Source organism: Zingiber officinale, chromosome 2B (genome assembly GCF_018446385.1).
Source record: "Zingiber officinale cultivar Zhangliang chromosome 2B, Zo_v1.1, whole genome shotgun sequence".
Taxonomy (NCBI): Eukaryota; Viridiplantae; Streptophyta; class Magnoliopsida; order Zingiberales; family Zingiberaceae; genus Zingiber; species Zingiber officinale.
Window position 1 is genome coordinate 86,665,727 of NC_055989.1, and position 72,089 is coordinate 86,737,815.

Genomic DNA, 72,089 nt, shown 5'->3' on the forward strand with positions numbered 1-72,089 from the left:
AAAGGTAAGACTCTAGGTTTTTAATGTAACATAAGGCATGGAAACTTAAACTAACATTATACAGAAAGTCATACATCATGAGGAAGCATAAACAAGCATAGTATAGGTCTAACAACTTCCTCTAGGGCATTTATTTCTTCATGGCCAAAACCCTAAAAGCATAGTTCCAAGTTTTTTTTTTTTTACAACATGAAGCATGAAAGCTCTTAGTAACCATAGGTAACCTCTTAACTTTATCTTGGCCAAAACTTTACAAGGTAAGACCCTAGGTTTTTCAAGCAACCTTTAAGCAATAAGCATACGAAAGCTACTTGTACTGTAGGTGAGGGAATACTTACATCCTTTCGCTAAGGAAAAGTACCCTTGCTTGAGAAGTTTTCCTAGGAAGAAGACCCCTTAGCTTGGTTTCAGAAATGAAGAAGATGGGCTTGGGATTTCGGTGGGAGAAGGAAGGAGGAGGAAGAAAGAAGAAAAAATGAAGTTTTCCTTTCCTTTCTCTTATTTATGCTAAATGAAGGAAGAAGGCAAAACCATCTTCTCATTGGGAAGGAAGAAGGAAACTCAAACTTTTCCTTCTAAGTGAAGGGGGCCTTCACTTTCATCACCCTTAACTACAATCTCCCTTCTCTTCCTAACAGCACACCCCTGCTGGGGCTACTGGTTATCGCATACAACTATCTACCAAGAGGTTCAAGGTTCAAACCTTGGTCATGCCTCTTTTTTGGTTCTTTTTGCTCTTTATTTTTTTTTTGAAAAGTCTACATAAAGCCCATTTTAATCATGCAATAATTTATATAAAATTGCTAGGGATCCTATGGGTGTTGCACTAATACCACTTGTTGGGCTGCTTCAAGTCGGTAAGAGGGGGATGAATTGCTTGCAAAAAAAAAAAGATAAACCCTTTTTTGATCTTTGGACTTGATTAGTTAGACACAATTAATTAAAATAAACAACAACATAAAAAACAAAAGAAGCTACAATATTTACTTGGTTATAATTTAAGTAGTTGTTAATCCAATACATTGAAAAGCTCAGTAAAAACTCCTTTGTTAAAGATGGAGAAGCCTTTTACACACATTGACAACTCAAAAAAGACTAGGAAAGTTAATACTAAGGTTATTTTTCTTATTTCCTAGCTCCAAAAGATTTTTATAGCCTCTTGGAATGAATTGACCATTGCTTTTCGTCGCTTGGAAGTGCCTCCAAGGAGGTCCAAGGCGCCTCTTAGAAGATAAGCTTTATCCGCTGAAGATAAAGTTTTATCTTCTTCCAACAGCAGCCTAACGACTATTGAAGGTGCCTTCAATAAGCTTGAGGGCACCTTCCATAAAGGCTTTGTTAGGGTTATAAGGTTGCAAATATAGTCTCACATTGAAAACATATGGGAAAGATCATGAGTTTATAAGAAAAAGATATATCTATTAGTATGAGCCCTATTGGGTAGAGCCCAAGAGCAAAACCATGAGGGCTTAAGTTAAAAGTAGATAATATCATACCATTGTGAAGATATTTAAATTCCTTTTGGTCATAATAATTAGTATCAGAGCGAGGTTACTCTTTAAGGGACTAACCACCGGAAGAAGCATGAGCCAGAGCTATGATCCATGATTGAACTATGTGGGTGAAACCTTGAACAAAGTAGAGGAGGCATTGAGTTGGTCAGTGACCTAATGCTTTAGGGAAGTCCTTGAGCAGGTCAAAAGTGACCCGATACTCGAGGAGAGGCTCTAAGTAGGTCAAGATTGACTCGATACTTAAGGGGAACCCTGTAGTCTTTTGTTTAAGGGGAGGATTGTTGGGGTTGCAAGGTTGTAAATATAGTCCCACATTGAAAATACATAGGAAAGATCATGAGTTTATAAGAAAAAAAATATCTCTATTGGTATGAGGCATTTTGGATAGAGCCCGAAAGTAAAATCATGAGGACTTAGGCCCAAAGTAGACAATATCATATCATTATGGAAATATCTAAATTCTTTTCGATCCTTCAGACTTGAGGGTGCCTCCAACAAGGTTGGAGGCGCCTTCCACATAAAGGCGCGAGGGCACCTCCAACCTTGTTAGAGGCTCCTTCCACGAGGCAGATCAGCCTCTAAGTTGATCTTCTTCTTGTGGGTGATGCTCCGATTATCCAGAGTTGAGCTCACCCGAACCTAACTCCGATCTTCTCCTCGAGAAGTCTTCCACTCTGACTTCTCGTCCCTCAAAAGCACTACTCGGATCCTTCTCGTCTACCGGTGTACTCTTCTGTAGCTTCTCATCTCTCGACGCATCGAGTCCGTCGACTTGCTTCCCATGCTATCCTTCTCATCTACTGCATCTTCTGCTCGACTTCTTATGTTCCTTAGTTCTTGTATACTTAGACACAAGGATCAAATACAATATGACCTAACTTGACTTGGTTGATCACATCAAAACCAACTCAGAGTATTTACAACCCGGGGGTAATACTGTATATTATATTCACTGAGCTCCACAGTCCACTTAATTAGTCTCCTTGATGCTTTTGGGTTAATGAGTACTCGGCCTAAGGTGCTATTAGTTAGTACGATTATCAGATGAGAAAGAAAATAAGGGTATAACTTCCGAACGGCTAGGACTAGCTCATACGCTAATTTTTCATGAGTGGTGTAGTGACATTCAACATCTTTCAATAGATGACTTAAAAAGTATACAGGTTGTTGCTTCTTCCCTCTTTCCGCACTAACACTGACCTGACGACATTCTCATTGGCTGATAAATATACCCACAAGGGCTCACCCACTATAGATTTGGTAAGTATAAGTAGGGCAGATAAATAATTTTTCAATTCCTCTAAGGATTTATCACACTCAATATCCCATTGAAATTTGATCATCCGACGGAGAATCTTAAAGAAGGGCAAGCTCTAGTCGGCCGATCTTGATATGAACCGAGGTAGCACCGTGATCCGCTCAGTTAAACATTGTGCTTCCTTGAGATTGTGTGGGAGAGCCATCTCTTAGAAAACCTGCACTTTGCTTGGGTTAGTTTCAATCTCCCGATCTGTCACTATATAGACCAAGAAATGCCCACTCTGAGCACCAAATAGACACTTGCTGGGATTGAGCTTGAGTCCGTACTCCCTTAATATCTCATAGGTTTCATCTATGTCAGCGCATAGATTGCCCGCTCGAAGAGATTTGATAAGAATATCATCCACATAGATACCTATGTTTCACCTGATCTACTTCTAGAATACTTTGTTCATGAGCCATTGGTAAGTTACACCTGAATTCTTAAATCCGAACAACATAATATTATAAAATAAGTTCCTTTAGCAATTATGAAGTTAACATTTTCTTTGTCTTCTTTGGCCAGCGAGACCTGATGGTAGTCCTGATATGCATCCAACATGCATATCAGTTCACAGCTGTATATTGAGTCCACCACTTGGTCGATGCAAGGTAGGGAATAATGATCTGTATATTGAGTCCACCACTTGGTCGATGCAAGGTAGGGAATAATGATCTTTGGGGCATACCTTGTTTAGATCCTGAAATCAATGCAGATTCACCATTTATTTCCTAGCTTAGACACCAGACCATATTTTCCAACCAGCTTGAGAACTACACTTTACGAATATAGCTGGCCTCCGGTAGCTTGTGTACCTCCACTCGGATAATTTGATTTTGTTTGGTCTTAAAATCCCGCTTCCTCTATTTGAAAGGTCGGGCTTCTAGGCGGACGTGAAACACATGTTCCATAATCGTGGGTGTATGTTGGTGATCTCTTTGGGCATCCAGGCGAAGATATCATTATTACACATTAAGCACGTGACAAGCTCAGCTTTAAGCTTTGGAACTAGGTCGACAGCTATCTAGGTAGTGGCCTCCGGCTGACCAGGTTGGATCTGCACCTCCTCCTTTTCTTCATAAACCAGTGTGGGGGGTGCTTCTCGAATGGTATTAACTTCCATTCTCTCGCTCTTCCGAGCGGCACTAGCTTCAGTCTTGATAATATCAATGTAGCACTTACGTGCTACAAGTTGATTTCCTTTTACTTCCCTTACATGATCTTCTATAGAGAATTTTATTTTCTGACAAAAGGTTGAAACAACTGGCCAAAATTCATTTCGGGTCAGCCGTCCCAAAATGACGTTGTATGCGGAGTGTGCATCCACCAAGATAAAAGTCAAGCTGCGCGTTCTCATCAGGGGCTCCTCCCCTAAGGATATAACCAACTTAATCTAGTTGAGTGGTTGAACCTTGTTGATCGTGAATCCATATAAAGGCGTCATCATGGGTTGAAGCTCGATATTATCGATCTGCAACTGCTCGAACACCTTCTTAAAAATAATGTTGATAGAGCTGCATATGTCAATAAAAGTGTGATATATGTTATAATTGATTATAACAGTCTTAATAATCAAACATCGTTATGGGGTAGTTCCACCCCTTCTAGATCCTTGGACCCGAAACTAATCTCAAGCCCTTATATGTGCTCTTGGCTACAATCAACTGCGTGAATCTCCAATCGGCAAGCGTTTGACTTTCTCGACGGGTTAGAATTTCCATTGGTCGGACCTCCTGTAATCATGCCAATATCCTCCTGAGCAATATTATTATGATTTTCTTCTGTCGTGTCGAGGGATGCTCCTACTGCACCTGGGAGGGGGTTGGGGTCCGATCATCCTGTTGCTGGGGAGTCTGTTGGTGCCGCTCAACCCCTTGGTGGTCTCTTTGTGGTGGTCTGCTTGGCCGTTGGTAGTGACGGTGGTTGGGGGACGGTGAATGGTGGGGGGACAACCACTTGACGCTTCTTTAGGTTGTAATGGTAGTAATCCTAGATGTTGTGCATTTCTGACCAGTGATAGGTACAAAACTTCAGTGGAACCTATCTTAGGGGCTCAAGGAATCTTACCCGCTCGACCTCCATGTGTTGCACAGCATGAGGTCGTTGTTCTTGATGATGAGGCTGAGGACCCACTCGAGGTCCCTTATGCAGAAGAGGCAGAGGAGGAGCTCAGCGCTTGGGAACCAAGGCTGGAGCGGATGTGACCTCCTTCTTCCGAGCGGATTGAGCTTCTTTTACATTAATATACTTGATTGTCGGACTAAGTAGATGATCTGAGTCCTTTGAGGGCTTCTTTATCAGTGAGCGAAATAACTCACTATCTATAAGCCCTTGAGAAAAATCACTCACTAGAATCTCCGGTGTGGTCGAGGGAACATCCATGGCCACCTGGTTAAATTTTTTATATAGGCCCTCAGCATTTCCTTGTACCCCTATTTGAGCAAGAATAAGCTTAAAGTAGTTTTGTGGTACCGACGACTACTGGTGAAGTGATGAAGGAAAGCCTTGTGGAATTCCTTGATGCAGTAGATAGACTCGGCCAGGAGCCAGTTGAACCACTTTTGTACCGAGCCAGAGAGGATGGTGGGGGCACTCGACACTTCACTCTATTTGTGTACTGATAAAGGATAAAAATATTCTCAAACTTGAGGATGTAGTCTTCTGGGTCGATCACCCCTCTGTATTCTCCGATTGTCAATGGTCAGAAGTGATTTAGTAGCATGTTATCCAATAGTCCATGGAGAATGACATGCTTATGTTGGAACCCCAAGGTTGTTTTGGTGTGATTAATAAGTTAAGTTATGTCCTGTTTGTTTCTAACCTAGTGTCTAAGTGTGCAGGAGCTTAGGAGCACAGATAGTCGAGCAGAAGACGCAGCTAGCGAGAATGACGACAGTCCGAGGGACGAGGTGCTGTGGAAGAGTACACCGACAGACGAGAAGGAAGCGTGTGGTGGTTCCGAGGGACGAAAGTCGGAGCGGAAGATTGCTCAGGGAGCAAGAGACGCAACTAGCGAGAAGGACGGCACGCGGTGCGTCCGAGGGACGAAGACTGCGGATGAGTACGCCGGCGGACGAGAAGGAAACACGCGGCGATTCCGAGGGACGAGAAGCCGGAGGGAAGCCCGCTCGAGAAGACCGGAAGTTGGGTTTGGGTGAGCCCTTTTCCGGATGGCAGAGATCACCCAAACGAACGGATCCGGAGTAGAAGACCTAGACCGAGGCGAACCGAACCGGAGCAGAGGTCCCGGACGAAAAAGTCAACCGTTATTGACTTTTAGGCTCCGAGGCGCCTGGACCTGCTTTTTTGACCAGATCGCGTCAAACGCGATCTAAACATTGGGGATAAAGTTTTATCCCCCAAGGCGCCCGGAACCCCTTCCAGGCGCCCCGACCAAGGCTATAAATAAAGCCTTGGTCCAGAAGCTCTTCATCAATTCAGAAATTGTAAACAACACTTGTGCGCTTCCAATGTTTAGACAAGCTTCTGTCTTTCTGTGCCTACACTGCTGTAAACGAGGCTTCTCCGCCTGAAGGAGTTCTTAGTGCAACCATCTTCCTTGGATTAACAACCTCCCCGGTTGTAACCAAGTCAAATCCGGTGCCTCGTCTTTATGCTTTATTTTCTGCTTAGTTTATTTTTCAAGTGTTAGGTTAATCGTTCGAGAAAGGGTTGTATTTTATTCAGGGCTATTCATCCCCCCCTTCTAGCCGACCCAACGGTCCTACAAGTGGTATCAGAGCCGAGGCGCTTCAGGAGGACTAACCGCCGAACAAAGCAACGCGATGACCGGACCAAGCATCCACCCGCCGAAATACGAAGGGGACTTCGCTACCTGGAAAAAACTTATGCATGTATTTCTTACAATAGATATTGAATTATTTTTAACAATGAAACTTGGCTTTGAATCTCCAGAGGACAAGGAAATAAATAAATGGACAAAAAAGGAGCAGGCCGACTTCGTGGTGAATGGCAAAGCAGAGTACCATCTGCTAAGCGTTCTTCCACCTCAAGAAGTCAACAGGATTGGTAAATACAACTCTGCAAAGGAACTTTGGGAGAAGTTTCTCGAGCTGCACAAAGGGACGTCCGAAGCCAAGCTCGCCAAAAGAGATCTGCTTCGCAATCAGCTCACCAGCTTGCGACTTGGGGAAGATGAGTCAGTCGCGCATCTGCACTCAAGAATAAAAGAAATTATCACCGGACTTTCGAATCTCGGAGAAAAGGTAAGTAACCGAGATTCGCTCAAGTATGTTTTAAATTCCTTTCCTAGAAATACTAAATGAGCATCATTAGTAGATGCATTTTATATTTCTAAAGATTTAGAAAAGATTTCATTAGAAGAATTCTTTTCAACATTTGAAGTGCATGAGTCAAGATGTGCAGGAATGAAGGAGCCTAAAAACAACGTCACCCTCAAAGCCTCGAGAGACGAACCAGAATCGGAATCCTCTCTCGATGATGAGGAAATGGTAATGATGGTAAGAAGATTCAAGAAACTTTGTAAATCTAGATCTATTAACCATCTGTAGGGGAAAAAGAAAAGGACAATCCACTGCTACCACTGCGACGAAGAAGGGCATGTCAAGGACAACTGCCCCAAGCTAAAGAATAAAGACAAGGAGAAGGGTAAGAAGCCTATCCAAAAATGAAAGGCCCTGAAGGCGATGTGGGACGATACGTCGTCCGAATTAGAAGTCGAAGCATTCTCCGGACTCGCACTGATGGCGAGTCATCGAGACGACGACTGCGATTCAAGCTCTTCCAAAATGAGCATCGAGAGCATCGATGAAGGGGGAGACACGTCGGAAGAAAGCAGCAGCTCAGGGGGAGAAACAGACAACGAGATCGACAAGGTATCTTCCTCCCGATAAAATGTTTAAGTTCGTTAAACTTTTAACAAAAGATTGCTTCAAATTAGAAAGTGAAAATAAAAATTTAAAAGTAATTCTAGCTAAGTCTTGTCCCTTAGAAGAATTAGATAAATTAAAATTAGCAAATGAAAAATTGAAACTTGAAAATCAAAATTTGAAAATTCAAATAGATAACTTAAAAAACTATGCATGTTCATCTAAAACCAATTTTAGAAGATTTAATAATTTAAATTGGTACTTTAAATATCACCCGGGACAAATTAGGAACATTTCAAGAAAATATGTCCCTAAAAACTTTTTAGTTAATCCAGTAGGTTGTAACCTATATTGGGTTCCTAAATCATGCTTAAACTAAATTTTTAAATTAAAATTAGCGCTTTAAGTGAGAAAATTAAACAAAGAATTTCTTTATGAGGCTTTGTCAAGGAAGTGGTTGTTGCTCCAATGACCAAGAATGTCTAGTGCCTCGCCACGACCTGGAAGCCAAAATATTGAAATAAATGTTTAATTAACTTACTGATGAAGCATTAATATAAGAATTAATTAGTACTTTAAAAAGGTTATTCAAAACACTTTATTTCAATTTAGAAATTTACTTACTTAGGAATTTTTTTAAAGTGCCTAAGTCATTTTTTTTATGTGCTTAAAAATTCTCAAAAATTTAAGTTAGAATTTTTTTATTTGTTACTTGGGATTTTTTTACTCAGAAAAATTCTCAAATCATTTTCTCCTAAGTTAAATTTTTTTTTTTGAAACTTAGAAAAGTTTTCTAAATTTCTTAAAAACTTAGAACTTTTCTCAAAATATTTTTTCTAAGTCTTTAACCCTTAGATTGTTTTTCTTGGAACCCCATTTTTTTGTGATCAAAGGGGGAGAAGGGAAAATATAAGTCTAAGGGGAGGTAGATAGATTTAATTTTTCTATCTTTTTGCACTTAAATTGCAAATTAAGTTAATTTACTTAATTTTATTTAATGTCTATTTTAACCCTAGCTTAACTTGGGTTGATCACACCAAAAAGGGGGAGACTGTTGGAACTCCAAGGTTGTTTTGGTGTGATCAACAAGTTAAGTTAGGTCCTGTTTGTTTCTAACCTAGTGTCTAAGTGTGCAGGAGCTTAGGAGCACAGGTAGTCGAGCAGAAGACGCAGCTAGCGAGAAAGCGGAGGGACGAAAGCCGGAGCAGAAGATTGCTCGGGGAGCAAGAGATGCAGCTAGCGAGAAGGATGACATGCGGTGCGTCCGAGGGACGAAGACTGCGGATGAGTACGCCGGCGGACGAGAAGGAAACACGCGACGATTCCGAGGGACGAGAAGCCGGAGGGAAGCTCGCTCGAGAAGACCGGAAGTTGGGTTCGGGTGAGCCCTTTTCCGGATGGCAGAGATCACCCAAGAGAACGGATCCGGAGTAGAAGACCCGGACCGAGCGGAACCGAACCGGAGCAGAGGTCCCGGATGAAAAAGTCAACTATTGTTGACTTTTAGGCTCCGGGGCGCCTGGACCTGGTTTTTTGACCAGATCATGTCAAACGCAATCTGAACGTTGGGGATAAAGTTTTATCCCCCTCCCCCAGGGCACCCGGAACCCCTTCCAGGCGCTCCGACCAAGGCTATAAATAAAACCTTTGTCCAGAAGCTCTTCATCAATTCAGAAATTGTAAACAACACTTGTGCACTTCCACTGTTTAAGGAGTTCTTAGTGCAACCATCTTCCTTGGATTAACAACCTCCCCGGTTGTAACCAAGTCAAACCCAGTGCCTCGTCTTTATGCTTTATTTTCTGCTTAATCTATTTTTCCAGTGTTAGCTTAATCGTTCTAGAAAGGGTTGTGTTTTATTCAGGGCTATTCAACCCCCCCTTCTAGCCGGCCCAACGGTCCTACAACTTATTCTTTCAGGGGAGCCACTAGTTATCGGGGGTTTCCCCTTGCACAAATCCCTCGTGGGCACGTCTCCAGAAGATGATGATTGGGGCCCTTCCACTTGGCCCGTGTCATCAAATGACGTGCAGAATAGTGCCCGGTGATAGGCAATTGGTGAGGGTGGCACAGACGATAGGTTGACTAGTTGAACAGGTGACTGCACGAAGCCAGCCGTTGGAGGAATTGGCTGGGGCCCTGTTGCAGCTGGATTATGCGGTAAAGTACTGCCAATTGCTGCTTGTTATTGTTATTACATTAACCTTTGTGCTTAGGTTGTTATCAGTAACTCCAAATCTTCAGGTGACAAGGTGATGGTGGTGAATCATCCAGCTTTTTCCATCTATTCATTTTAGATACAGGCGAAAGTTTTCATAGATGATATCAAATTTAATCTTGTTTGAAAGCTGAGGAGATGACGCACTAGGCAGGTGACTTTGTTGTTGACTAGGAGAAGACTTCGAGATAGAGAAGAGATGACATCGAGCCTTCCTTTCTGTGCACACCAGAGAACTCAAACAAAATGTTAAGAGTAAGAATCAGGGAAGAGGTCCTTGGCATAGACACTCTGACACTCAAATCAGTAAGGTGCCCGATTGAAAAAATAGAGAAGATGAACAGTAGATGTGTATGCTCAAAAATATTACGTATCTTGCTAACGGAGAGAATCCCTTTTTATATCACGTACCTCTTATAATCTTCGCAATAATGAGGCGACAAGGAATATTTGGTGTAGCAGATGTCGGATAATGGAAGATGTACATTCTTCCTCAGAGAAATCTTCTGTTACAGGCAAATGAACAGTCTTTTGTAACTATCGCAATAATGATAGAAACAGTGTAGTCACCCTCAGAAGAAGGTTCTATTGTAAGTATATATCGAATATCAGAATATTCTCTGGTGAATAACCATTATTCTCTGACAAGTTGTTATAATTCCCTGACAATATTATCCCCTAAATGTAGTCCGACCGGATCTTTAGCCGACCGAGGTATCCTGGCCAGATCTATAGCCGATCTACTATACTGTGATGTCTGTTTTTGAAGAGTGGAGATCCAAGTCCTGAAAGATTTGATCGACCCTTAGACTAATCGACCATATGTTATTAAACTTTCCTCTGAAATGCTCTGGGATCTGGAGGTCTAGCCAGACCTATGTTTGACTAGGTTTGTAATAAGAACTGCCTTATGCATTTGCCTTGCGTATACATATAGGAGACGAGAACACTAAACTATGTAAACCTGACCGACCTTATGACTGATCAACAATATAAAGGAAGATCAGCATATGAAAAATGAGGAGCTGAACCTTGAAGGTTCGACCGTCTATTGGGCCTACTAGCTATATGTTGAGAGATTGTATACCAAGTGCCTTGGTTCTGTAAGTCTAATTGGATCTTAGTCTGTTCGGTTAAACATTGGAAAAGCGCCTTTGTTGTGAAAGATAGGGAGCTAAACCCTGTATGCCTGGCTGACATTAGGGTTGTTCGGGGTTATCCTATATACCTTGGCACTGAGTAGATCAATGAGTCATCTAGTTCCAATCAACCTTTTGGACCGACTGACCGTATACTGAGAGACTTATGTGTAAGGAATGAGGAACTAAGTCTGTTAAGTATTACCAGCTGTATGACCTACTGTATGACCAGCTGGTTATATGCTAGATACCTTGGTACTAAAGTAGAGCATTCCCTTAAAGACCAGCTCCTAAGGTCGGCTGACTTCATGTTGAGGGCCGTAGTGCCGAGTGAGGGAGTCGAGCCCTAGTGCATATATTTTGACTTTGACTGCCACCTTATTACGATTTTGACTGCCAATTCATCTTAACTTTGACTACCATATCACCTATGGATCCGCTCACGACACACCGTATCAAATATAATTATTTTTTAAAACAAAAATTGGATGTGTATTTTTTTCTCCTTAGAGATTTGAATATATATAGAATATTATATATATTAGATAATTCAATAAATAGAACAATTTTGCTACTCGAGTAAGAAAGTATTAATTCAAGGCCGCAAGGCCGGAACGGAAAAGCCCATGGGCTTGCGTTAGTTCGCCGTTAGCATCAGGCGCAGGAAAACAGAATTAAAAAGGAGAGAGAATTGACCTCTTTCGGAGTTCCGCCTCTTCCTCCGATCGCCATGGGACGAGCGGCCGTGGCGATCGCCTTCCTTTTCGCTTGCCTCTTTTTCTCACTGGACGTCGCAGGATGCCTTTCTCATCAGGTTCTTGGATTCCGACTTCCTCCATCGTCTTTGTTTTGTTCCTTCGTTTTTTCTGTTGATTTTTTGAGGAAATTTTATGAGATGTTTTTTGTTCCTTTGATTCTTCAAGTTGCATTGGATCAAAGATAAGATGTATCAGTTTTCTTCTTCTTCTTCTTTACTTTATTCATAAAGGTCACGTTGGCTTGAACAATTAAGCTAGTTTGATCTTTCATAGTAATCACGCGACTGCTAAAGTAGGGAACAACGCAATCTTTGTGGAACCATGAACAAGTGGGTACTGTACCTCAACTTAAGGTCTCGTGATGTCTTGTTGCTATTGAGTGAGACGCGGCATATAGAGCCCACAGTAGGATAAAAAAATGACACTGCATCGCTCGCTATTTGCATTTTTAACAATTGTGCGAAGACATTCTCTACGTGGAAATATGAAGGTCTGGTAAAGTGTTCTCGACGACTGGGAAGGATAGGTGAGCAAATTTATAGCTAACCCTAATTTGCATTTCACAGGCATCCATGACAATTAGATCTGTAAATCTGTAAAAGAAGCAAGAGTTTGTAGTGTTCTGGTTTAAGAAGTTGTTTATGTTTGATGTGCCCAAGATTAATTAAGGGATAAGCTTGAATAATTTATTAAACTAAATGAACAATCTTGAAAACATATGTAATGTTTGTAAGCAAAGATTATGAAATGTTTAATGTTTATGAACAATGTCCACAAACAACGCTTGTGAACCATATTTATGAACAAAGCTTTTATCATACTTATAAGTATACTTGTAAATAAATAAAGGAGCTCTCAAAATGAAGAAACTTATCAACCAAATAAGCTTTAAAATGTACTAGTGGAATCCAAGCCTACAATCACTTGGAATAACTTGCGTCTCTCCCAAACTGCAACCACTAACCTCATCACTGCAATTGCGACTGTGGCCAACTTAGTGACTGATATTAGCAATGTGGACGTGGCACTTTTCCTCTAATGAGGAAATCATTATCTCCTCCTTATGATCAGATAATGACTAATTCATCCGAATTGGCTTCTATTGTCTCATGCTGATGCTGCCACATGCTTATGCTGCGTCTGCGACATCATGTGCTGCTCCTTGCACACCAAATCTGTATCAAGAATTTTCTTAGGAGAAATGGCATCTGAGCATCAGCAACACTAAATTCAACATTTGATGAGTCTCCTTCACTGCTCTGGTCCTACAAAGTGCAAACTTAATAATTGGTCTTTCCAATATTTTGTTTCACTGGTATGCATTCATTATGCTTTGGGCTTCACTATTATCATGTCTATTATCTAACCTATGTCTTGTTCTAAAAGTTTCTCTAGGTTATGTGCCAAATTCAAGTTGGATTAAATAGTATCTATGTTTCAGCTTGAGTAGGAGTGTTCAATACTAAACAACACTAGAGTTTTTAGGTGTAGTGGATTTAGTCTCACATTGATATTCTTTGGTTTAGGGTTTTATCTTTAGTCCTATATATACTAATTTAATCGGTATTTTAAAAATGCAATAAAATATTTTTCTTTCCCTAAATTTAACAGTTCTAAACTAATGATTTACCTGCAAATATATGGCTATAGTTACAAGGAACATCCGAGCTTTGAATTTGTAGTAGAAATGTCTACTGCTAACAAATTTGATATATGTGTTGAAATGTTCTGTTTCTTGGCATCAAGTTTATGGCTACCAACATTTAATTTTTGGGGACTCTCTTAAGTTTCTTTCTCCCCCAAAAGGAACTTGACTTTTTGTTGGTGCAAATCTGCCACAAGTTTAATCGAATTATCTTTTTTCTGAAGCTGCTACTGTTATTAAGGCAGTACAAGAATTTGGTACAAAACTGGGCAATTCTATATTATCCAGAATTTGGTACATATCAATGTAATAGTAGAAGTTGAAAAAAAAATATAGACCAAATATATAATATGTTTTTCATGATCATGCAAGCTTACACATGTAGCATATGTTGGGACTTTATTCTCTATTCGAGGAAACATGCAAAACTGTTTCCATATGCACTAGCATCGACTCACTGCAGGCAGTGTTTCTTCTATTTTTTTCCTCTGAATGAGCTGAACGTACCTCACCATATCTGTACTTGAGTATGACATTGAATCCATTCTGAATGACTGGCTTTCACTGTAAATTAATGGCATCATGAATGTGTTCCACTAGTTCAGTGGCTTTCATTGCTTACTTTATAATTTTTTTATTTTTTTTTATTTTTCTCATGAGGATAGCATCTTCCATGAACTTGAATCTTGGAAACCAAGTAAAACTTTTGTTTTTTAGATTAAGTTTTCTTGCATATGTGTATGTTCTTCGGATTAACCTTTGCCACATTTCTGATTTCCTTTTCTTACTCTAGGATTTTATTGGAGCTGCTGGAACCAGGTGATAAATCTTTATCTCTATAATTTTTTCCAGTTTTAGAATATGTTAAAAGATGCTTAAAAGTGGTGTTTTAAATTTTTATTTAATCATACCCAAACTACATTATAATTACTAGTGCCAATTAAAAAAGTACACACACAAACACACACATGGATGAACCCAGAGTTTCATTATATTATTTGAGGATTTTTTTTTGTGGTAAAAAGTGTATATATATATATATATATATATATTCAGTTTAAATCCAACAAAATTGAACCAATAGGTTGTTTGGTTCAGAAGCTTATTGGTTTTATTTGGTGCAGTATGAGAATTTTCACCTTAAAAAAAATTCTGCATTGGTTTGAAAAAGTTCTTTATAAACAGATAATGGAATTGTCCCCAGGTTTGGTTCAGAGTCAACCTTTATTTTGGTAGTAAAGTGAGTGCCTATGTGGGAATTTTAAGAAGGTATTGACAAAGAAATTTAGGTAAACCAAATGACTCAAGCACAACAATGCATTTGCTTTCTTGTGAAATGGGATTTATACTAAGTGAATTGCTGTTATCTAAGGTTTGAGCACAACAAGAATCTAGATCAATACAGAATACAATTAATTACATTAAGGCCCAACTGTGGATTCAATCAAAGTTTGACCAATTGGCTTGGTTATGACTTTGCCAATAACTTGAGTATATAATGCTAAAATAAATTAACTAGCTTTTTAGAAAGCCAATTTTGTTGCTACACTTCGTTGTGAGCTATCTTCTTGTGCATTCTGATCATGATTTATCAGGATTTGTAGCAAACCAATTTTGATTTCTCATTGTGATATTAGCTTGGTTCCTGCACTCTCAATTCCATAGCTTCCTGCAAGTCTGTAACTTCTGTACAAAATATTGTTCAAGTTGCTATCATCAAAGTAAATATCACATTAGTTGAACATTTGAGCTGGCTGTAAACTACCTTTGGTGGAGTTGAAAGGTCTTGTATTCTCCCAATGTCAGTTTTCTAGCCCAATAAGCTTCCTGACGGATCTGAAATTTTTTTTTTCTTTGTTCTCATATGTGCAGTTTGTGCAGAACAGTCTCCCTTTTTATTGACAATCCTGGGGTTGGAATATTATCAATAAGATTTATTTTGGTTATGTTCCATTTTCAGAACTCTTTTGCAAGAAGATGTTAAAAAACACGAAGTACATTGTTCCAGAGAAAGGAGCAGGATTGCCTCAAAAATCATTGACCAGGTCACAAGATCACTGTCAACTCTAGTAACTTTGTTCTGCATGTAGATCACCATCTCTTATAATATCAGTTATCTTGCAGTATTTAATGCCATTTGTAGAGCAAGAGCAATACCATCTACCCAATAAGTGCAGGCTCCATCATGATAATGATATATTCCGGGAACAAGAAGAACATAAAATCCATGTGGATATCAATGAGTGGCGTTGCGGCTTCTGTAAGAAAAGTTTCCGAGCTGAAAAATTCCTTGATCTACATTTTGACAACCGGCACTCTAACCTGCTGGATGATGTAGGTGAATCTTAGAAGACGAATAATTGACAATTTACTCTTTATTTTATTTTTAAATGGTGCATTTCCTAATATTCTACTTTTCTGATTCTATGCATTTGCTTTTCACCATCAAAATTTAATTTAGCTTTGAAAATTCTATTTACTACTTGATTTTCTTATCTGTTGGAAACTCATTTTCCTGATTTGCTATTCTGGAAATTCTGAAACACTAGTTTCCGAAAGCTCCATTTTAAAATGTTCCTCATTGTTTCATGTGATTGGTGCATCAGCATAGGGGTGCTTCTGCTTCTTGCATCATGATGTTGGCTTCTGCATCAGATGCATCAGCTCAACATGATGTGGGCTTCTGTGATCATTAATACCTCTTGTATTCCTTCATTTGGTTGGTCTAGTCACTCCAAGGATTAGAAGGGACCATACCCTGTTTGATAGTTAAAGGGCAGTCTCGTGCACGAAACTTTGCCAATATAGGGTCCTAGAGAAGGGTCGAACCACATTGGCTCTCATGTATGCACCTGCATTGCAAGAGACTATTTATGCGACTCGACCCATGATCACAAGGTCACACGGCAACAACTATACCGTTGCACCAAGGTTGCCCTTCAAAAACATGTAGCATCTTGTTTGATGGTTAATGTGGCAAAATTCTTTTTTCACTTGTCAGACTTTTAGCCATTTCAAAAGCATGTAGCATCTTACAGTTTTATCTGCCAATGAACAAGACATGCTCTTCTAGCTTAAGGATGAATGCATTATAACATACTAATGTCATTATGTTCCTGATACTTGTTTTGAATTGTTCAACACCAGCGCCATTGGTGTTCAGTGATCTACTATATGTTACAGTCACTGAAGTAGTGGCATGTTTCCTGTGTCTCACTCTCTGCCCTCTTTGTCTTTTGTGGGTCTTCATTTCCGTGAGTTTTTTTTCTTTTTATTGTGTACTGTTTTGATGTGGTAGACTATGCTACATGAAGTTTCATGACATTATTAGCAAATATTTTGGTTTTTCTGAAACTACATTGAAAAAAATATACTTAGTTTTTCTATTTTTTCCATCTCTCTCTCCAGATTCAAGGGCGATGCTTGGCAGACTTATGTGGAGCATTGCATTGTGATCAGATGGTAGAGTCCAAGAAAGCCAAGACAAAATGCAATCCTGCAGCTGCTGCTAGGAATCGTCATCTTTGCGAGGTTCATTATACCTTAAATCATTTAAGAGTATCTCATTATAACAGAATCAACAAGAAGATTTTTACAAGCTTATCATGAACCAAATGGTAGAAATATTTTGGATAATATGCTCCGAAGTGTACTTATTTCTTCAAGTTAGATCAAATACAAGCCAATGCCAGATCTCTAACGATGAATACTTCACCAACTTGGATAGTTTTTACTTCTTAGTACATAACAGTTAACATCTGCCTTATCAGTAAGCTCTGTAAATCAATCATTTACTGATGCCATTTTTAATTTCTGTCCTATGAAAGTATTTATATGATGCATTTATTCCAAAAAAAAGCATAAGGTGTATGAGCTGAACAAAGCCATCTTCTGGTCCATGGGTTTACCTACTTAATCCAGATGTATAAGTTAACTGTATTTGGATTATGGAATTTTTGCATGTTATTTTTGTTGAATACGCCCTTCAACAAATAACTGGTTATTGGTCCTTGTCCAATACACAGAGCCTGGCAGACAATTGCTTTCCCACTAGTCAAGGCCATTCAGCAAGTCGTCTCCATGGTATGCCTATATAAATATACCACTTTCACTGAATTATTGTAGATTTTTTTTTTAATGGGAGTTATTTGCAGAATTTTTCTTGCGTCAATTTTGTGATGCTCACACATGCAGTCAGGGCAAGAAGCCTTTCTCTCAGGGTGGCAAGGTAAGGTTTGACTATCCGTTTTTCACCTCGTATAATGTGGTGTTATTGACCAGACACAGTATTGAGAGTGATTATGGTTGGTCCATACCCTTTTTTCTTTAGTAAATGGCAGAATTGGACATGTCATGATAACTTGACACAAAACATGATCAATGATATGACCTGGTTCAAAAAATTAATAACCTTTTACATTATTTAAATTCAGTGTTTTTGAATTTACATAAAATATTTTAGTTCTTATTTATATTATTCTATATGATCTTTCATTCACACGGATTACGTGACCTGCTTATCATACAAATTAACATCATGCTACACAAATTGTCAACTCTACTCAAGTTCTCAAGTTAGTGCATATGAATCTGACATGCTTAGCATGCTGCAAACATAATTTTCTTGGGGACACTAATTTTCATACACCAAAATGTTGTCTAATTTGAAGAAATAGTCAGTACTATTTGGTTAATCCCATATTGACTTCATAGCAACATTTTATCAGCTCCACCAACAAGCACTTAAGCTACTTTAATTGACATGTTAATAGTGGCAAGGCCCTTTACATTGTTTCTGCCCTAGATTTTTTTTTCCAACTCATCAATTTTCCTCCATAAAATATATTATACCCAAATGCCAGATAACCTTTATTAAGGGAATAATTGAAATTTTCTAGATATTTTATTCGTCTTATTCTTTAATTTATAGGAAAATTTCATGTGGTAGTTATAGCTGAGGAGACAGGCTTCAATCAGTTTTAGTAAAAACAGCAACCAGAAATCCTATTGAGATATTCTTCTTCAAATCTGGGAGAATATTTGCTATCCCTTCAACATTCTTTCCAGCCATATTACTTTACAAATGTTGTGAAACATGGCTCTGAATTCAGCTTGAGCACCACTTCTAGCTACAACTCACTGTGTTTTACTTTGTCGTGGAACCAAGTTTCCCCACTCAAAGGTACAATACCATGTAGTTGATCGCTAATCAATTAAGCACTCAACTCAATCTGCATCTGTAAAAAATTTCCACTCTGCACATATATTTCTTGAACTAGAGTCCTTTTCCAGGATTCTTTGAGATACTGAATGATTCAAAATACAGAGCACAAGTGCTTCTCTGTTGGATTATTCATAAACTTTTTTGCCAACCTAATATTAGGCCTTGTATGGGCAAGATAAATAAGTTTTCTTACCAGCCCTTCCTTTATCAGTCTATGGACTTTCTTACTCCATCTCAATCTGGCTTGTTGAGTCAATTAAATGACATGGCACGTGGGGACTGATTAAAACCATGTCTTATCGAGTCTGCACACTTTGTTGAGCTCTCTTGGGTTTCAAGTCATGGTGATTTTTCCATGTATAAGTCCTTTCTATATCCTTCGCTTGATCTCTTATCAGAATGTTGTAAGGAACCTATGCTTCTTTCCTACTGTCTAGTCTCTCAAACCTGGCACGTGGGAACTGATTAAAACCATATAGTGGTTATTGAGTGCACATTTTTCTAAAGCTCTCTTGTGTTTCAAATCATGGTAGAGCTTCCATCTATAACCACTTTCTAGATCAGCAAGTCAACATGTGTTTTTTTGACGTCTAATTGGTGGAAAGGTATGTCCAAATTAGTGGCTAGAGTCTAGTGAACCTGCATTGAACTTAACTTAGCAAAGGGGCATGCCACCTCGTAGTTATATTGGGTTGTTTGAATCCTTTAGTAACCAGTCTCACTTTGAATTTGTTCACACTCCCAACAATATTTGCATTCAATCAATCTCTTCCTTGCAAGTAGGCTGGTCTGGAAGTTCCTCCATAATTGCTATCTTTAACTCTGGTTGGACAAGTGCTTCTTGCACATTATTTGGAATTTGGATATCCGTTAAGGCTTGGTTGGTTGTTGGTTGGATATCTGTTAAGGATATAACAAAAGCTCTACAATTAGGAGAGAAACTTTCTTAAGATACATAATTACCAATGGGATGTTAGGTGTAAGATTTCACACCCCTGAAGAAATCAATTGATTAAGATCATCAAAAACCTCAACAGAGTGCAAATCTGAAAGAGTGTTAATTGTGAGAGTTTCTAAGGGTCTTGGTGCTGTCCTGATGGTGTGTGGTCCTCTTGCTCTTCTAGAGTTTTCTATCCACTTGAATAGACAATATGTTCTTTTGGTTTTCCTTTGTGGAGATTCTAGCTTGATGGGAAACAGGATTCCGAGGAACCAACCCTTTTTAGGAACTTGAGGGACTTGACATGGGCAAGGTTTAAAATCTCGATCTGTGGCGAGGCTTCGGTCTTGGACTAGCATAATACGGTTTCATATCGTGCTGTGCCGATATAGTTTCCATATTTTTAAATATATAATATATTAGTTAAAAAATATTTAATATAAATATTTAAATATAAAAAAATATTTTTAAAAAGGAAATAAATATGAAAACAGATAAATAAATAAATAATTTATTATCATTTTTTAAATTAAAATAAATAAAATATATAATAGATTCGACTTTTTACCAAAAGGAGCGGCCACATTTCCTTTTTTACCAAAAGAAACACCCTAGTTTCAAAACTACCAAAAAGAGCACCAAAAACACTGTTATTCCCTTCTACCCCTCCCACCAACCTCCTAAATCCCACGCTATTTTTCAATGCATGGGCTTGATATGGAAAAATATCATGCCTATGTTGGACCTGATATTGGATCATATCAGGCCCAGAGTAGGCCTGATATGAGAAAATATCAGGCCCACCGTGGGCTCGATATGGGATCATATCAGACCCTTTTTAATCCTAGAGAGAGGGGATGCATTGGAAAATGGCAAGAGAGAGGGGATTTAGGAGGTTGGCAGGAGGGGCAGGAAGGGAATAATACTATTTTTGGTGCTCTTTTTGGTAGTTTTAAAACTAGGGTACTCTTTTGGGTAAATAAAGAAACGTGGCTGCTCCTTTTGATAATAGCCGTAATTAATTAGATAATTTTATTGGGGTTAATAAAATTTTTTTATATTATTCTATCTTAGCTAGGAGTTGATTAAAGTAATCAACTTAAGTTTTAATTAAAAAAACAATCGACCCACTCGCGATGCGAGAAAAGTCGCGCGACTGTAGCATGGCCGCAAGTTTGTGCAACTCCGGCGCGGCTACACGGGTGGAGCGACCACTCCGCGGCCACAATGGTTGAGGGGTCGCGTGATGCCTCCATCGTGGCCTCAGGGTCATGCGACACCTCTTTGCTACCGCGGGGTTGTGCCGGTCGGTACGCGGAACGAGATGTTTCGCCAGTTTCGACTGGTTCAGTATAGTATTTTAATCCTTGGACATGGATAAGGTAGTCAACACAGGTAAAGGGCATGCCATAGGCAGTTGGTTGGGTTGAGAATAGGAATGATGTACTGGAGAAGGCTCTAGTTTTTCCATTATTTGATATTCTCTAGTGTTGTTTTTCCCCCTTGAATATTTGATTTGGGATAAAGGGTGTTCTTCTGAGAAGGTCATGTCCATGTAATTGTAAATTTTGGGGAATGTCACTTGTAACCTTTCTGATACAGGGAGTAACTTAGGAGAACACATTTGATAGATATTGGTTATGTTTACTATGATGTTGGTTGATGTGGACAATGGCTGTGCAACTGAAGACCTCAACCGGAGCATTTAATAGGATTCAAAGATCAGGATAGTCGCAGGTAATTCTTGGCACTGGGTCTGGAAATTCAGTACAAGTGATGGTAGGTGTTCAATAAGATAAGCTGTTAAAACAGTTTCAACCCAGATCTGTTCCGGAACATGTGTAGATAACATTAGAGATCATGCAACCTCCAAGAGTATTTTTGTCATGGGGTGCCTACACATAACCTCCATGATAATGGAACTTGTATGGATGTTTTATTCTCTTATTCCTCAAGTTTACATGAGAATACCCTATGGTCTTCATAGCTGAGGAGACAGACCTCAATCAGTTATTTTATTGAAAGTAGAAACAAGAAATCCTAATATTTTCTCTTTCAAATTCGGAGAATAGATGCCAGTCAAGGAGGATGAAAATCCTGCTCCAAAATAGGGAAAAGCCTGACCAGAATGAATTCAGTAAACTCATTCAGATCTGGACAGTTATCCATATTTTACACTTTATAAAAGAGAACTTGCTCAACTTACATAAGTGCATCTTGTAATACTAGTACAGCCATTGCTTTAGCAGCAATCTGCATCTTTGTACTCCTTGATATATCCCTACATATGTACAATTGCATCCCAATGGCAATCTTTCAGAGAATCTACAAACTAGCTTAGCATACTTGCAGTTGAGGTATCTGATCTATTAATATAACTTTGACAGAGATATCTTATCTGGTTGTGAAATGTTTTCCTAGGGTGCCAACCTTATTCTATTCTTGTATAATCTGACATCATTACTGCCCTGGATATCTTATGTTGACTTAAAAGTGCAGCAATTATCATTGAAAACAGTTTCAAGAGATGAGGACTGTGCTTATCTAGAAATGCATAAAACTATTTTTTTTAATAATAAAAAACAGTTTATTCCCTTGAAACCCGATTAAGATTTCCTTTTTAGTTCTCTCTTGCGTGATAATGAATGTTCACTTTCAAGGTCACTTTGTGCAATTTTTCCATTTGTTATTACATTTTAATAATTTGCCATTCACTTGTTATTTGTTTATATTGTTTGCTTCTTTAAGCATATTATAAAGAAAGTAAACAATTGGTGTTACTCTTTAATATTTTGTGATGATAACACTTTTCCCTCATTTTTAACAGAAGCAAACTAGTGTCTTCTACCTAGCTGTTTCCATATTGATAGTCATGTTGCTGCCTCTGTTCTATGTATTGGTTTATCTGCATCAGAGGTATGGTGATTCTAAAGGTTATGGTTATTTATTGCGATAGTGACCTTATGGTTCTGAATTTTCAGAGGAATGAAAAGGGGGATCCAAGACTTGAAACGCATCTCAAAAGCAGGGAAGAAGACAAAGTCTTATTAGCTGGTAGGTAGACTTTTGACCTTCGTTTTCCATCTAAGAAAACAAGTTCATATTAGCTGGTCAACTTCCCTGGCATGCATAGATATTTTAAGGAATTCCAAGCAGCATAATTAACACTTGAAACACTTCTTAGCTACAAGTGTCTTTATTCTTTCATAATGCCATCTTCTTATGTTGTCAATCGTTTTCTAACTTTCATAACTCACTCTGTCTCTTTGTTGTGAGGAGCCTGTTTTTTCTCACCTGGGAATGTGTCAATTGAAATAGTTTTTTCACCTATAGATTATTCACTTCCATTACTTGTATTGTAATTCATCAAACTTATTTGTTCTTGTTTATTCATAACTTTAATAGACACTGTTAATATCTAATTGATTCCTTTCGATTGCTTGGGATTATTCTATATCTTTCTCACTTGAGGATTCTCAACCTTGCATGTTCCTGTTGTCTGTATCTGAACTATTTTTCAGCTTAATAACCACTAAATTATGTTGAGGGTGGAGAAAGGGAGCATTGTATTGCCTTCAATGAGATAGTCACTTCTACATGTAAGAATCATGATAAAACCTTAAATATAAAATTCTAATGTGGCACTAAATCCACTATACTAATAATCTTATTAACCTAATCCCTCTAAGAGGCACCAAGACTGACCAAATTTCTGCATCCGATAACCTGATGCTAGCTGTGGCAGTCGAACAGATAAATCTAGTTTGTATATAGGCTGTGCTCACTTCAAGATTTTGTTTCCTCTGTTTGCAGTAAGACATTCTCATAGCACAATTAGAAAACACTGTACCTTGTGGCTGTTGATTCTGTTCTAATACTTTTATAACTTGATAAATTTATGACATGTTTTCAGCTATGATCTTATTATTGCCTTGGAAACAAATCGTAGATTCTTAAACCAATGACGGAAGTCATAAATAAATCTTTTCTTCTTCTTTTTTTTTTTTTTTGCAGCTTGCTTTCTATATACAAGATATTTAACCTTGGGGAACGGTCATTTGGTGGATGACTATTCACCATGTAATCTTTTGGGCCTCAACCTTCCATATGTACACCACAGGTAGCTGGTTTTGCTCATCTGATAAATAACTAGGTTGACGGATCAGAGATCAGACATATAGAAGTCCTCGCTGATGTAATTTATTATTTTTTTTTGTAAAATGCATTGTGAAGCATACATCGTTTGGTAGGCATAAAGTAGGTCGGTTATAAACTCTGGCACTTTGATTTTTCAATGTACATTATACCTGATGTATATTTCATGAATTCTATATTACGCAGCTACCAAGCAATTTGAAATAGTATTTATTAGAAACTATGTTCATAGATTCACTTTGACTGGTTGACCTTCTCAGATCTTGAACTATATAGCCTCTGACCTATTTTGGCTACGTTGTAGCATGGTACAGTTCTGGAATCTATCAAGGTCTATTCCCATGCAACATCAAAGGGTATTGGGGATTAACAGGCCACCAACCAACCTTTTTTCCTCGTCGGAGTTGACGGCTGTGCTCTCCCCAATTTGGCAATACTCCAGCTTTCTGGCTCAGTTTGATTCTCTTGATATAAATCCATTATTATTTTCAATTCAAATTGAACCAAAACCAAACCCACCACCTTTCCAAGATCGATTTCAGTTTGAAATATTCAAACTAAAATATCTCAACGAATGTTTTTTTTTAAATTTTATATAATTTTTTTTTATAATCTAGATCACTAATTTTTAACTGACAAATCTAATTTTTTGAATGATAAATCATGACTGATCAATACAGTTTCACAAAAAATTTCATCTGCCATCAAAAAAATTTAAAAGTGCAAACAACACGATGCTCTACAATCAATATCTCATAGTTATCTTCTCACTTGAGAAAATTAATCTGCCACAATCATAGAGGATGCTTGGGCGAGATCAGTACAGGAATGGATGACCCCTAGGATTACACCTACTTTTAGGATACCTGGTCAACTTTTAAAAAAAAATGCTATCTTCAACGATGTTCAATGATCAATTATTTTTTCAGAGATAATTAGTGCAACTAACTTATGGTTCCCCGTATAGAACTAATAATTTATTTTTCTAGTTAATTTCTTCCGATAAGGATCCCTTGTGATTATAATATTAATAAAGTTAGATAATGCAATAACAGTGAGATATAATAAGAAATGAAAAGGAAATAGCAGATACATGTATATATTACAGCACAGAACAATAGCTAAACCAAATCTTGCTTTCCTATTTGAGATGTAGATGCATGCATGGCAATCAATGCTGCTTTTTCAGGAAGTACATCCCTTCTCTCAATTCTAGCTTTTCTTCGACTACTAGGCTGGAAAGGAAGCTCTGTAATTGTTGGAGAGACTTGTCGTATGAAGGTTCAGCTATGCAGAACATCTGATGATAATGTAGAGCCAGGATGGGTCATGACTCCTTGGAAAAGAAATGGCTTAAGTTATCATGAGAAAGTTATTTGCTCCATTTACCTTCAAAGTGTTATGTATTCTATCCACCGGCATACTGACAAAATTTGTGAGCATCCCTACAATGAATTTCTGAACCAAGCAATTTGTGAGATAATCTGCATCTAATATTAAAATAATAACTCTATGCACTATTAAGAAAAGCAAATGTCATAGAAGAATCTCCTGCACTTGTTTGCTAGGTAGGTATTCCTCAAACCAAACTAAGGAATTGCATCAAGAAGCATACGCGGTTTCCATTGTGGTCAAACTAGCGTGGTATACTAATACAACTTGATAAAATTAGGTTCCATAAATTCACTGATTGGCGATTGTGTTCGGAAGAGAAATGTCTACAACTGAGATTTAAAGATAACACTTGAAGTGATTGTTCAGGCACATTGTCAGATAAGTTGGGTATGCAAAAGAGCGTGGAGGTTGGGCGAAAGCCTCATAACTTCTTACTATGTAATGGTTGGTGAATTAATTTTTCACATTGGAATAGAATGTGTCGAAAATATAAGAGAAATGGTCAAACTCAATTAAGCAAATCATCATCAATCAAATACTAAGGTGAAACTTGTTCCTTGTTGAAGTGCTAGGTTGGATCCTTTAATGGATCTATTCAAATAAATCCTTTAACTTTATTTCCTTTTCTAAGATAAATTTTAGACTTTCTCCTTTTCTAAGATAAGTTTTAGATAAGACCTTTTCTTTTTATTTTATTTTTCTTTTGGACCTTTTCTTTTGAAAAGGTAGTTTAGATGTCTATTTAAAGAGACATTATGTAATTTTGGAAGACAAATAATTTCCTTTTTGGTTAATCAATTCCACTTGATTATTGAAGGTCGATCCCCTCGAAGTGATCACCCTATTCCCCTTTTCATTTTTCTTTCCTTCGATTTTTCCGCGTGATAGGCAACGGGTTCCTATCAACTTGGTATCATAGCCATGCTCACTTCATCATCGCCCTATAGTATCAAGTATCAACTTCTTCAACACCTCAAGCCCGTCTCCACCAACAAGCGCATGGTCTTAACCCGACTTCAAGAGAAGAAAATCGATTCTGACATGACGACTGAAGGATCTCAACCTAACGCCAAATGAGCTTTGGAATTTGAAGCTAAGCACCAGATAAGGATGGATAAACTCGAAAAAACTGTGGCATTGTTTGTCACAATAGTACAAAAATTGAATGATCGTTTAGAGATGGATTCCAGCTCAAGCATACTAATCAAAAGGGGAACAAATCAACAGTATCGACAACAACAATATGACCATAAAGCGAACTCAAATGAAGATCAAAAGCATAACCTTCCACGTATGAAGGTGGAATTTCCTCGTTGGGAGAACAATGATCCGATTAGATGGATTTTAAGAGCTGAAAAATATTTTCGCTTCCACAGCACATTGGGCAATGCAAAGGTAGAACTAGCATCTATAAAGCTCGAAGGCGATGTCCTCTAATGGTATGACTGGCTTGAAGCATGCCATGGACCTCCAAAATAGGAGGAATTCAAAGAAGAACTCCTCACTCGATTTGGTCCCTCCGGTTATGAAAATGTTGATGGAGAATTAGCCAAAATTCGACAAACTACAACCGTACTAGAGTACCAAGGACGATTCGAGCGACTCTCTAATTGAACTCATGATTGGTCAGAAAAGCAATTACTAGGCACTTTATTGAAGAACTTTGCCTTGATATACAACAAGAAGTAAAATTGAATCAACCCCGCACCATGAAGGCTACCTTATCCTTTGCTCGACTACAAGAAGAGAAGATCAATGAGGAAGGAAGAAGAAATAACAAGGCAATTCATGAAAACACATTGCATTATTCAACACCGGATTGACAAAAGAAGAGATCAAGGAAAGAATGACAAAGGCAATATGCTGGCATTGCGATGAAAAGTGGCACCGTGGTCATCAATGCAAGCAAAAGATGATATTGATGATTGAACCAATAGAGAACTCTGAGGAAGAAGATGATTTCAATGAAGGTGAAACACAAGATAATATCAACAAAATACAAGATGACTCTATGGCAATATCAGTTCATGCCTTAGAAAGACTACAAACTCCGCAAACGATGAAGGTAAAAGGATTCATTAAAAAACAACCAGTAATGATACTTGAAGATTCAGGAAGCACTAACAATTTTCTAAACTTAAACTTGGCAAGAAGGCTTAAACAAAAAATAGAGCAAACATCTACATTTGATGTTAAGGTGGCGGATGGAAGATCACTTACAAGTCGAGGAAAGTGCAATAGTATTAAAATTTTCTTACCAAATTATGAATTAATCACACATCTCTTTCTTCTACCCCTAGACGGATGTGATGTTGTACTTGGAGCACAATGGTTGAGAACATTAGGAGACATAATATGGAATTTCTCTCAACTAACAATGCACTTCCAAGATCAAGGAAAAGAAGTTTACATCAGACGCAAGAGACAAGATATTATCACATCAATCAGTAGTTATCAGGTAGAGCTGTTATTAACGAAAGATTGCTCCATTTTTCTCATGTAACTCTCCATCAAAAGGACCCTAAAGGTACATCGCATACCCCCCAAGAATTAGAGACACTTCTTTCAAAATTTTCTATGATATTTGCTAAGCCAAAGGGACTTCCTCCAACATGTTCACATGATCATCGTATACCTCTAATACCAGGGAATGCACCAGCAAATGTTAGGCCTTATCGTTACCCTTACATACAGAAGGAGGAAATTGAGAATATTGTACAAGAGATGCTTCAAGATGGTATCGTTCGCCCAAGTGTAAGTCCATATTCTTCTAAGTACTGTTTGTGCGAAAGAAAGACGGAAATTGGCGAATGTGTAGATTACCGGACACTCAATAAAATTACAGAGAAAGACAAGTACCCCATCCACATCATTGATGAATTATTTGATGAATTAGGAGGTTCCTCATTCTTCTCAAAGTTGGATCTTCGCTTAGGCTTTCATCAGATAAGAATCCATCAGCCAGACATACCAAAAACAACCTTTCGGACTCATGATGGTCCGTATGAAATTTTAGCCATGTCTTTCAGTTTAACTAATGCACCTTCTGCATTCCAAAGTTTGATGAACGATATCTACATTCCACAATCAGATGGACAAACAGAGGTGGTTAATCGATGTTTAGAGAATTATTTACATTGCTTAACTGGTGATAGACCCAAAGAATGGGTTCGTTGGCTTTCAGAGGCAGAATGGTGGTACAATACGACCTACCACTCAACTGCTAAGATTACCCCATTTGAGGTCGTTTGTGGATGTGTACCACCCTCAGTTAGCTCATACACACGTGATCAACAAATGTGCATCAAGTCGACCAAAACCTACGCACAAGGGACCAAATATTGCAACTTTTGAAAAAACAACTTATGCAATGCACATGCAAGAATGAAGCAATTGGCTGACAAACATCGTTCGGAAAGAGAATTTGCAATAGGAGATTGGGTTTTTCTAAGACTTCAACCATACAAACAAGTTTCAAATCGTCCTTCAACCTCTACGAAGTTGTCACCGAAATTTTATAGCCCTTATAAAGTGATAGAGCATATTGGACTTGTTGCTTATCGCTTAGAGCTTCCACAAGATTCTAAAATACACCCTATATTTCATGTGTCTTGTTTAAAGAAGAAATTAGGCGACAAATTTACTCCTCAGCAACACCTTCCTGAAGTGAATTCAGATGGGGAATTTAAGTTTCAACCTTATGCTATTTTAGAAAGGAGACTTGTGAAGAAGAACAATCAAGCGACAGTTGAACTATTAATTCAGTAGGATAACTTATCTATCGATGATGAAACATGGGAATTATATGATATCATTCAAGAAAATTTTTCAGAATTTATTGCTAAACAACCTTGAGGGCAAGATTGTTTTGAAGGGCGGTGGAATGATAGGATCCTTTAATGGATCTATTCAAATAAATCCTTTAACTTTATTTCCTTTTCTAAGATAAGTTTTAGACCTTTTCCTTTTCTAAGATAAGTTTTAGATAATACGTTTTCTTTTGAAAATGTATTTTTATTTTATTTTTCGTTTAGACCTTTTCTTTTGAAAAGGTAGTTTAAGTGTCTATAAAGAGACGTTATGTAATTTTGGAAGACAAGTAGTTTCCTTTTTAGTTAATCAATTTCACTTGATTATTGGAGGCCGATCCCCTCGAAGTGATCACCCTATTCCCCTTTTCATTTTTTTTTTCCTTTGATTTTTCCACGTGATAGGCCCCGGATTCCTATCATAGGTTTCAGAAAGCAAAGAAATAAAGTTCAGCAGAAACCAACCTCATATACTGTCATTTCTTTCCTCAACTGTTCCTCAACAGAGGCAACAGATCTCTCACATTCCTCGTCCATTGCTAGTACACCTTCACATCTTCCATTGTTTATACTGCTCTTGCTAGAATCAACCATGCCAGTGGCAATGGAAAAAATACGATCAGAATCGGATCCACCAGACTCGGAGAGAACTCCCTGGAAAAACCACAGAAAAAAGGAAACAAAGTAGCCTATCACTGATTCAATTACAAAAGTACTAGTGTGTTCTACCAATTTCTAACTGAGAAAGTTACTAGAAAAGGAACATTACAAGACAAACAAGATAATCTATAAATCGTCTAGTAATGATTTCAAGCTCATAAGAGTAGAAGTTTAGCACCATTCAATCATTTAAGGAAAGGAATAAAGCTATAATAGTTCGTCAAGGTTTATTGTACCATACAATTTAGGATCCATTTAGTTGGAGAGGTGATTTTTAATTCTGTGGAAGAAGGGTAAGTTCGCATTGTATGGCCCCCACTGTTTACTTTGACTACAGCAGGAGGAATGAAGCCAACAAGGATTTGTGCAAATCAGAAACACGTGTGAATTGGCCTCCACCCAAAAATGAGCAGAATGAACATTTGCCAATGTAAAAAACTTGACTATGCCCCTGCTTCCACATGGAGAATGATCATATGGAACGAAAGAGGAGTTTCTCTGGCATGTTGGATGAGACATAAACTCATCATTTTGGAGATCAAGGAGCATGGTGAAGCATGATAGGTCTCAGTCGATGAAGTATAAAGCCTCTCCAGACTCATTATTCTGGCCATTGGAGTTTCTAGGACTCTCGCAAGGAGGGCACTGAGCATCATATTAAGGAGCATGGTGAAGAAGAGGGAATCACCTTCAACCCCAGCCTGCAAACCCTACTTACAATGCTGCCACCCTCAAACAGTTTATAATTTGGCCAATTCCCTTCCTTCCACCTCCTTTGCTCCCTTTCCTTTCCTATCTTTTAAGTAAACAAGTATGCTGCTTCCATTTCCCACCTGCTCTCCCTACCTCTTCTCTTCCCTCATTCCCTTCCAGCTTCCCTAAAAATAAACATACTCCTGGAGGATTATCTCCCATGTTCAACTTCACAATTTTACCACTAGTAACACAAATAATTAGAGCTTAGAGCCTCCAAGTGATTTTACCAGAAGAAAACGACTTGTCATGATAGTTAAACAAAAGAGCATTTGGCACCATTTCCTTTAAGATGCCACTGCTAATATTGTTGCACCACTGAAACACAGTTGCATCTTTTCTTCTTCCATTTTGTTAGCGCATGGACGTTTTGTTCTTATGTCTTGCATTACATGTTAAGCATTCTGTAACCAATAGTTTTAGTCAATATGCTCCTATTTAAATCCAGGTTTTGCAGTCCACACTAACAAACCTTTTCACTATATAGGGAAACATAATCAGACTAAATCAATATGGAGCATCAAAGGTAATGAAACTAACCTAAGTTTTATAATTAGTATACAACTTACTTGTTGCATAAATTGTATAATAGCATACAGCTCAAGTAGCAAACATAATAAAAGGGATTTGAGCTTAGAACTATATATAGTTAACTTTATCTTTCAATTGAAACAGATTTTACTTTGATATGATGAATTTGCTGAGATTATTTTGGAATTTTCAAATTTGAATTATAAAAACATACATTAGAAATTATATATATATATATTTTTAAAATGTTTTAAAAAATCTTTAAAATAAAGATATTTTAAAAAATATTTTTAAAAAATCATTTTAAAATTCATGTTATTTTTTAAAAAAAAATATTTTAAAAAATAATTGTGTTTGCTTTCTCGTATTGTTTTCTTTATTACTTAGTTTAATTCCTCTATGAACTCGATTTCAAAAGAAAAAAAAGGTTTTTAAAATCACGTGCTTCACCCCTCTCATGTTGCTCACGATCCACATGTTTGTGCTTCTATTTATTCCCAGCAACGAAAACAGGAGAAGGGAAGAGATGGGAGAGGAGTGAACAGAGGAAAAGAAGGATGAAATTGTTTACTTGGGAGGATACAACATGGGAAAAGGAAAGGGGAAGAGAGGAAGAATAGAAGGATGAAAAGTTGTTTGCTTGGAGAAGGATATGATATGGAACAAGGAGAGGAAGAATGACTAAAATATCCTTGAGGTTGTGCTCTTCTTCTTTCGACAGTGGAAAGGAGAACTTGAAGTTGAAGAAGGGGGGTTCCTTTGTTGCTGTCTCTGCTGTCAGAACTTGAGTTTGAAGATGGGATTGTCAACCTCAGTCTTAACTACCAGAACTTGAGAATGAAGAAAGGATCATTGTCCTTGCTGTCTCCACTGCTTGAACTGGAGATTGAAGAAGGGACTTGTCTTCACCGTAGGAACTGGAGGTTGAAGGAGTTGTCCTCATTGTCTCCACTTCCATAACTCAAGATTGAAGAAAGGGATGCCATCTTGTCATCCTCACTGTCTCTTCTGCTGGAACTCAAGGTTGAAGTGGTCATTGCCTAATTGTCACAGTTGGCACTGTCAAAATCTACAATGTGGTGGAGATGGTGGTGGTGATGGGACTCGTTACAGGGGATGGCTTTTGGAGTTCTGAGGGAAAGAGAAGACTGAACAAATTTTATTTTATCTTTATCACTCCTTCCTTTGCTTCTGCCTGAATACGGGTAGACAGTAGACTTATTTCAGAAAAAAGCTTTTTTGTGGCGTCAATTATATTTCCCTTCCACCCATATTTGGTTTCAAATAAACAAGCAAAGAACTCCTTAGAACCCTCTCCCTTCCCCACTCTGCAGAATCAAATACTTTCCTTCATGGTAGGTAGAAATGTAATAGAAAAGTAAAGAAATAGTTCGGCTTGATGGAATAAAAATTGTGCACAAACCGTCAATATTGGCTTTTTATTCATCCAATAAAAGTTGGACAATTAAAGTGATTACCTATGGAGACTTATGTGATAATCATGTGCTCTTAAGTTAACAAAGAACAACAAAAGTGTGACTTTGCGCACCTTGTTTATCCAGAAGTTAATTCTTTTGTTAAGTATATCAACAGGAACTCCAACAGCAACTGCAAGGTTCTTAGAAGTCCAACTGAAATAAAGAGAAAAAAGAGTTAGTTTGAATGCAAGGAAGTGAATTTAAAGAGGATTGCAACCCTCTTACTCTTACCTTAGCTGTTCCTGGAATTGCATAATAATTACTGCATGCAGTGGACTTACAGTAAATTGCATATTCTGATCCTCAAATTGCAGCTCCAGCTGAAGAAGCATACATGAAACATGAAAATGTCAAGTAAACTGACCTATCAAAATGTATACTTTTCAAGCACAGCTTAAGACACCAATGTGGTTAGCATCTAGTTACCATTATGCTTGAATGTTTGACATAGAAACATATGAAAAAAATACAGGTTTGTACATAATAAAAGCTTGGCATAGATTGACTTTTTCTTGTTTAATTAATTTATGAAACTAAACTAGGCATTTCAAGACGATTTACTAAATGAGCCCATAAGTTATCAAAATAGCATTAAACCATTAATTTCTACAAAAAATTAATCTTCTGGTTAAGGCTGTATCACTGGAATACAATTGCCAAAAATCATATTATAACCTATTCGGGAAAGATCCAGTTACAGCTATTCTAACCTTCACTGTCCCAAGATTTTTCTTCCATAGCAGCTTACGAGGAGTTTTGATCTCATGAAACCTCTTCCCATACTCTGATAGTAGTTCTTCGATAGAATTGGGGAGATTAAGAGACTCTGCCTGTATTTCGTCAAGGTCAACACAGTTACATAATTACAGGAGATAGAGGATATAAAGAAAAAAAAAAACTAAGGAGTTCCCACAAGTAAATATCAAGTACATCTTTATTGGTAATAGAACCTATCATCTATAATTGTAACATAGTAGGTTCCAACTCTGCAAAGTTGGATTGTAAACTACTCAATTTGACAGATTATTGCAAACCTACAATGATTTATCCTAATTTCAACCTTTATCTTATATGTTATAGTTTCTAAGAAGTGTTATTGTCACAATACAGATTGTCACTGAGTTCTCCATGATTTCTTGATCTTGAAAACAGTCAAAAAAAAAAAAAAAGAAGTAAAGATACATAGAAAAAAGGAAGTGAAAATAGCTTCACTAAAGAACTTTCTTCTCAACTGATTGTATACCTGGATGGTTGGCCAAAAACTGGAAGAGATTATGGTGGAATCCAGAACGTCAAGGGATAAATGTGTTGCTTCTGGTTCAGAACCTACAAAATACTCATTAATGAATAGGCAAAAAAAAAAAGAAAAAAAAGGTAGTGTTTATTAAAAGTTTCAGCATACAAGTAGAAGATGATGGTGGCACAGTAGCTTTAATATTAGTATTTGTTCGTTTTGAATCAATTAGATCATTAAGCATTATTTCACATTTCTGCATGCTGCCCTCCCCAAAGTGTATCTGTTAAGAACATATGACAAAAGGATCAAGATTTTTATTAATTGAACTTTTAGAACATTAGATGACATTGATCAATGTAGAAATCTCCTAGACTTTGTATAACTTGATTAGGAAGGTGGCACACACCTTAAGGAGCTCTAAAGTACGTATCTCTGAGTCAATATCATATTCAGACTTGTTAAGGAGCTTTTCTGCTAGCATAACACGATATTCATTAACTAACTGATCCTTTGAGCCAATTATGCCAACTATCATTCCAAGGATGTCAACCTTCCTTCTCCGGCTACCTTTTGATGGGTCTGCCTCTACTGGATCTGGTTCCCACCTAAAAATATAAAAAGGGATGCAACTTAAAAACCATAAGATAATAGAAATTAGTTGTTTTGCTTTATGATATAATAAATCTTAGTCTATGTATCTACTGGAATAGTTAATAATGCCTTTCAGCATTTATCCATGCTTGCTTATCATCAAGGTTTGTATCATCATCATAATCAGCACCCTCTTGGTTCTCTGCTTCTCTGTTTAACTCTTCAAGCAGACTATCACCAGAATTACCAGAACCAGTGGAATTTCCCCCTGTCCCATCAGTGAGCATTGTGACAATGCATTTTATGGTATCCTTTCTTCCCCTCAAGTAATCCCTAATTGGTTCACCAACTGCCTCGAGGAATACCCCAGTCGGATCTATAGTCTTAAGTGCCTTGATAGTGGACACATATTGATGCAATATGTCATTTGTTGATGCACCAGCAGTAAGCAATCGATATTTCAAGGAAGAAATAAATGAATCGACAAGCTTTGAATGCTGTCCAGTATACTCCAGACACTGCCTAAGATCTTCAATTGCAGGAGAACTGTGAAAAGAGGCAACAAGAATTCTTTTAAGACAAATTTCCTCCAAATTCAATAATAAAAAAAACACTGTCAGGAGAACTGTGAAAAGAGGCAACAAGAATTCTTTTGAGACAAATTTCCTCCAAATTCAATAATAAAAAAACACTTTCAAGTGGATGGCAAGAGAGTAGGTAAGTGTACCTTTCAGGATAGTCTACAATAATCTCAAAAAGTTTTCCAATTCTAAGGTCTTGCAATGTTTCATATGCACAATATTCAAGACGCAGTTGCCATCTTACAAGCCCTTCTGAAGGCATTTCTATCCCAGGGTACGAAGGAGAAGCAGCCAAAGGCGATTTAAGACCAGATGATGCATCATGGACAGGTGAATCGCCTAAATATACCAAGAGAGCATGTAAAAACTGAAGAGGAACAGCCTGAGTGAACCAAACATGTAAATCAGTAAGAATTAGATATAGCTAGTTGAAAATAGGAGCATTATGAACACAATACCTAAAACATTAGAAAATTATTATTGTCATATGAGATCTAATCAATGGCATGGCCACAAAAGTAATTTAAAGTAAGCTACAGATATATAACTTGTTTTCCTGACAGTTCAATTTAGGCAGTGCATAAACAAGATACATAGTTAAACGTTCTTTGACCATGTCTAAACTATTTAAAGTTTGTGCCAGATTATCCAGGTAGGAAAGAGGAGTGGAGAGGAAGGCACCATCAGCTACTTCTATTATGATAACTCTTGATGTTCATACAGATATATTATGGGTCCTTAGATCTAGCATTGGGTAAATCTATTTATTAGGGTCAGTCACCATAACATAATAATTTCATTACTTAAACATCATTATTCAGCCTATCCCACTTATATCTAAAAGAAAATGAAACAAATAAAGTAGAAGGATTTTTTTTGTATCATTATCTCCTTATGCTTTAACACTGTGATCCATAACATAATTTTACATATTATTTCTTTTAACCTAAGGGACACATGACAATCACATAAGTCTCCAAAAGCTTCTTCATTTCAAACATCAACTTTGTATCCTATTTATAATATCTTTATCAATGTCTTTCAATAATAGACTAAAGAGATCAAAAAAATTTACCGGAATTTCTCATCCATCTACCATAAATAAAGAAATTAAGAAAATAATGAAGAAGAAGAATAAAATTCTGAAAATAAAAGTCTTAGATAATGTGTAACTATGATTCAACTAGGATATATTGACGACGGTATTATTAACAAGATTAAAAAAATGGATGATTGAAATAGAAAACATTTGGTGTCTTTGTATGACAATCATGTGTCTTCATAAGATTGTGATGCAACTAATTATACCTTATGGATTAGATCGTTGAACAATTAGAAACATGTAAGAACGACTAATGCAAAAAATATGACAATGAGAGGAAAATTTTATATTGGAAATGTGTACAAAAGAAATAGAAGACATTAGTAGTTTAAAACTTTGAATCAAAGAGTAATTGCCAAAACCCTAGTTGCGCAGAAGATCAGGAAGCACGTTCAATCCATGTTCAAATTTACAACAGCTAAAAAATTTAAATGAATTGACAAATCATTCAAAAGAAATTCCATCACTTGGGCTGAATTGACAGGTTTATAAAGAAATAATCTTTATAACCGCTTAACTAGCACAAAAGAGTGATATATGAAAACCTACTAAGTAGTATCCTATTTTCATGAATTACATACTATGATAGATTGGACAAGAGCACAGATGTCAAAGTACAATATTGATTCAATGCTAAATTATAAAACAGCATATTCATGCTTGAGTAGATCACCAAAGCACACTCCTGTCAGTGAATTTCACATAAGTCTCTAATATGTGGATTTAAGGCTTAACATCCAATCAGATTTTGTGTAATACTGTCAAATAATTGGCCTCAATTGAACCCCCTACACTATAATTTGTAAGATATCACACGCTCCCTTGTTTTGAAGATATTGACATATTAAAATTGTGTGAACACATTTTTCATCTTCAATAAACCAAACTGTTAATCAGAAAATTCAACAATAACAAATTCACCACTCATTATTATCAGAAAGATACCTGAATCCACTCTTTAATAGATACAAGAACAGGATTCCTGTAATCATCGCCAGCTAAAGCATTAACTTTATCCTAGTGTAGAAAGTAGAAACGATCATGTCAGTATTAATAGCAATGAGAATTACAAGATGAACGTGTCTTACCATCCATTAGAAGCTATTTACAAGTAACAAAAAAAATGATTCAAATTAGAGAGCTGAAAAAAATAACGTATTTACACAAAGCAACAGATCCTAACCTTCAGGAGCAAAAGGATAGAAGAAGCATAGGCATCTTCAGTTATGGATGTAAAACCAAGACTTCGAAGATCACGAACAACTTTACCAATGTTGTTGACCAACATGTCCTTATTATGATTACACCCATGACAGTGTGTGTCAATATCCATTTCACCAACACTAATAGGCCTGCGGTTTTGATGGCGCAAACTGTCATTGTCAAGTTGAAATTGACAAGCATCTTCCTCATGATGCACATCAATCATATTACTTAGTTCTTCCAACTTTCCCTTAAAATATAAGCGGAGTATCTCTAGAAAAGTAACATAGTTAGTTGCTAAGTTATGCTTTGAGTAGAAAAGAACAATGTACACTGCTAATTTATGCTTATAAGAAAATTAAAAAACTCCACTCTGGCTATGATGGACCAGTGCAATTTGCAATCTCTATGTACACTAAACATATATGCACAAGTCATATAAGTTAAATATAAATACTCCATGCATTTTCACACCCACACTCTGGTAATTAAGAGATATCAGCATCATCTTCATACAGAGGAATTAGGAAACAGTCAAGCTCATGTGGAATAAGAGTCTCGCCAACAAAAAAACATTCTCTAAGTTTTTAGCTAAACAAAATAATAGTATCATATAGGCATACACACTGGTGAAAATATCAGGCAACAACAAAATACATATTTGAATAACATCAAACGAGATTTTGACCAACTATTTCTCCCATCTTATTGTGGAGGATGAATCTGCAGAATCTGTCTAGGCAACCTTGCCATGGATAGCCAGTTAGCAATTGACATATAATGTGTTGACAAAAAAAAAGGAAACAAGGTTGTATCCCTCAAATTAGCATACTAAAAGTTGGATAAGAAAGTACCCAAAATAAATGTCAAAATGAACAACAATTAAGTAAGAATTTATAGACACATAAATCATTAGACAAAGTTAAAGAATCAGCAGGTTAAGCATCGTATAAATGCAATACGAGACTGAATCTGTAAGAGCAATGAATATATTTCATGAAGATGTTAGATAATAGATTATGAGACAAATGGACATCAGAAGCCATGTTAGTCCTAATTACCTAGGATCGACTATATGAATTCTATCCTCCATTAAACTCTATACGAAGCTATATCATAGTTAATATTTGATCAAATATGAGATAGACATGCTAATTCAAAAAACCAATGTTCATAAAACACACTTCAAATCTGCAACTACTGACAATTACATACTAGTAAATCAAATGCAAACTTAAGGATTAGAGCTTAATATTCTTTAGTTATGGGAAAGCACAAGTGAACTAAGACTAAAAATGTTTGCTTCAGAAATACTATTATATCTTAACCATACTCCAGAAAAATATAATCCAACTGAGCTGACTTTCTGGTTGATCTCACCCATTTATTTCTTTCAAAGGACTTTCAAGAGAAGAGAAAGAAGAATTTTTTTAGTTCTTTTCCTTTTCCATAATGTAAAAGTTAAGAACATAGCAAAAATCAAAACACAACAGATATAAGTTCTACCAAAACTCTGAAACCACACCTAATAAACATTAGACGCTCAAAACCATTACACAAAAAGATAAACGTGTGAAAGCATAGTATGATGTTTATTAGATATAGATATAGAACACATGTTACATGAAATTCATAGTTCATAATTTCGCTCAGTTTCAGCCAACACAGGGTGATGCATACTCTTTCACATGAGTATTGAAACTGAGGCCAACCAGCATACGATGAAAATTACATGTGTGACCTAGTTATGAGAAAATTAACATGTGATGATACAAATTACTACCCATGGTTCTATGCAATATTAACCTTCAATAATTAGCTTAATTCTTCAATAAATAGATAGCATGAATTGGAAACTAAATTTATTTTTTTTTAACTTTAATAACTTTTTATGCAATATCATGATTATAAAAGGTATTTAATTACTTTATATTTTTCATATAGTTTTATATTGACACAAACAATATGAACTATTTATGAGCACGATGATACAAATTTCTACCTAAAGTTCTGCACAATATAAACTCAAAAGTGGCATGACACTTATTGGTATATATAAATCATTAGCATGAATTGTAAAGTAAATTTATTTTTTTAAAACTTCAATAACTTTTTTTATGAAGGGGAGCCTTGGCGCAACGGTAAGTTGTTGTTTTATGACTAAAAGGTCACGGGTTTAAATCCTGAAAACAACCTCTTACAAAAAGTAGGATAAGGCTGTGTACAATGGATCCTTCCCCAGGACCCCGCATGGCGGGAGCTTCATGCACCAGACTGCCCTTTTTCAATAACTTTTTTATGAAATCTAAGTTAATTCTTTAGAGAGTATATCTCTCTTAGATCCAGTAGAATGATCATAAAAGGTATTTAATTAGCTTTATATAATTTCATATAGTTTTATATTGACACAAATGATTCAACCTACTTATGAGAAAATTAACAGACGATGATATAAATTTCTACCTATATTCTATGCAATATAAATCTTACTGCAGCCCATATTGAGCTGAACAAATTTAAACCATATGGAACTCAATTTAAGTAATTCAACTCAAAATTAAACTGAATTTGAATTCAATTCTCATAAGTATCCAATTAAACACATAAGTTTGGCTAAATAAAGGCTTAGATATGACAATGACATATATAATGTAAAGTATAACTATATAATGTCACTACATATATGATTTTACAATTTAACAATAAGCTTGTGAGAGTTAAGGTCTCATCAACAGGAACACAGTCATTCTAGCATTAGTATAGACTCCTACTAATCAGACATTACTAGAGATAGTCTTAATAATAAGGTTACTTATGCATGATTTGAGTTGAGAAATTTGTTATCCTTCTTTTGAGTTGTTTCAAAGATTGTATTCTTATCTTCAGAAGTAGACAAAAGACAAAGCAAATAAAAGAAAATCAATCAGTTCAAAGCCATGTAGGCATGGTCTGAGTTGTGTCGAGTGTGTCGGCACAACTTGATGTCAACACAAGATGGTTCCTACTTGACATCAAAATTGGCACTTGTATTGCAACTTCAAACTTTTTGTAGTTGTTAGGCAAGGTAGATTTTGGGAGATTTTGTTTTAACCATGGAACAAAGATTGCTCTATCTAGGAAAATATTAACAAACGGCTACTGTTTCTTTTTATTTATACTTGTAGGGGAACTTTGTTTGATTTGCACCATGTTTACTAGAGCTTAAATGGCAAGACCTAGAAGTAACAAGGTAGAGCTCCCTTTTTTGGCTTAGGCTTCTAGAGAAGTAGTGGCAACATGAGCTATTTTATGTTAGGATTGCACTTTTAAAACATAATTTATGCAGTTAGCATCCATGAAATAGTATACACAGCCTCTCTAGAAGTAAGATTGGCTCTCAACTTGGTCCTATGTGAAAGAGAAGTCTTCATGTTTTTTTCCTAAAAACAACGCACCAGGGAAATGCATAGGTAATGTTGCTAGAAGAATAGAAGACACCATTAACTGATGTCTGGAAGTAAGACAGGTCTGATATTCCTGTATTTCCATCTTTCTGTCAGCTATGCTCTCCTCATGTAACTGCAAAGCATGGATCAGCATCAAAAGGCATTTTTCCTCATAATGTTTTTCCAAACATATCTCTTCCAATGATTTACTTAACACTCCCTCAATCCAGTTTTCCTCCTGCAGTTGTAAAATTTAATTAGAAATTCACAGCATTGCATATTTATCCTAGAGTAGAATACCATTGCAGATTCAGAAATGTCGTACTTGAGGACTATAGAATGAGAAAATCCATTACAAGTTCTTGAAAATGTCCATAAACACCTAATTCGTGCACATTTCATTGAGAACACTTTTCCCAGACATGTACAATAACAATGAGCAAAAAATGGCTAGCATACCACTATAAATAAGAAATTGGACTGTATCAATTTAAATTAAATTCTTCATAAACTCTCGTGTATACAACTTGAAGTGTACAAACATAAGGAAAAAGGGGCCTGAAAGCCTGATATCATACTTGAAAACCAGTTCCTTCTCCCGTTGACACACTGTAAGCATCAAACTGCTTCCAAAACCTCAAAACTGCTTTTGACTTGAATGTTTCCTGCAAGACACTGACCACGTTTGAAGGAGATAAAAGAAGAGTTGCCAGAAAAACATTTACAAAATGTATATATAAACACATGGATATACATATATCACATGCTATAAAGCCATGTGTTTGTATAGTTATTTAAATGAGAATCATCAAAATGATTATTTTCCCAAGCTCTGACTCTTGATCAAATGGGATCCACCCTCACATATAGATAGCTGTTGAAGTCCATATGATGCCATTTTATGCCAAATCAGTTCCTCCCACTAGTGTTATATCATGTTTTAGGAGTAAAAATTTCAACATAATTATTGTTACTGCCTAGTCGTTGTGAGCTAAGATTTTAGCAATCTACTATATTCAAGCTGGGCTGTCCTAAGGGCAGTTCATGACACAGTACACATGAAATTCTAACTAGCAGCATCCACAAAGATAAGTCTGTTTAAGTACATCAACGTAGACAAAATAGATCAGTTCTTGTGTGCTACTAATAGCGGCTCAATTTGACTGCGTAAGCATGTGTGCCATCAGACAGCTAGACAGAACTCCAGAAACATAGTTGTATCTCATCACTAGACAAAGAATTTTTAAAAAGCTGGGTAAAGCTAATCCTGATCTCCCAGAAAAAGAGTTTGTTTACATCTCTTATTAAAGCTTCATAGTAAATTGAAATGTTTCTTGAATACTAACCCAAATGTTATCTGCCATTGAGTTGTATGTTTATCTGTGTGGGTGTTTCATCATAGTACATTATCATTAAAATCACAGTACTATTTAACAGAAATCAGAGATTTTTAATACTTAAATCAGCATTTTCACAAACATGTAGAAGGCAATGTTCCAAAATTAAAGATAAGGTCTGTTTAACCCACCAGCAGTATAGGCCATTAACACGAGTCAACTCAGGTCACACGAGGCTTACTTAGTCAAAGTTTTCCACTACCAGACAGCATAAACTCTGGTATGAGAATAAGATGAGCGACAAAATTGACGCTCTTTAACTTCATGTTTAGTCCAACAATACTCAATACCACTTGATAAAATCCAGTGATAGTGCATAAAATCAAAAGACCTAGGTTTGCAAAGGTTAAAGTCAACGCAAAAAAAAAAAAACTAAACTTGGGTGGGAATGGGAATGGGAAACTTCGGGCCAGATAGATTAAACCACACAAAAGTCAAGTGACTCCTGAAACGTAGGCGGCATGGGAAACCCTATACTAGAATCCTCACCATCAAGCCTGAATTTTTAAGTGAAAACCCTTAAGAGGAATAGTATATCAAGGTTGCGGAACAGTATTCAAATGTGTGAGTACGAACTTCGAGGGACTGAAGGAAGTGATCCTGTACAAGAGAATCGAGGCCGTAACGGCAGAGAGACGATACGAAGGGGACAAGATCAGCACCGGCGGAGAGGTCGCCGCGGTCGCGTAGGAGAACGTCGGTGCATTCGTGAAAGCCCTCCCAGCTTTGAAGCAGCACAGCGATGTCTTCGCCGTCCAACGAGTTCAGGGCCTCAGGATCCCACATCATTGCGGGCGATCTGCGCGGATGCAGCGCATGAGAGCGTCGGCGACGACGGCGGCCGGAATAGCGCTAGGAAGCAGCGAAAAGGGCGCGGTGGGTATTTTTGATTTTAGGGGAAACTGGGGCAACGCTCGCTGATCATCATAATTAATAATTGAGAGCTGCTTTTCCCCCTCCCCGCACCCTCACCTCCCCGGCCCACCAAATCTTTTTGACCGTTATATCCTTTTCATAGTCAATTGTCCATTTTTTGTTTACTTTTATCTATTGATTTTATTTTTTTAATCATTTTATTTTTTTTTCTGTTCAATCATTTTTTTTTACGTTTTTTTTTATATTTGTAATATTTTATTGTAAAAATTTTACTAGTGAAAATTTTTAGGAGTTATTATTTATAAAAATTTAAAAAGTAAAAAAATATGGATGAAAATAAAAATTATATATTTGAAATTAATAAAAATACTAGTGAAAAATACTGACATATGTTAAAAGTTAAAAATAGATAATTTAAATAGATGAGAGATTTTGATATGTGTCAAGGGTTTGAAATTAGGATAATTTAAAGGGATGAAAGATTTTAACATGTGTCAAGAATGGGAAGGGGGATAATTTAAATGGAGGAGAGATTTTTATAAGGTTCTGACATATATTAAGCGTTGAAAAAGGTAATTTAAAAAGAATAGTATTTTGACAAGTGTCAAGATTGGAGGATGAGTAATTTAAAAAGAGCGAGAGGTTTTGACATGTGTCATGTGTCAAGAGTTAGAAAAGAGGGATAATTTAAAGAGATAGAAGATTTTGACATGTGTCAAGATTTGGATAGGGGTAATTTAAGTGTCGAATTAGGAAGGTAATTTTAAGGAAGAGAGAGATTATGATATATGTTAAAAATTATATAAAATAAAAAAATTTCATAAAAAATAATAAATAAAATTGATTAAAAAACAAAACTAAATAAAAAATAAATAAAATTGAAAAAATAAACTAAATAATAAACTAAATTGATTTAAAAAATAAAATTAAATAAAATTTAAAAAATATGATAAAAATAATAAATAAAACTGATTTTAAAAAATAAAACTAAATAAAATTTAAAAATATATAAGTATTGATAAAAATAAATAAAAATTAAGTAAAAATGAAAAAAAAAAAAAAAAAAAAAAAAAAAGAACGGTAGAAGTGTCATTTAGCAGGGAGAGAGAGAGGAGGGCGGAGGGGGTGCTGTCAGATGGGGGGTGGGAAAAACAATTTACTTAATAATTACAAGTCATTGCACGTGGACGCGTGTGTAAATATAAGAGGTCCTCTCGGATAGGTCTAGTGGCTAGCGCATGAGGTGATATCATCATGAGGTTTAGGTTCGAATCTCGATAAAGCCTATGTGCTAGTTATTATTCCAAATGCTAGTAGCTGCCCATGATTTACCTCCTCTGTGTTAGCACTGGGACAGGTTGACGGGGGCGTTGGGGGCAAGCATATTCGTCTTTTGCCACCGTGTGTAAATATAAGAGCATTCACCAAAGAAGAAGAAAAGGAAGAGAGGAAGGATGAGGGTCGGCCACCACCGAGGAAGAGAGGAGAGGAATAATAGATGTGTTCTTAGGTGAGGCAACTCTACTCTCTCTTTTATATTCCTTAGTCTTGGCAAATAAGGAAAGTTTTAAATATAATTAAAACTTCCTTATTTTCCTTGCCAATGGCTAATAAGGAAAATTTAATTAAAATTTCCTCTTAATCCATCTTATGGTCGACCCCTACCAGTCCTCTAAATAAAGAAAGTTTTAAACAAAAAATTAAAACTTCCAAATTTATTTTCGGAAATTTTTTAAAATAAAAATTTCTCTTTTAAAATTCCCTTCATGGTTGGTTATAAAAGGAAACTTTTATAAATTAAAATCTCTCTATTAAAACATGTGGATGATTACAAAAAGGAAAGTTTTCTCCAAAATTAAAATCTTCCTTTTAACTACAAATAAGGAAAGATATCAAACATTTCTTTTAATCCTTTGTAGAAACTATAAAAGGAAATATTTAATTTTAAAACTCTCTTTTAAATCATGGCTTCCACGTAAAGAAAGATTTTAAAAAATTAAAATCCCTTTTATTTTAATTGTGGTCGGCCACTTTAGCTTGGGTTCCAAGCTAGGGCCGACCACCACTTGATCCCATCTAACCTTGGTTTGGTCGGCCCTAGCTTGGGCTCCAAGCTAGGCTTGGCCGACCACCTTAAGGTGGCTAAGAAATTGGATTTGGGTGGGTATAAGACTTTATAAATAAGAGACTACGATAGGGACCGAGAAGAGGAATTGGTTTTGGTCTCCCGATGAACTTGAGCTTCCCGTGTTCGCCCCGAACACCCAACTCGAGTTCATCAATAATAACTCATACCACTAAAGAGTTATTATTTAACTACCGCACCAATCTCATATTACTATATGGACTCCTTTTATCATGAGTGTGTTAGTATCTCTGTGTTTAAGATATAGAATGTTCACTAATTAAATGAGTTACTGACAATCATTTAATTAATATCTAACTCCAAGAGTAGTACCACTCAACTTCATTGTCATGCCGGACTAAGTCCACCTACAGGGTTTACATGACAATTCTTATGAGCTCCTCAAGGGGACATCATCAACCTAGATTTCTAGGACATAGTTTCATTCTATAATTAACAACACACCATATAAATAATATCATTTCCCAACTTATTAGGTCTATTGATTTAACGGACTAAATCGCACCCTTTGATAAATTAAAGAAATAAATATTAAGTATATGTGATTGTTATTATATCATGATTAAGAGTACACACTTCCAAAATAACAGAGGTATTGTTCTTTTATATAATCAGTATAAAAAGAAACTATCTTAAATGGTCCTGCTCAATACACTCAGAGTGTACTATGTAATTTTATAGTCAAGATAAACTAATACCAAATTACACTACAACTATTCCAATAGTTTGTTTCTATCCATCTTAGTCGTGAGCTACTATTTATAATTTATAAGGAACTGATAACATGATCTTCTGTGTGTGATACTACACACCATGTTATCTACAATATAAATTAATTGAACAACTACACTTAGCATATAAATGTAGACATTTGACCAATGTGATTCTTTATTTCAAAAAATAAATGTTTACAAAAAATTAGTCTTTTATTATATACTCTAATATAAAGACATTTAGCCTTATATAATATTCTCATCATCTTACCGACTGATTGCAGGCCGAGCAAGCGCCCTCACGCTCGTGTACACTCGGCGCGGGCAAAGCCCGCCCGGGCATAGAGGCATTTAGCCTTATATAATATTCCCATCATCTTACCAGCCGGTCGCAGACCGAGCGAATGCCCTCACGCTCGTATATACTCAACCGGACAAACCCCGCTCGAGCATAAAGGCATTTAGCCTTATATAATATTCTCATCATCTTACCAACCGACTGCAAGCCGAGCGAGCGCCCTCGCGCTCGTGTGCGCTCGGTTGGGCAAAGCCCGTCCGGGCATAAAGGCATCTAGCCTTACATAATATTCCCATCGTCTTACCGACCGACCGTAGGCCGAGCGAACGCCCTCACGCTCATATATGCTCGACCGGAGAAAGTCCGCCTGAGCATAAAGGCATTTAGCCTTATATAATATTCTCATCATCTTACCGACCGACTGTACGCCGAGCGACCGCCCTCGCGCTCGTGTACGCTCGGCCAGGCAAAGCCTGTCCGGGCATAAAGGCATTTAGCCTTACATAATATTCCCATCGTCTTACCGGCCGACCGCAGGACGAGCGAACACCCTCACGCTCGTATTTCCTCGTCCGGGTAAAACTCGTCCGAGCATAAAGGCATTTAGCCTTATATAATATTCCCATCACCTTATCGGCCGACAACAGGCCTAGTTAGTGCTCCCACGCTCATATAGGCTCGACCGGGCAAAGCTTGCCTGAGCATAAAGAAAAGGATCCGCAAAAGATATTCATAACAGTATGTACAACCGACTTAAACGATCGGCCGAGATATATTCAGCAGGAAGTATTCTTAACAACGTTACGGTCGGCTTGAACGACCGACCAAGATCTACTTAATAGGAAGCATTCTTAATAGCATAAACGACCGACCGAGATATATTCAGCAGGAAGCATTCTTAATAGCATAAACGATCGACCGAGATATATTTAGCAGGAAGTATTCTTAACAGCATATACGGCCGGCTTGAATTATCGGCCGAGATCTACTTAAACAGGAAGCATTCTTAACAGCATATATGACCGACTTAAACGACCAACGAGATATACTATGCAGGAAGTATTCTTAGCAGTACATATGACCAGTTTAAACAACTGGCCGAGACATACTCGGTAGAATATTTGGCGGGAAATATCTTCTAGAAGCTTCTTCCATTATGATGACGTGTCTCCATTATTAATACGAGTCGAAAAAGACAAAACGAGTATATCTAGGGTATAGAAAATATTTCTTAAAGGATTATTGCACAAAATATCGAACATGATGTCATCTCCTAACAAACTCTAACGAACCGGGGACCACCTCATGACTATGGAGGTCGCGTGAGGTGGTATAAAAAGAGGGATCTTCTCCGTTGGCGAGGTATGCAAGTTCTAGGAGTTTCTTCAGATCATCGGAGTTTATCTTCATTGGAGGTCATCATTGTAGGATCGAAAAGAATTTAGATATCTCCACAATAGCATGATATTGTCCACTTTGGGTCTAAGCCCTCATGGCTTTGCTCTTGGGCTCTACCCAAAAGGCCTCATTCCAATGGAGATATATTTTCTCTTATAAACCCATGATCTTTCTCATGTGTTTCCAATATGGGACTATGTTTGCAACCTTACAACCCCAACAATCATCACCCATTAGAACCAGTGCTCATCTCCGCAGATCTCGGACAGGATCAGTCGATATATTTTTTTATGCATTAATATTGTAATTCAAAGTTATAATTTTTTGAAACAATAGTGATTGCCCATCGAAATCACTCTTACGTGCGGGCCTTGGAGTAGGAGTCGCCACAGGCTCTGAACCAAGTAAATTCTTGGTGTTTGCATTGTTGATTTTTTTGCTGCGTGTTCTACTCGAAACAAACGAATTAGTAGGGATGTAAATGAACCAAACGGTTCGCGAGCTATTTAGAGCTCGATTCGGTAAAAAGCTCGTTCAAATTCGTTCGTTTATCTTATCGAGTCGAGCTCAAGGTTAAGGATATTCGACTCGTGAGCTCGCGAACATGTTCGTTTATAGGCTCACGAGCCAAAAAAATGAGCCTTAAACCGATCCAAAAAATGAGTTCTAAAATGAGCCAAAAAACGAGCTCTAAAACGAGCCTTAAAATGAGCTTTAAAATGAGCAAAAAAATGAGCTCTAAAACGAGCCAAAAACGAGCTCTAAAACGAGTCTGAAAATGAGCCTGAGCTCGCTTAACGAGTTAGACTCGTTAACTTTGATAATTGAGCTAATAACGAGCCGAGCTCGAACGGTTCGTGAGCTTAATAATTCCAAAACAAGCCGAGCTCGAGCCTTGTGATAAAAGTTCGATTCAAGCTTGAGCCGAGCTCGAGCCGAGCTCGAGCCCGAATATAACTTAAATGAGCCGAGCTCGAGCCTAATACTGTTCTGCTCGGTTCAGCTCGTTTACATCCCTACGAATTAGCCATGAGCACTATTCACCCCCCTTTAGCGCTTTTCGATCCTACTAATAGTCCTTAAAACATTTAACTACTAGCCACATTAGGTACTGGTCATATAGTTCCAGAATTTATTCTACAAAAGGAAACATCCAACTGATGCGGAAACTAAACTGGAAGGCTTTCGGGTTGTACTGTCGTTGTCCCGAGATGACCCACTTGTCAATGTCTCCTGCCTCATTCGTTTCCTTACCTGAAATAGTTAAAATCGGTAAGTCAAGAGATTCAATACATTCAAACCATATTATGCATTAATTAGTTTTTATATCCATGCATCTTATCAAGGAACCTATACTAACTAATTTATCCTCTAGCTAATTGTTTTGCATAAACATAAGGAGAGCATAATCATGAACATACTCTTGCCAAACATATATGTTATCATACTTTTCACTCCACATAAATAATTGCATAGATAAAGCATAACATGAGCATAGCAAAATATAATCTTAAGCATTACTAATGCAAAGATCTAAAACCTAACAAGAGTATAACATAAGCAAGAATAAAATTAGGAAGCATGGAGCATAAACTTACTTTACAGAAAGGAAAACATATGCATAACTTAATAAGGGACAAACATAACGCAGGTGTGGTAACCATCATTAGAGCTCGTTCATTTGGTCTATGATAATGTAATTAGTTGTGCAACAAGCATATGACTTATGGTACAACTCACACTAGTCAAAACCAATGCGTTGCACCATCATTCATTTTTTAGGAAAGGCCCTCCCCAGAGCTCATCCTGAGACACCAATCCCGTATTGTCATGACACATGCATGTATTCCTCTACTTATCCGTATAGCAAGGATACATGCATGGTTCTTACACTGTCTTCGTAAAGAGAACTACTTATAACTTCACATGGTATCAGTTACACATTGGAACTACATTACACATACATATTATCATCAATTTCATAACATACATATCCCAAAAATAATGAACTAATCTAACATACTAAGTTATCAAAACATAATTGAGTGCATATATTAAACCCCAAAAGTCTGAAACATATAGAATTAACATATGACTCATTAAGTTAACATGATGAAGAGAAAGAAGAAACATGGACATAACTAGATCCAACATCCTAATTCCCTAACATTAACATGCGAGTCATTAGTTAGCATGATAAGAAGCAAAAATAAACAAAGGTATAACAAAACCAAATTCCAAAATTGACATATATCTTAAGCACAAGATGGTTAGTTTCATGGCAACTTAACCCCCAAGATCCGAACCTACACATGACACAAAGTAATTATAAACTTGGGTTCAACTTTATGGTATCAAAATTTCTAAGAGCTAGCATGGTATCAGCTTCTAAGTAATAAAAGAGCATGAGGTCTTATACAATCCAAACCCTACAAATCTATAAAAGCTAGCATGGTATCATCTCCTTAACACATACATATAACCAAAATCGAAACTTATATAGGGTACCTAAACATACATGAACTTGAAGAACTAAAATAAAACAAGATGTGGGAAAAACATGGAACAATGGTAGCGCAACATCATGATGAATAAGACCCCCTAAACATAATTTAGAACTACTCCCATAATCTGAAATTTACAAGTTTAATACTTAGAATTAAGCATGGATCTTCTAAGGGAAGACAACTAGAAGCATGACCCAAATTGTAATACAATATTCATATTCATAACTCTTAAAAAAGAATTTAAAACTCACCACAACATAACCAAAAGTAGCAAGGTCACAGCATAATTCCATATTCGTTAGTCAGTGGTATAAAAATCATATGAAATTCATCTTTGATCCGAAAATGGTTCTATAAATTGGTAATGAAAGCTAAATAAATTTCATACATTTTAACAAAAGATACCAAAGTGAAATTTATTCACCCATTGAGGCTAATCTACACCACAACAGAACCAAAAGTAACAGGGTCACAGCATAATTCCAGATTCGTCAGTCAGTGGTATAAAAATCATATGAAATTCATATTTGATCCGAAAAGGGTTATATAAATTTGTAATGAAAGCTAACTAAATTTCTTACATTTAAATAGAAGACATCAAAGTGAAATTCGTTCACCCATTGAGGCTAATTTACATCACAAATGAACCAACCCTAACAACCTATAAAATCCGAAATTTCACAAGAATAAAACAATAACATGATTGAGAATATACCTTTAAATCTTAGTTACCAACCCCTCCTTTAGTTGTCTTCTCTTGGAGCTCTAGAACTAGTGGAGTTGGGCGAGGTGAGGGTTTAGGGCTGGCGGAAATAAGAAGACAAGGTAGAGTTTGTTAGGATCGATGATCGCGGCTAGGGAGGGGGGGTGTGAATAGCCGCCCCAAATCGTTCGTTTCTTTCTACAAATCAAGGTTAGCGCAGCGGAAATAAACAATAGAAACGACAACGGAGAATAGCAAACCTCAAACTCGTCGATGTAACGAGGTTTGGAGATGAAACTCCTACTCCTCGGCGTGTCCGTAAGGTGGACGAAGCCTATCAATCTGTCGGTGGATGAGTCCCCGGAAAACCGGCTAATAAGAACACTCCTTCTGGGTGGAGAAACCTCGCCACAGAAACTTCTTGCAACAGCAAGAAAGGTGTATAAAAATACAGCACAAAACAGAAGACAATATGAATGTACAAAACAAAGCTTGCCTACTGTTCTTGTCGACTGGAATCCGAAGCAGACACTTTAGGAAACTTACAGCAGCAGCTGATCAGTCGAGGAAAGCTCACCCGAAGCTTCAAGAAGGAGCTCACACGAAGCTCAGTAAGCTAAGAGCTCAACAAAGCTCGATCACAATCAGGAGTAGGAAGAAGAAGAGAAGCACCTCGTAGAAGCCCTTGAACTCCTTTTATAACATGCACTCAACCCGCAACAGAAGATAGAAGACTAGCCGTTGTGAGCCAGCGGCTGGTGAACCGATCAAAACATCTCTGATCGGTCCAGAAGACTCGATCGGTCACGGGGCCGATCGAGCTTCCTGATCGGTCGAGGACCGATCGGCATGCATGTCCTTCCTTTTCTCCCGAACTTCTGCCTTCGATCGTTGTTTCCTTATCGGTCTGCAGACCGATCAGATAACACTCGAAAATCAGCTTTTAATCGATCGGTCACCGGACCGATCCGGCCTGATGTATCACTGGATCGATCCACTGATCGATCCAGAGTTTGGTTTTTGCCCAAACTAAGTCCCAAACCTTCCAAACCAACATCTGGTCAACCTTAACATGTTGGTACATCATGCTTAGCATCCGGTCACTCCCTTGACCTGCTAAGACTCCCCAACAAGTGTCCGGTCAATCCCTTTGACCCACTTGGTCTTTCCAACACCAGATGTCCGATCACCCTTGATCCATCTGGATTTTTCCCTTGCCGACTTCACTCACCAGGACTTTCACCTAGCTTCACTCACTAGGACTTTTACCTGGCTTCACTCACCAGGGTTTTCCATCTGCCCGGCTTCACTCACCAGGACTTCCAATCTGCCTAGCTTCACTCACTAGGACTTTTACCTGGCTTCACTCACCAGGGTTTCCCATCTGCCTGGCTTCACTCACCAGGGGTTTCACTTTCACCTAGCTTCACTCACTAGGATTTTCACCTGGCTTCACTCACCAGGATTTCCAATCTGCCTGGCTTCACTCACCAGGACTTTCCATCTGCCTTCCTGATCTAGAGAACGAGCTACCGAGCCCTCTCTGACCTAGTCCGAAGAACGAGCTACCGAGCTCTCTCCGTCTTTCACTTCCGGTCCAGAGAACGAGCTAAGGAGCCCTCTCTGACCTAGTCCGGAGAACGAGCTACCGAGCCCTCTCCGACTTCCACTTGCCAAGTTCCCATACTTGGACTTCTCCGTGCCAAGTCTCCATACTTGGACTTTCTCCCGTGCCAAGCTCCCTGCTTGGACTTTTCCCGTACCAAGCTCCCTGCTTGGACTTTTCCGTGCCAAGTCAACTCACCTCGGGTCAACCAGGTCAACCTTGACCAAGGGTTGCACCCACAACCTCCCAAGTTTCTGTTCTTGTCAAACATCAAGATACAACTTGAGTCAGGTCAACTCGAGTCAGGTCAACCAGGTTGCACCAACAATCTCCCATCATGTTCTCGTCAAACATCAAAATACAACTCGAGTCAGGTCAACTCGAGTCGGGTCAACCAGGTCAACCTTGACCTAAGGTTGCACCAACAGAGTTCTGGGTGAGGGTTTAAATAAAAGAGGGAACTTAGGATTTGGTCTCAATTTCTAATTCCTACCAATTTTATAAATGCTAAGTCCTATATATTATTTTTATAAAACTTAATACTAAATCTAAATAGAAACCTATATCCATGATTATATAATTCCATATATATTTTACTTAGCCATATAAATTTTATTCATGATATATATAATTTATAATATATAGTTTCTTAATTAGTTTATATGCACTATACATTTTTACACGTTCTATATCTTATATCTTCCTTATTTAACTTTATTTATGCTTTATAATTTATATTATATATTATATAATATTTTATTTATATTTTATTTTTATATTAATTAGATGAATAATCAATAAAAATTTATAGACATGTAAATACTAAGTCTTTATATATTTATATCCTAGTACTATGCATATATATTAATATCTTACGTTATATAAATTTTATATACATATAAAGTTTTATCCCTTTATAAATGCTAAGTCCTATAATTCCTATATAATAAGTTTTATCCATTTATAATTCACAAATTATAGTTTCTTAATTATTATATACACATTACATTAAATTTATACTCTATAATTTCTATTATATATATAATATATATTATTTATATTTCATTTCCAAATTGATTAGATGGATAATTTATATACATAAATTATATAAATACTAAGTCTTTATATATTTGTATTTTTTTCTATTTTCTTAATATAATTAACTAATCCAAATTTCCTAATTGTAGGCTAACTTAATTAATTAAATATATTTATGTAAATAAATTCTTAATTAAATCAAGTGAACAATTACAATTACCCCAATAAATATTCTTAATTAAATAAATTTAAAATCTAATTAAACTATAATTAATCTAATAAATCTCCTTAATTAAATAAATTCATATTCTAATTAAAATACAATTCAATCCAATAAATCCCCTCAATTAAATAAGTGGTTTCGAACACTAAATAGTTTTTTATAGCCATGAAGTCAGAAATGGATTTCATGTACGAAAGCTAAGTTTAGAATTTGGTGGACTCACCTGAAGGTATTACGCCTATAGAGTGCAAGTGGGTTTTCAAGAAGAAAACTGACATGGATAGTAATGTAATTACCTACAAGGCAAGGTTGGTGGCGAATGACTATCGTCAAATGTAAGGTATTGACTACGACAAAACCTTCTCACCTATAGCCATTCTTAAATCTATTCAGGTACTCCTGGGCATATTAGCTCATCATGATTATGAGATATGATAAATGGATGTGAAAATAATTTTTCTTAATGGAAACCTGCTCAAAGATGTGTATATGATATAGCCCGAACGTTTCACATCTATTATTAAGAATAAAGTATGCAAACTTTAACGATCCATTTATGGACTAAAGCAAGTATCCAGGAGTTGGAATATCCATTTTGATGAGGTGATCAAAGAGTTTGATTTCTCACAAAATCTAAACGAACCTTGTGTGTATCAAAAGGTTAGTGGGAGTGTGGTTGTATTCCTAATATTATATGTTGATGACATATTACTTATAGGAAATGATGTGCTAGTTCTACAGTCAGTGAAAGTTTGGTTGTTCATGACATTCTCTATAAAAGATATGAGAAAATAAAGCAACTTACATCTTAGGGATGAAGATCTATAGAGATAGACTGAAAATATTGCTTGGTCTTTCACAGTCGACATATATAGACAGAGTGCTAAAATAATTTGACATATCTGAATTCAAGAAAGGTTTCATACCTATGAGGCATAGAATTGACCTTTCAAAGTCTATGTACCCACGCATAACAGACGAGAGGATTTGCATAGACAAGATACCTTATGCGTCCGTAATAGGATCTATTATGTATACTATGTTATGTACAAGACCCGATATATCATTTGCTCTGAGTGTTACTAGTAGATACCAGTCAGATCCAAGAATGGATCATTAGGTGACTGTCAAGATAAACCTTAAGTACTTGAGAAGAACTAAGGATATGTTCTTAGCATATGAAGATGGTGATATGATCATACACAGGTATACAGATGCTAGTTTCCAAATTGATAAGGATGACTCCAAGTCCCAGTTGTTGGTGCAATATCCCTTAGGTCAAGGTTGACTGGTTTGACCAAGCTTGAGTCTTGGTCATAGTTTCGATGTTTGACAATACATGTAGACACATGGACAATGCAGGTGCAGTTGTTCATATGGGGAGATTCTGATCAAGGACTGATCAGTGTGAATGAAGAGAAGTCAAGTAGGTCAAAAGTGACCGGATACCTGACTGGAAAGTCCTAGTGAGTGAAGCTAGGCAGAAGGAAATCCTGGTGAGTGAAGCCAGGTGAAAGTCCTAGTGAGTGAAGCTAGGTGAAAGCCCTGGTGAGTGAAGCCGGGAAAGGGAAAATCCAGATGGATCAAGGATGATCGGACATCAGGTGTTGGGAAGTCCAAGTAGGTCAAAGGATTGACTGGATACTTGGCACGAGGAAATCCAGATGGGTCAAGGTTGACCAGACATCTGGTGGAAGTTCAAGTAGGTCAAGGGAGTGACCGGATACTTGGCACGAAGAGAAAAGTCCAAGTGGGTCAAAGGGATTGACCGGACACTTGGTGGGGAGTTCTGGCAGGTCAAGGGAGTGACCAGATGCTAGGTATGATGTACCAACAGGTCAAGGTTGACCGGATGTTGATTTGAGAGGCTTGGGACTCAGTTTTGGGCAAAAACCAAGAGCTGGATCGATCAGTGGATCGATCCAGGCCTTTCCTAGTGAACAGAGAGCCTCTGAATCGATCAGTGGATCGATCCAGAGGTCCCAATCGATCAGCCGATCGATTGGGACGCTGCTGCTTCGCGCGATAAGCGCTGGATCGATCCGTGGATCGATCCAGGCATTTTTCCATAGCACAGAGGCGCTCTGGATCGATCTGTGAATCGATCCAAAGCCTCTCCGATCGATTGGGAGTTTTCGAATCGATCGGGATCCGACCGTTGCGTCGTATTTGAGCTGCAGGCGGGCGTCTCCTTCAGGACTTCTTCACTGTTTCATCTCAGATCTTCACCAGCTCCTCCACAACCCTTCTCAAGCTCAAGATCGCCAGTTCTTGAAGGTTCTTGGAGGTTCTTCCAAGTCAAGAGGCGGATTAAAGCAAGAAGAAGAAACTAGGGTTAGGGTTTTTGCACTCATTGTAAGCTTGTATTTCATTACCTTTCCCTTTCTTCTTGTATTGAGTCTTGTAGGGCTTCTCCGCCCTTGGTAGTTACCATAAAGGAGAGTTTTATTAGTGGAGGGTGTGTGAGTAGGTGTGGATCCTTGGATTAGTCACATCTTGTGAGGTGGATACCAAGTAAACCAACCGTGTTAGCGTTGTATGTTTTTGTTTCTTGTATTTCCGCTGCACATCTTCAAAGAAACAAGCAACATCAACCACGAAGCACGCGACGAGCTATTCACCCCCCCTCTAGCTACTTTTCGGTCCCAATAAGTGGTATCAGAGCAAGGTTGCTCTTCACCGGAATCATCGCCGGAAGGGTCAAACATAACAAGAAGAGCTAGAGGGTGAAGAAGTTGAAGCAAAATTGTCAAAGTCAAAGAAATTCAAAAGCTCAACTTCTACAATGGAATTCCGAGATGGGCTCGGATTCGACACGAGGGTAGCTCCACCATACACTTCCACGAGCTTCGATTCTTGGAAATCAAGAATCAAAAATTTTCTTATGATGGAGATAGAGCAATGGTTTGCTCTTATGGAAGGCTTCAAGACTCCAACAAACTCAAAGGGCAAAGTTCTCAAGAGGAGCAAGTGGAGCCAAGAGCAAGTCCAAAGGTGCGAGGCCAATGACAAAGTGACCAAGATTTTGGTCAATTTATTGCCAAGCACCATCCTTTGCAAAATTGGAGAATTTGAAGATGCAAAGGAATTATGGAGTAAATTGGTCAAGCTTCATGAAGAGATCCCCTCCACTGTACAAGAGCAAGAAGAATCCAGAGAGGGTGACTCTTTGGAGCAAGACCAAGAGGAGGACTCCGAAGTTGAGAGATGCTCAACTTCCGAAGAAGAGGAAGTCCAAGAAGCTTCATCCTCAAAGGAGTGCAATCAAAAGAGCAAGGAATGAGCATATTCCTTGTTTCATGTACAAGAGGATGAAGAAGAAGGTGAAGCCTCCACCTCTAGGATTGAGGGGGAGCAATCTTCATTGACACCGGAGCAAGAGCAAGAAGAATCCTCCACATCCGGGTCAAGAGAAGATGAGGATGAAGAAGCTTCCACCTCCGTAAGTCAAGAAAAATCGAATGGAGGAATATCTTCGGATCAAGAGGAAGCTTCTACCTCCGGATCAAAAGGAGAAGATGCCACCCTTACAAGCAAAGGTATAAACATTTCAATTAATAATAAAAATCATATCATATGCTTTGAATGTAGGGAACATGGGCATTACAAAAGTAAATGCCCTAAATTGGTCAAGAAGAAGGGCCAAGTGGCACAAAAGGGCAAGGTGAAGCCCAAGGAGACCATCCCCAATACAAAGAAGAGCAAGGAGCATATTATATACTTCTCTTGCAATCAAAAGGGGCATTACCGAAGTCAATGCTCCAAGAGGAAGAAGATGGTCAAGGCTCAAGGAGGAAGCTCAATTCAAGGGGGAGTCTCTAAGGTGAAAAGAAAGGTAACTTTCATTGAGCTTATTCCTTTACGTTATGGTAAAAAGCATGATAGTTCTAATTTCTATCATCTTAATGCAATTTACCATAAGAATATAAAGCATGAGGGCATTAAGGAAAAGCATGTGGCCCTACATGCCAAGACTACCCAACCTAAGGTTAGGAAGGTAGTTAGATATTTGGGCACGAACACTAAGGAAAATAGATACAAGCCCAAAAATAAAAATGCTCATGGATCAAATGAAAAATCAAATACTAAGGACGTAGTAAGGGAAAATCAAGTCTTGAGGTCAAAACTTGATAAATTAGAAAAAACCCTAAAAAGATTGGAAAATATTCTATTAGGGCAAAATGAGCATAATCTAGGTTTAGGGGTACAAAAGTTATCCAATGGTCATAGAGGGTTGGGATACAAACCCAAAGCTAAAAAGGATATGCCTAGCTATCATAGGGTTCCATATAGTTATGGAACAAACCCTAAGTCTAGAGGTCAAGTCAAGGATACAAGGGAAGATATCCCTAGAAGTATCTTTGCAACCAAAGTGACTAAGACTTCTAAGAAGTCTAAGAAAGTCACTAACAAGGTCACAAGGGAGGCTATTCCTAGAGCTGACCTAGAAAAAGTGACCAAGGCTTCTAAGAAGCCCAACAAGGTCACTAGGAAGGTATCTAGGGAAGTTATCCCTAGTGAATACCTAGAGCATCCAAGGAGCACCAATAGGTGTTGGGTTCCTAGGAGCATCTTCTCTACCCCATAGATGGGTTAGAGAGTGTCAACTCCGATTAGAAGGGTAGTTAACCCAACTTTGAGGAAATTGACACTCAAGGAGCATTTTCAAGGTTTTTGTTAACCTTTGAAAATGAAATGGAATTATTATTTACTCTTTAAAAGAGTAAAATGTGCCTAATGGTGGAAAAATTGATTTTATCTTTAATGGCATAAATTGAGAAAACCTAGAGAAATACCAAGTTGGGATTTTGGTATTCTCTTAGAAATTTAAGGCAATCCGGGCCTTGATTTACGTGTTTACTCTTGAGGAAAAATGGAATATGCCAACATTTGAGGATATGCTTAATTTTTAAGTGGCATAAACAAATCAAGAGAAATAGAAATGTCAATTTAGGTTTTGGCACGTCTTTGAAGCATTTAGGGCAATCTAGATTTAACGTTTTAAGTTAAAACAAGTGGAAATAGCTAAGTGGTTAAGGATACTTAGATAGGAAATCTAGGTATATTTTATTTATGCTAAACCTTACCATGATTATTTACCCATCATATGCCATGACATCATGTCTATTTTTGCATTCATGTTTTATTATGAAAAATCCAAAAATACTATGTCATGACATTCATACATCATGTAGTTATAGGATATTTTCTTTTGAAAAATTATTTCCTTTTGATGTATGCCATAACATAATCATGCATTAAGTTTAATTCCTTGTAATTAAGGACAAATGACATTTAACAACACTTATTAACAAGTGACATCCTAGGTGGATGTCTAATATCTCTAAAATGCCTAGATAGATATGCATGATCCCTAGAATAGGGCAAAACCAAAATCTCACATTTCACAAGGACTATAAGGTGACTTGTATGTGTTTTAGTGCACATTAGATACAAGTGAGATGTTAGGAAGATGAATAAAACTCAAGATGCTGATTTAGTGCATTCTTTTGAGTTTTAGAGTCATCAAAACACATAGTTATGTGTTTTCCCATCATTGGGAAAGCTAATGTACAAGTCATGTGCATTAAGCCCAAGGAATGTGATGGGATATTGGTTTTGAAAATTATTTTAAAAGGTTTTTGGAAAACCTTGGTGAAGGCTATCTTTTGATAGTAATCACCATTGAATAGTTAGACACAAACTTGAAGAAAACGCTAAAGTTTTAGCAAGTTTTCAAGCTTGTGTCAATCTTTGAAAATATGATGTATTTTCATAGAAAACTATTTTTCCATGATAAAGTATGCCCTAAATAATGTATATACGAAATTTCATGATTTTTAGATTTTTGTAGAATTTTCTAGGGGTTTCTGAAGTTGACTGAATTTGAAATTCAGCAACTATCAGAGCTCCGATCGATCCATGGATCGATTGGAGTGTATGAATCGATCAGTGGATCGATTCAGAAGGCAATTCTCGCGAGCAGAAGCTCGCTGGATCGATCAGCCGATCGATCTACACATCTTGAATCGATCAGTGGATCGATTCAGCTAGGTTCAATCGATTGGAACCCAACTCCAATCGATCCAGGATTCTGATTTTGGTTGGGAAAGCTTATTTTCAGCATTTTGAACCTATTTTAGTCTAGGTAACCATTCCTAACCCCTCAAAATATATTTGTATACATAAAAAGGGTGTTTTCATGTTGAAAACAAGGATGGTTTGGTTAATGGAGACTAAGTTGAAGTTTAGGTTGAGGTTTGCTTCAAATTTTTGAACATTTGAACCTCAAAACTTCTAAATTTGGGTTTCCTAAAGGTTTAGGGATTCCAAGTCATTGTTGGTGCAATGACAGAAGTTACTACCATGTCTTTAGGGGGAGGGACTCTTTAAATACATGAAAAAAAAATTTTCATGAACCTTGGAAGGTGGTTAACCTTCTTTTCAGAAAATGCTCATGAATAAGCGTTTGAACTTGAAATGGGGAGTGGATATCCTCATTATTTCAAGTGGTATTTCAAATGTAGGGAAAATGAAGGGTATGGGACATTCATTATGATGTTGATCACGACCTTGAGAAACTCTTCAGGGGGAGAGTTTAAAAAGGGATAAAGGTTCAACGAGTGAAGTTTGTAACCAATGATGAGTATCTCTTCAGAGGGAGAGATAGTGGTTGTTTGATGTGTGCCAATAGGGGGAGAATGTGTGGTTTAAGTTAGGCCTTCATTACCTATGGGGGAGGTCATAGGGGGAGAATGAAGGGAACCAACATTCATACTTTGGCATGAAGAGAGTTAAGGCTGTGGGATTAGCTTAACTCAAAGTAGTCCTAACTTAAAGGTATTGTCAAACATCAAAAAGGGGGAGATTGTTGGTGCAATATCCCTTAGGTCAAGGTTGACTGGTTTGACCAAGCTTGAGTCTTGGTCATAGTTTCGATGTTTGACAATACATGTAGACACATGGACAATGCAGGTGCAGTTGTTCATATGGGGAGATTCTGATCAAGGACTGATCAGTGTGAATGAAGAGAAGTCAAGTAGGTCAAAAGTGACCGGATACCTGACTAGAAAGTCCTAGTGAGTGAAGCTAGGCAGAAGGAAATCCTGGTGAGTGAAGTCAGGTGAAAGTCCTAGTGAGTGAAGCTAGGCAGAAGGAAATCCTGGTGAGTGAAGCCAGGTGAAAGTCCTAGTGAGTGAAGCTAGGTGAAAGCCCTGGTGAGTGAAGCCGGGCAAGGGAAAATCCAGATGGATCAAGGATGATCGGACATCAGGTGTTGGGAAGTCCAAGTAGGTCAAAGGATTGACTGGATACTTGGCACGAGGAAATCCAGATGGGTCAAGGTTGACCAGACATCTGGTGGAAGTTCAAGTAGGTCAAGGGAGTGACCAGATACTTAGCACGAAGAGAAAAGTCCAAGTGGGTCAAAGGGATTGATCGGACACTTGGTGGGGAGTTCTGGCAGGTCAAGGGAGTGACCAGATGCTAGGTATGATGTACCAACAGGTCAAGGTTGACCGGATGTTGATTTGAGAGGCTTGGGACTTGGTTTTGGGCAAAAACCAAGAGCTGGATCGATCTAGAGGTCCCAATCGATCAGCCAATCGATTGGGACGCTGTTGCTTCGCGCGATAAGCGCTGGATCGATCCGTGGATCGATCCAGGCATTTTTCCAGAGCACAGAGGCGCTCTGGATCGATCTGTGAATCGATCCAAAGCCTCCCCGATCGATTGGGAGTTTTCGAATCGATCGGGATCCGAACGTTGCGTCGTATTTGAGCTGCAGGCGGGCGTCTCCTTCAGGACTTCTTCACTGTTTCATCTCAGATCTTCACCAGCTCCTCCACAACCCTTCTCAAGCTCAAGATCGCCAGTTCTTGAAGGTTCTTGGAGGTTCTTCCAAGTCAAGAGGCGGATCAAAGTAAGAAGAAGAAACTAGGGTTAGGGTTTTTGCACTCATTGTAAGCTTGTAAGCTTGTATTTCATTACCTTTCCCTTTCTTCTTGTATTGAGTCTTGTAGGGCTTCTCCGCCCTTGGTAGTTACCATAAAGGAGAGTTTTATTAGTGGAGGGTGTGTGAGTAGGTGTGGATCCTTGGATTAGTCACCTCTTGTGAGGTGGATACCAAGTAAACCAACCGTGTTAGCGTTGTATGTTTTTGTTTCTTGTATTTCCGCTGCACATCTTCAAAGAAACAAGCAACGTCAACCACGAAGCACGCGACGAGCTATTCACCCTCCCTCTAGCTACTTTTCGGTCCCAACACCAGTCTCGATTCATATTCATATTAAATGGAGGCATAGTTAGTTGGAAGAGTTTCAAGCAAGATACTATTGCAGATTTTACCTATGAGACGGAATACATTGTAACTTTGGAAGTAACAAAGGAAGCATTTTGGATCAAGAAGTTCGTTACCAAACTTGGTGTGGTTCCATCCACTGTTGAAGCATTACCTATTTACTGTGACAATACGGGAGCCATTGTGCAAGCAAAGGAACCTATGTCTCATCAGTGATCCAAATACGTGCTTCGCAACTATCATCTGATCAAGGAGATCATTAGTAGGAAACAAATATAACTCGAGAAAATTTCTACTGAAAGGAACCTAGTGGATCCTTTAACAAAGGCTCTACCACAAAGTAAGTTTGAGAGTCACGTCCATGCTTACAATTTATGATACTGTGGTGATTGACATTAGGCCAAGTGGGAGTGTTAGGTTTTGAGGGATGTCCTAAGACAATCACCTTATGATTTTACTATTTATTTGAAAAATATAAATTCACTATTTGAGTGCATATATGTTTGAATAGTCTTAAACTCATTTACTGAATGACCGAAATATAATTTATAGCTAGATGTCTAGGTCACTTGTATTTTCTTGTGGTGGAGCATTGCTCCCACATATTGTGGATTGTTAGTGGTGGAGTGTTTCTCCCACATATGATGCATTGCTTGTGGTGGACTGTTGCACTCCCATATATGACGTATTCTTGTGATGGAGAGATGCTCTCACACTTGATGATCTATTATAGTTTATCATACATGGTTATACTGTCATATATATTGCCCACGTATTATAAGCAGGTTTGTTGCTGATCCCTAGTGAGTTACTGATCATTATACTGTTTATGGTAGACCGGTATGGGTATGTATATTTGTTATGTCATATATATATGATCATGTTTTTATTTTCCTATGAGACTGTATATCTTTGATCGCATTACACTTTTGTCCATGCACTATCATGTTCTTATTACCCGCTGAGTGATCCGCACTCACCACCCCTTGAACTGGTTTTTCTTTTGCCAAGTAATAGGTAGATGATGGAGGAGTTACTTGGGGGATCCTAGCTGCCAGTCCCACGTCACATCTAAGATCAACTTTCCATGCTATCTCGTATTACGCTATTGATACTTTATTTTTATATTTGGTATTGTATTATATTGTTTTGTATATGGTTTTGAGCCTTGTGGCCACTTTTATTCAGTTTAGGTGTTATTGTGGTGTTGGTCATGCCGGCATGCAGTCAGTCTATTATGTTGTGTTATTTTTATGTTTTAATTATGTCTTCTGCTGTGTTTTGTTTCAGTCATGTGAGTTATTTATCAACTGCATAGTTGTGTTTACTTTCACCCGCGTGGGCTACTAATAAACTGTGTGGTTGTGTTTACTTTAAGCCGTGTGGGTTGTTGATAGCTTATGAGTAGCCTTGTGACATTGTATATATGTTTCATTTGTCACTACTACAGGGAGGTGATGTTTGATTTTCGTCAGACAACCTTACCCTTGGGATGTGACAAGTACACCGGTGGACGAGAAAGATGTAAGACCGTTAGATTCGATAGAGGGGGGGTGAATATCGATTCGAAAATCTCGAGTTAAAACGCAGCGGAAAAGTAAAGAAATAAAGAGATGACACTGTTGATTTTTTACTTCGTTCGGAGCCTGTGACGACTCCTACTCGAAGGCCCGTACTCCTTGAGTACTTTCGTTGGGCAATTCACTAGCAATTCGAATAATTACAATTTACGTACAAATATTGCTAATGAAAAAGAAAGAAAACAAAGCTAACCGACAAACAATGAATTAATAAAGAGCCGGAGTGAGTCGTCGGAGCTTTGTGAACGTTGTTGGAGCGCAGAGCAGCAGAGTGATTGGACTCAGAGTTCTCAGCAGACTTGTGTATTGAAGCTCCTGCCTGCGGCTTCTTTTATATCTTTGCTCGGCGCGCTGGATCCCTTGGCGCACGGAATGTGACGACACTCCCAACCAGCATGCTCCAAGTGTCAACGTCGTCACAGGATAAAACTTGCCTCGGGCGGATCCCTTAGGCGCCGGACCCTTATTTCCTACACCGCAAAGCGGTGTTAGTCCGAGGCAAATAAACCTGCGGCACGGTTTGTTAGCACATTTTTACATATACGCTAAGTAATAAAAATTAGCATCCAGTATGACTTAGATTCCGTCTTTCCGAGATCGGAATCTAGTCACGATCTCGACTTAGATATCCGAAATGGATCTAAGCGGGATCGGCGCCTAATGTTCCCTTCCCAGGAACGCATCCTCGCGATTACTCCCTCCGGTGACTTATTACTCGCCAGCTGTCCGGTCAGCCCGTCGACCAGTCTGGACTTCTTGCCAAGCGTCCGGTCAGCCCGTCGACCCGCTTGGACTTCTCGCCAGCTATCCGGTCAGCCCGTCGACCTAGCTGGACTTCTCGCCAAGCGTCCGGTCAGCCCGTCGACCCGCTTGGACTTCTCGCCAGCTATCCGGTCAGCCCGTCGACCTAGCTGGACTTTTCCTGCACACTTGATAAAAGTGTCAGACAACAACACAACTAACTTAACCCATTTGTCATTCATCAAAACCTGGGTTAGACCGTTAGTGCTACCCGCACCAACAAAAGACATGTGTGACATTTGAGGTACGAGAACATGGGGAGAAAGTCTGCTTGAGGAGAAGGACAAGGTTGGGTTTGAGTGAGCTCAACTCCGATAACCGGAGCATCACCCATGTGAAAAAGATAAGGCGACTTCAAATGCTTAATGGGCTGGAAGTCTACTTTGCAAAGACTGCCTTGTGGAAGGCACCTTCCATGGCTTGGAAGGCGCCTTCGATGAACAGTGCAAAGGCACCTTCCAACCCATGGAAGGTGTCTTCTCTAGCTATTATTCGAGGATAAAGTTTTATCCTCGGGAGGTAAAATTTATCCGATGGAAGGTGCCTTGGACCATTTTAAAGGTGCCTTCAAGCTGCGAATAACATTTTTCAGGGGCTATAAAAATACCTCTTGAACTTAGAAAATAAACAACAACTCTTGTATTCATTTCCAGCACATTTCTGAGCGTTCAACAATTGTAACAGACTTCTCTGCCAATACGAAGGAGATCTTTTTAGTGCTTTCTTTTGCCTTGGATTAACAACCACTTAGGTTGTAATAAAGTAATTCCTTAGTCTCTTGTATTTTATTAGTTGTTTAATTTTGTTTTATAAGTGTGCTACTAATCTAAGTTGAAAGATCGAGAAGGGTGTAACTTTATTTTGTACAAGCAATTCACCCCCTCTTGCCGGCCCTGCTGCACCAAAAAGTGGTATCAAATCCCAACTGCTTCAGAAGGACTAATCGTCGACTGAAGTACAAAGATAATGGTCGAACCCAGCATCTACTCACCTAAGTTTAAGGGGGAGTTCGTGATATGGAAAAAATAAATGGAGGTATTGTTTAAAACTGATTTTGAATTATTATTAATAATCAAATATGGTTTTGTAGCCCTAAAAGACCAACAAGGAGCTGAAAAGGGGGAATACCTATGGACTAAAAAAGAACAAGCCGACTTCCTAGCAAACGGATGAGCCAAGTTCCACTTATTGAGCGTACTTCTACCCTAGGAAGTCAGTTAAATTGGTACCAACGAATCAACAAAAGATCTTTGGGAGAAGTTCCTGGAGCTACATGAAGGAATGTCCGAAGAAAATCTCGCGAGACAGGACATGCTCTGGAACCAAATCAGCAACCTCTAGTTGGAAGAAGGTGAATCGATTGCTCATCTACATGGAAGAATCAAGGATCTAATCACTGGATTAACAAACCTTAGAGAAACGATAACAAATCGGGGCACGTAAAGGTATGCTTTAAATTCATTCCCGGCAACACCGGAATATATATCAATAGTAGATTCCTACCATATCTCCAAAGACCTCGAAGTAAGTACACTAGAAAATCTTTTTTCTTCTTTCGAATTACACGAGTCTCGATGTACATGATAAAGAAAGAGACCAAGTCAGAACCTAGCACTACAAGCCCAGAAGAGCGTACCAGATTCAGACTCATCGATTGACGAAGACGAAGCAACCTTCATGGTAAGAAAATTCTCTAAGTTTTTTAAATCTAATCAATTTAAAAAGTCACAAGATAAGAAGTTTGTTTTGGGAAAATGGAAAGTAAGGTGTTGTAATTATCAAGAAGAATGGCACATCAAGGATGACTGCTGAAACTGAAGAAGAAGGAGAAGAACAAAGGGCTAAGCAAACTAAAGCATAAAAATCTAAAGACAACGTGGGATGAGTCATTATCGGAATCCAAATTGGAGGAGTACGCCGGACTAGCACTCATGGCGAGTCACCAAGAAGAAAGTATCAATGAAGGAGAAGATACATCTGAAGAAAGCAACAGTGAAGGGAGAGCATCCAACTTCGAACATGACATGGTAAGTGAAGTATATCTCCTACTCCCTGATCAATTGTATTCTGGAATAACATTAATGACTAGATCTTTATGTAAACTAAAATTTAAAAATAATAATTGAGGAAAATGTGGATTGAAAAATAAAATTAGTTAATGCATGTCCACTAGAATTGTTTGATAAACTTAAAAATGAGAATATTAAATTAAAAGAACAAATAGAATCCTTGAAAAATGAATATGCATGTTCAATTCCGAAAGATGTACGAAATTTAAATTTTAGAAATTACAAATGAGCTAAGTTGGTATATCAAGAACCATAGAGGTCAAATTAGAAAAATCCCTAAAAAATATGTTCTATCAAAATTTTTAATTAATCCAGTAGAAAATAATTTATATTGAATTCTCAAATCATGTCTAGTATAATTTAAAGGTAATCTTATGCATGTTTTAAATTTTAATATATTTTATCTTCCATAATATTTAAATAAATTATTAAAATACCTACCATTCGTATTTTGAGTTAGAAATTTTTTTCTATCCTATATGATGATTTAATCTAAAACTAAATTTTTTTGAAATTTTATTTTCTGTTAAAATATTTTCTATGTTTTTTTAATAAATATTATATTTTGAAAATTAAAAATACTTTGTAAACTTATTTTTAAAAATATTATCTTTTTATGATAAAACGTAATGTTTCCTATCATAATAATTTTTTTTGATATTTTTAAAATTTTATCTAAATTATTATGAGTTATTTTTTAAAAAATTAATTTTTAATATTAAAAATTTTGAAAATTAGATATTTAGGAACTTTAATTCTTTTAGTATTCAGCAATCTATTTTTCCTATCTAGAAAATTTTAGTTGAAAAGTATTTTTAAGATTTATCTTCGTAATATTGATTATTCTGATAAAATAAATCAATTTTGTTCATTAAACTAATTCTTTTTTATAAAATTTTTTCTTCAGATATAGATCAATCTGTTTAAATTTGATAAAAAATTTCTAGACTTTTGAAGTAGATAACTAATTTATAAATTATTTTTATCAAAATAAAATATTAATTAGTAAAAATAGAATATTTTTGAAAATTATTTCTAAAAAATATTAGCTTATTGATAATTTTTGTTATGTACCCCAAGAAAAATATTTCAAAATTTTCAAATAGTTTATTTTATTTTTCCCAAATGTTTTTTGATGTCATAAAATAGGGAGAAATAAGTACAAATTAAGGGGGAGTAAGACATTTATCTTTGTAAGAATTTTTTTAACTTGCTTAATTCATTGCAATATTTTATTCTAATTGCAATATTGCTTAATTCATTTATCATGTTATTACTTTTTGTTTAACCCTATCTTGAACTTGGGTTGATGCACATCAAAAAGGAGAAGATTGTAAGTACCCCATGGTAGTTTTGATGTGGCCAACCAAGTTAAGTTAGGTCTTGTGCATTTGATCCTTGTGTCTAAGTGTGTAGGAGCTTAGGAGCACAAGAAATGGAGCAGAAAACATAGCTAGTGAGAAGAATGACACGGAAAAATGTGCTAACAAGCTTGGTGCAGCCGGAGGACAAAATGCTAAGGAAGAGTACATCGGTGGACGAGAATGATGTGCGCGACATTCGAGGGACGAGAACCCGAGGTGGAAGCTTGCTTGAGGAGAAGGTCGGAGTTGAGTTCGGGTGAGCTCAACTCCGATAACTAGAGTATCACCCTTGCAAAGAAGATAAGGTGACTTCAAATGCTTAATGAGCTGGAAGTCTGCTCTGCGAAGACTGCCTTGTGGAAGGCACCTTCCATTACTTGGAAGGCACCTTCGATGAACAGTGTGAAGGCGCCTTCCAACCCATGGAAGGTGCCTTATCTAGCCATTATCTGAGGATAAAATTTTATCCTCGGGAGGTAGAATTTATCCGATGGAAGGGGCCTTGGACCACTTTGAAGCCGCTTTCAAGTTGCGGATAATATTTTTCAAGAGCTATAAAAAGACTCTTGAACTTAGAAAATAAACAACAACTCTTGTATTCATTTCCTAGCACATTTCTGAGCATTCAACAAGTGTAACAGGCTTCTCCACCTATATGAAGGAGATCTTTTTAGTGCTTTCTTTTGCCTTGAATTAACAACCATCTAGGTTGTAACCAAGTAATTCCTTGGTCTCTTTTATTTTATTAGTTGTTCAGTTTTCTTTTATAAGTGTGCTACTAATCTGAGTAGAAAGATCGAGAAGAGTGTAGCTCTATTTTGTATAGGCAATTCATCCCCTCTTGCCGGTCCTGCTGCATCAACAAGTGGTATCAGAACCTAACCGCTTCAGAAGGATTAACCGCCGACTGAAGTATGAGGACAATGGCCAGACCCAACATCTACCTGCCTAAGTTTAAGGGGGAGTTCGCGATATGGAAGAAACAAATGGAGATATTTTGTAAAACTGATTTTGAATTATTATTAATAATCAAATATAATTGTGTAGCCCCCAAAGACCAACAAGGAGCTGTAAAGGAGGAATACCAGTGGACCAAAAAAGAACAAGCCAACTTCGTAGCGAACGGACAAGCCAAGTTCCACCTGTTGAGCGTACTTCCACCCCAGGAAGTCAGTCGAATTAGAACCTATGAATCAGTAAAAGATCTTTAGGAGAAGTTTCTAGAGCTACACAAAGGAACATTTGAAGTAAATCTCACGAGAAGGGACCTACTCTTGAACCAAATCAACAACCTTCAGATGGAAGAAGGCGAATGAGTTGCTCATCTATACGGAAGAATCAAAGATCTAATCATTGAATTAACAAACCTTGGAGAAATGGTAACAAATCGGGACGCACAAAGGTATACTTTAAATGCGTTCCTGAGAACACCAGAATGGACATCAATAGTAGATTCCTACCATATCTCCAAAGACCTCGAAGTAAGTACACTAGAAAACCTTTTTTCTTCTTTCAAATTACATGAGTCTCAGTGTGTAGGACAAAGAAAGGGACCAAGTCAGAACCTAACACTACAAGCCTAGAAGAGTGAACTAGATTCAAACTCATTGATTGACGAAGACAAAGCAACCTTCATGGAAAGTAAATTCTCTAAATTTTTTAAATCTAATAAATTTAAAAAGTCGTAGGCCAAGAAGTTTGTTTTGGGAAAATAGAAAGTAAGGTGCTACAAATGTCAAGAAGAAGGGCACATCAGGGATGATTGCCTGAAACTGAAGAAGGAGAAGAACAAAGGGCCAAGCAAACCAAAGCACAAAAATGTTAAGGCAACGTGGGATGAGTCATTATCGGAGTCCAAACTGAAGGAGTATGCCGGACTAGCACTCATGCCAAGTCACAAAGAAGAAAGTATCGACGAAGGAGAAGTTATATCTGAAGAAAGCAACAGCGAAGGGAGAATATCCAACTTCGAACATGATATGATAAGTGAGGTATGCCTCCTACTCCCTGATCAACTATATTCTGGAATAACATTAATGACTGGATCTTTATATAAACTAAAATCTAAAAATAATAATTGAAAGAAGGAAAATATGGATTTAAACAGAAAATTAGCTAATGCATGTTCACTAGAATTGTTTGATAAATTCAAAAATAAGAAAATTAAATTAAAAGAATAAATAGAATCATTGAAAAATGACTATGCATGTTCAACTCTGAAAGATGTACGAAATTTAAATTTTAGAAATTACAACTGTCTAAACTAGTATATCAGGAACCATAGGGGTCAAATTAAAAATTTTCTTAAAAATTATATTCCATCAAAATTTTTTATTAATCTAGTAGGAAATACTTTATAATGAATTCCTAAATCATGCCTAGTATAATTTAAAGTTAATCTTATGTATGCTTTAAATTTTAATATATTTTATCTTTCATAGTGTTTAAACAAATTATTTAAATACCTCCTATTCGTATTTTGAGTTAGAAATTTTTTCTATCATATCTGATGATTTAATCTAAAAACTAAAAATTTAAAAAAAATATGTTAAAATATTTTCTATGATTTTTTTTAATAAAAATGATATTTTGAAAATTAAAAATACTCTCTAAATTTATTTTTGAAAAAAATTATCTTTCTTTAATAAAATGTAATGTTTTCTATTGTAATATTTTTTTTGATATTTTTCAAATTTTATCTAAATTATTATGAATTATTTTTTTAAAAAATAATTTTTAATATTAAAAATTCAAAAAATAGATATTCGGGAACTTTAAGGGTGTGTTTGGTTTGCTCGGGTTTAGCTTTATTCCATAAGCTCTCAGCGTTCGGTAGGTCTCTTTGATATCTGCGCATAGGTTAGTAGCTCGGAGGGATTTTATTAATATATCGTTGATGTATACCTCCATATTACGGTCGATCTGCCGTCGGAACACCTTGTTCATTAGCCTCTGGTAAGTGGCTCCGACATTCTTGAGTCCTAATGGCTTGACGTTGTAGCAGTACATTCCGTCGGTCGTAATGAAGCTGACCTTCTCCTGGTTTTCTCGGGCGAGCGGCACTTGGTTATACCTTTGGTATGTGTCGAGAAAGCAGATTAGCTCGCAACCCGCCGTCGAGTCTACCATCTAGTCTATCTTGGGTAATGGATAGAAGTCTTTTGGGCACACCTTGTTTAAATCACGGAAGTCTATGCAGACCCGCCATTTATTGCCCGACTTGGAGACTAACACGACATTGGCTAGCCAGCTTGGGAATTGAACTTCCCTAACATGGTCAGCCTCCAACAACTTCTCTATCTCCGTCCGGATGATCAAATATTGCTCTACGCTGAAATCCCTCTTTCTTTGCTTCACCGGCCGAGCGTCCGATTGGACATGAAGCTCATGCTGAGCCACGCTTGAGGAGATACCGGGAAGCTTGTGTGTTGACCATGCGAACACATCATGATTTTGTCTAAGGCAAGCGACCAACTCTGCCTTCTTCTCCACCCACAGGTCAGCGGCGATAAAGGTGGTTGCTTCCGTTCGGCTAAGGTGGATCTGAACCTTGTACACCAATGTAGGAAATTTTTCAGTGATTGCGTTCATCTCCAGGTGCGGATTCTTCCGAGTGCTTCTCGCTTCGAACTTGACCATCTCGACATAGCATCGCCGAGTGGCCAGCTGATCCCCTTTGACTTCTCCCACCCAGTCATCCACTGGGAACTCGATCTTTTGGCAATATGTAGATACCACCGCCCAAAATTCGTTGAGGGCTGGTCAGCCCAAGATGGCATTGTAGGTCGATGGTACGTCTACCATGATGAAATTGTGGTCCTGGTTCTCCTCAATGGCTCTTCCCCGAGCGAGATGGCCAGTCGGGCATGTCCAAGCAGCAATACCTCGTTGCCTGTGAAATCGTAGAGAGGGGTCATCATGGGCAGCAACTCATTTTGATCAATTTGTAATTGATCGAATGCCTTCTTGAAGATGATGTTCACCGAACTCCCTGTATCAACAAAAGTTTGATGAATAGTATAATTAGCAATTATCGCCCTGATGATCAGCGTGTCATCGTGAGGGATCTCCACTCCCTCCAAATTGCTGGGGTCGAACTGATCTCGGGCCCCTATGCCTTCTCCCTACTACATCCTACGGTGTGGATTTTCAGTCACCGAGCGTACGACTTCCTAGCTCTATTGGAGTCATCGCCGGTTGGCCCACCGGCGATCATGCCTATTTCTCCTCAAGTGACGTTGCTTCTGTTTTCTTCTTCCTGAGTGGAGAGTCTATTTCGCTCAGCTGAGACTCAGGAGGGATCAGTGTTATCCCTCCGCTGATGCTGATGGTGTCGCTCGGGCGCCCTTCTTTCATCCTCTCGTTGCCCGATAGATCGTTGTCTATGTCGCCGATTGGGAGTTGGAGATTGACAGCGGTATCCTCTCGGCGTCGGTTGGCTATCGATCAGAGTTAGATTGTAGCAGTCGCGCGTGTTGTGCGTCATCGACTGGTGAAAGGAGCATAACATTGGCATTCATACCTTGCATCTTGTCATCTTCTGCCGACTGAGGCCACATGCTG

General features: G+C 37.6%; 2 protein-coding genes across 4 annotated transcripts; one reads left to right on the forward strand and one right to left on the reverse strand.

Annotated features, from left to right (window-relative positions):
• Positions 1-11,691: 11,691 nt before the first annotated feature.
• Positions 11,692-23,966, forward strand: LOC122046188. The gene is made up of 10 exons (XM_042606754.1): positions 11,692-11,835; positions 14,218-14,243; positions 15,385-15,469; positions 15,549-15,758; positions 16,833-16,955; positions 17,450-17,507; positions 17,579-17,652; positions 22,416-22,504; positions 22,570-22,642; positions 23,603-23,966. Exons 1-9 carry the CDS (start codon positions 11,752-11,754, stop codon positions 22,637-22,639), a joined length of 819 nt encoding a protein of 272 aa, XP_042462688.1. The 5' UTR covers positions 11,692-11,751; the 3' UTR covers positions 22,640-22,642; positions 23,603-23,966.
• Positions 23,967-24,736: 770 nt separating this feature from the next.
• On the reverse strand, positions 24,737-42,836 carry LOC122046189 (anaphase-promoting complex subunit 2-like). Of its 3 annotated transcripts, none has more exons than XM_042606755.1 (16): positions 42,482-42,836; positions 41,087-41,173; positions 40,518-40,746; positions 37,064-37,356; positions 36,826-36,897; positions 34,925-35,160; positions 34,327-34,743; positions 34,013-34,211; positions 33,772-33,886; positions 33,613-33,695; positions 33,080-33,199; positions 32,601-32,689; positions 32,441-32,522; positions 29,413-29,601; positions 25,133-25,201; positions 24,737-25,043 (listed from the first exon to the last, which is right to left on the reverse strand). In XM_042606755.1, the coding sequence occupies exons 1-16, from the start codon at positions 42,692-42,694 to the stop codon at positions 24,915-24,917; spliced, it is 2,622 nt and encodes an 873-aa protein (XP_042462689.1). In that variant the 5' UTR covers positions 42,695-42,836; the 3' UTR covers positions 24,737-24,914. The 3 variants fall into 3 exon arrangements, with proteins under 3 accessions (XP_042462689.1, XP_042462690.1, XP_042462691.1); XM_042606756.1 differs by having other exon boundaries at positions 41,087-41,183; positions 42,568-42,793; XM_042606757.1 differs by having other exon boundaries at positions 42,568-42,706.
• Between the last annotated feature and the right edge of the window lie 29,253 nt (positions 42,837-72,089).

What these genes read in the sequence shown, in the direction of transcription:
- LOC122046189 (XM_042606755.1), bottom strand. Translation starts at nt 42,694, where the DNA reads ATGATGTGGGATCCTGAGGCCCTGAACTCGTTGGACGGCGAAGACATC. An exon ending in GCATGGATAAATGCTGAAAG is followed by an intron (nt 34,212 to 34,326) that starts GCATTATTAACT and finishes TTATATTTTTAG; the next exon opens with GTGGGAACCAGATCCAGTAG. An exon ending in AAGAAATGACAGTATATGAG is followed by an intron (nt 25,202 to 29,412) that starts GTTGGTTTCTGC and finishes TGCTTGGTTCAG; the next exon opens with AAATTCATTGTAGGGATGCT.
- LOC122046188 (XM_042606754.1), top strand. Translation starts at nt 11,752, where the DNA reads ATGGGACGAGCGGCCGTGGCGATCGCCTTCCTTTTCGCTTGCCTCTTT. An exon ending in CAGGATGCCTTTCTCATCAG is followed by an intron (nt 11,836 to 14,217) that starts GTTCTTGGATTC and finishes TTCTTACTCTAG; the next exon opens with GATTTTATTGGAGCTGCTGG. An exon ending in CTTTCTCTCAGGGTGGCAAG is followed by an intron (nt 17,653 to 22,415) that starts GTAAGGTTTGAC and finishes CATTTTTAACAG; the next exon opens with AAGCAAACTAGTGTCTTCTA.